The following is a 60229-nucleotide window of genomic DNA, read 5'->3' as shown; positions in this document are numbered from 1 at the left end:
CAGAAGACCGGGTTTGCTTCGGGAGGGCCGACGAGGTGGCCCCTCATTTCTTTTTTATGTATGAGAGTATGGTCACCCGTTTGGGCGTTTTTCTTCCATTTTCAGAGTTTGAAATGTCTGTGTTACGTCATTGCCGGGTTGCTCCCACCCAGCTTCACCCCAACTCTTGGGGTTTTTTGAAAATTTACCAATTTATCAGCCAGGCCTTAGAGTTCCCGACTTCTCTGAGGATTTTCTTCTATCTCTTCCATATGACCAAGCCCTTCAGTGGGCTAAATAATAAGCAACAGTGGGTGTCCTTCCGAGCCATACAAGGTCGGAGGCTTTTTACCCTTTTTGACGAATCCTTTCATGATTTTAAAAGCTATTTTTTCAAAGTTCAAGCAGTAGAGGGTCACCACCCCTTTTTCTTAGATGAGAGTTCTTCTCCTCGCTTTCCTCTATACTGGTTAGAGGCCTCCCCCTGTGAGAAATATGGTCTGGACGACCTGGACGAAGTGGAGGCGGCCATCGTAGGGTTCCTCCGAGAAGTGTGGGGGAGGGCCCCATACTTGGATACTAAAAAATTTCTCCAGGGGTCGCCGACTTTTGTCCAGTCACAACTAGGTAGCTTTTTGCGTTTCTCATTTATTTCCGACTTGCAATTTCTTTTACCGACTTGTCTGACTTTTAGCTACCAATTTGTTTTTGCAGAGATGGCAAAGAAAAACGCTCAAGAGTCTTACCAGAGGGTTCAGGAAGCCAAGGCAAGGTCTCATGCCAGATCTGGTGGTGCTAGGGCGGTTGTCTCTCCTCCTCCTCCTCCTCGGAACGTCGGGACTCCCTCCTAACCTATTGTAATTTCTTCCTCTGCTTCCTCTCTGCCACCCCCTTCTGTCCGACCTACTCCTGAACTAGAGCCGAAGAAGCGCAAGACCTTAGAGTCTGACGCTTCTGGTGAGGCGGACGCTCTTGCGTTCGTCCGAAAGAACATTTATCCCCATGCTCGTATGAGTATGGATGATGTTTCTGTTCGGCACTACCTCACCACTGTGGTTGAGGAGAGTCTCAAGACGGCGGGGGTTTGTGGCAAACTCTTAGATATATTTGAGAAGACTCCTCTCAGCTCTTTAGGGACGACCTCGAGGGTCGAGGAGCTGGAAGGCAGGCTTCGCATATATCAGGAGCATGAGAGGGAGTTGGAGGGGGAAGTTGCCAAGCTGAAGGAGGAGAGGGACAGCCTCCGGGAGAAGGAGAAGAAGTTGCAAGCCCAATGCAACATGGAGGTGGATTTGAGGAAGGCAGCGCAAGCCAGCTACAACAGTTTATTTGCTGATCTTGTGTCTGTAAAGAATGACTTGCTGAATGCCCGGAAGACCTATACCGAGTTGGAGGACTCTATTGCGGATGGTGCTGATGAGGCTTGGAGGGTTTTTAAGGAGCAGGTCGGAGTCATTGCTCCTGACTTGGACCTTTCTCCTTTGGACCCTGATAAGATTGTTATTGATGGTGCCATCGTGGATCCTCCTGTCCCCGTGGTGGAGTCTGAGTCTGATTTGAAGACTCGGGGGCAGAGGATCATAGAGTCCCCTCCTCGCTCTAAGGACGCTCCGAGTTCTTCTGCCGCTCCTCCGACTTTCTCTCCAACTCCTGGTCCTGGTGGTGGTGATCCTTCTACTCCTCTTGCTAAGAAGTGATTTTGGCTATTGGGGCCCGGCCTGTGGGCCCCTCTTTTTAAACTCTTTTATATTTATTTGTTGATGTTTGCAACAATTTTTTGGCCTTTTAGGGCCGTAAACAAAACAAATTTTCGATACCCTTTTTAATAAGGGTTTAATTTAGCGTTTAGATAAATGCCCTTTTTTGGATAAGGGTTTTGAGTTACCTTATGGGCGCATGCTTTTCTATTCGTGGTTCTTTTGACTCTTTGATCTTTTCTGGAAAAAACCTTTCCTTTGGGGCTTGCCTGCTTTTCTGAATCTTTTTTTATTCTCAAGGCAGCCTTATAAATTTTTCTTAGTTTTTCCTATCTCTTTTTGTTATTCCTAGTACTCAATTGAGTTTTTCGTGACTTAGGCTACTTTTGCGATTCATTTTAATTTTACTCGGTTATGCTTTCTGACTTATGAGTCGGATTGCTCCCGAGTTTATCATGATCGACTTCTATAGCCTCTTTACGCCGACTTGTACCTCGTCATTTTATCCTGACGACCATCTAGGTCGGTTCATGGGATTTTCACGTTTTGTCGAGCTTAAATCGGCGCGTTTCGTAGAAAGAGAATAAAAAGGGAATTTAAAAGAGATATTTAAAATGAAAGAGATCTTTATTAATTGAGGAGGTACCTTATTGCTACTAAGGGCTTTTGATAATTTATTTTCCCTTAGCCCCTACTATGATGCCTCGTTAAAAACCCTTTTCAGAAAAAATCCTTTGATTTTGGGAAAAATCATGAAATTGGGAAAAGAGTACATCAGGGAGTCGGGTTCGCTTTTAGCTGTAGTACCTTTTCATATTACAAGCATGCCATGATCTTGGTAACTCGTTGCCGTCGAAGTCGGTTACCCTATAATAGCCTTTTCCTAAGACCTCGTTGATCTTGTATGGTCCTTTCCAATTAGCAGCGAGCTTTCCTTCCCCCGATTTGTTGACTCCAATATCGTTTCTGATTAGGACCAAGTCATCTGGGGTGAAACTCCTTCGAATGACTTTTTTGTTATATCTCGCGGTCATCCTTTGCTTCAACGCTGCTTCTCTTATCTGGGCTTCTTCTCAGATTTCGGGGAGCAAGTCGAGCTCCTCTTTGTGCCCCTGTATATTCCCGATCTCGTCGTGGAAAATCACTCTTGGGCTTTGCTCATTGACCTCTATTGGGATCATGGCTTCTACGCCATAAACTAGTCGGAAGGGTGTTTCTCCAGTGGCGGATTGGGGGGTTGTTCTGTAAGCATATAGTACTTGTTGGAGCTCTTCAGCCCAAGCTCCTTTCGCATCTTGTAATCTTTTCTTCAGCCCTGCCAGTATGACTTTGTTGGCTGCTTCGGCTTGCCCATTGGCTTGTGGGTGTTCCACCGAGGTGAACTGGTGTTTGATGTTCATACTGGCTACTAGGCTTCTAAAGGTGGAGTCGGTGAACTGGGTTCCGTTATCTGTGGTAATGGAATAAGGTATCCCATACCTCGTGATTATATTTTTGTAGAGGAACCTCCGACTTCTTTGTGCAGTGATGGTGGCCAGTGGTTCTGCTTCTATCCACTTTGTGAAATAATCTATTCCCACTATTAGGTATTTGACTTGTCCTGGCGCCTGGGGAAAAGGACCTAACAAATCCATTCCCCATTTTGCAAAGGGCCATGGGGAGGTGATACTGATGAGCTCCTCTGGGGGGCCACGTGGAAATTTGCATGCATTTGACACGGTTGGCACTTTTTCACAAAGTCTGTGGCATCTTTCTGCAAGGTTGGCCAGTAGAATCCAGCTCGGATCACCTTTCTGGCTAATGACCTTGCTCCGAGATGGTTCCCGCAGATTCCACTATGTATCTCCTCTAATACCTCGGTGGCTCTTGAGGTCGGTACACACTTTAACAATGGTGTTGATATCCCCCTTCTATAGAGAATATTTTTCACCAAGGTATAGTGTTGTGCTTCCCTTCGGATTTTCTTGGCCTCCTTTTCCTCCTTGGGGAGGATGTCGAATTTCAGGTATTCGACCAAGGGGTTCATCCATCCGAGGTTTAATCCGACCACTTCAAAGACTTCTTGTTTGTCTTCCATTTTTACCACTGAAGGTTCCTGGAGAGTTTCTTGGATCAGGCTTCTGTTATTTCCTCCTGGCTTGGTACTTGCTAACTTTGATAGGGCGTCTGCTCTACTATTTAGGTCCCGAGTTATGTGCGTGACCTCGGTTTCTGCAAAATGCCCAAGGTGTTCCAGAATTTTTTCCAAGTATCTCTTCATATTTGGGTCTTTTGCCTGATATTCTCCCCTTATTTGGGAGGTCACCACTTGAGAGTCACTGTATATCATTACCTTCGTAGCACCGACTTCTTCTGCCAGCTTCAATCCTGCAATCAAGGCTTCATATTCTGCCTGATTATTTGAAGCTGGGAATTCAAACTTGAGGGAAACCTCTATCTGGGTTCCCCTTTCATCTACCAATATTATGCTTGCGCCGCTTCCTGTTTTATTGGAGGATCCATCTACATAGAGTTCCCATGTAGTTGGTTTATCCTCTTGATCCCTTGCATATTCTGCAATGAAGTCGGCGAGGCACTGGGCTTTAATCGCCGTCCGAGTTTCGTACTTCAAGTCGAACTCGGAGAGCTCTATTGCCCATTGAACCATTCTTCCTGCAACATCCGTCTTTTGGAGGATTTGCTTCATGGGTTGGTTCGTGCGGACTCTTATTGTGTGAGCTTGAAAGTAAGGCCGTAGCCTTCGAGAGGCTACCACTAAGGAGTAGGCAAACTTCTCTAATTTGTGATACCTTAGCTCAGGGCCTTGTAGAACTTTGCTGATGAAATAGATTGGGTGTTGACCGTCCTCGTCTTCTCTTATCAAGGCTGCTGAGACAGCCTTGTCTACCACGGATAAGTATAGGACGAGGTCTTTTCCGGCTACAGGTCGGGTCAAAATAGGAGGTTGGCTCAAAAACTTTTTGAACTCCTGGAACGCCTCCTCGCATTCGGGAGTCCATTCAAATTGGTGTCCCTTTCTCAATAGGGAGAACAGTGGAAGGGATCTTAGTGCTGATCCTGCCAAAAATCTGGAGAGAGCTGCTAGTCGGCCATTCAGCTGTTGGACCTCTCTCAAACAAGTCGGGCTTCTCATTTCTAGGATAGCTCTACATTTGTCGGGATTGGCTTCGATCCCTCTTTGTGTTAGCATGAATCCTAGAAATTTTCTTGCCTCCACCGCGAAGGCGCACTTTGCAGGATTTAGTCTCATCCCGTGCAACCTTATGGTGTCAAAGACTTGTGAAAGGTCAGACAAGAGGTCGACTTCATTCTTGGTCTTTACCAGCATATCGTCGACGTACACTTCCATTAAGCTCCCTAGGTGAGGGGCAAACACCTTATTCATCAGCCTCTGATATGTGGCCCCTGCATTTTTCAATCCAAATGGCATGACCACGTAGCAAAAGTTAGCTCTGGGCGTGATGAATGATGTTTTTTCCTGGTCTGGTATATACATCGGGATTTGGTTATACCCTGAGTAGGCGTCCATGAACGACAAGTATTGATACCCCGAGCTAGAGTCTACTAGGGTGTCAATGCTTGGTAGTGGATAAGGGTCCTTGGGACATGCCTTATTTAAGTCGGTATAGTCGACGCACATTCTCCATTTACCATTTTGTTTTTTGACTAGCACCACGTTGGCTAGCCATGTTGGATATTCGACTTCTCTGATGAAACCGGCTTCTAGAAGCGCTTGTACTTGCTCCTCTACTATTAGAGCTCGCTCTGGGCCGAGCTTGCGTCTTCGTTGTTGTACAGGTCGAGATCCCGAGTAGACCGAGAGCTTGTGGGACATGAGTTCTGGATCTATCCCAGGCATGTCGGAGGCCTTCCAGGCGAAGAGATCGGAATTATCTCTTAGGAGCTTAATCAATTCTTGTCTTAGGGTTTCCCCTAGGTTGGTTCCTATGTGAGTATTTTTTCCTTCCTCTTCTCCGACCTGAATCTCCTCGGTTTTTCCTCCGGGTCGTGGTCGCAGCTTTTCTTTAATCCTTGCTCCACCGAGCTCTATTGTGTGAACTTCTTTGCCTTTTCCCCTCAGGTTTAGGCTTTCATTGTAGCATTTCCTTGCCAGCTTCTGATCTCCCCTCACCGTTGCTATCCCCGCTGAGGTCGGGAATTTCATGCAGAGGTGGGGTGTCGATACCACCGCTCCGAGTCGATTAAGGGTAGCTCTGCCGATTAAAGCATTATAGGCCGACCCCACGTCGATGACTATGAAGTCTATACTCAGAGTCTTTGATTTCTCCCCCTTTCCAAAGGTGGTGTGGAGGGGCAAAAATCCTAGTGGCTTTATTGGCGTGTCGCCTAATCCGTACAAAGTGTCGGGGTAGGCTCTTAACTCTTTCTCATCTAAACCTAGTTTGTCGAAAGCGGGCTTAAAGAGGATGTCTGCTGAGCTTCCTTGGTCTACTAGTGTTCTGTGTAGATGGGCATTTGTCAGGATCATGGTAATTACTACTGGGTCGTCGTGCCCAGGGATTATTCCTCGCCCATCTTCCTTTGTGAATGAAATGGTTGGAAGGTCGGAGGACCCCTCTCCGACCTGGTAAACTCTCTTGAGATGTCTTTTACGAGAAGATTTTGTGAGTCCCCCTCCCGCAAACCCTCCTGAGATCATATGGATATGTCTCTCCGGAGTTTGTGGTGGTGGGTCTCTTCTATCCATATCATCTCGCTTTCTTTTTCCATGACTGTCCGACCTTTCTATGAGATATCTGTCAAGCCGACCTTCTCTGGCCAGTTTTTCTATCACATTTTTAAGGTCGTAACAGTCGTTTGTGGAGTGCCCATATATCTTATGGTACTCACAGTAATCACCGCGGCTCCCCCCTCTTTTATTTTTAATGGGCCTGGGAGGAGGCAGCCTTTCGGTGTTGCAAATTTCTCTGTATACATCCACTACAGGAACTTTCAGTGGAGTATAAGAGTGATATTTTCTTGGCCTATCGAGGCCGAGTTCTTCCTTCTTCTTAGCTTCCCTCTCCCTCTCTTTCGTTGAGGGAGGGTGACCGGGTCGCAAACTCGGGTCTCTTAGCCTAGTATTTTCTTCCATATTGATGTACTTTTCAGCTCTTTCCTGTACATCACTTAAAGAGGCGGGGTGTCTTTTTGATATGGACTGTGAGAAGGGACCTTCTCTAAGACCATTGACTAGCCCCATGATGACTGCTTCGGTGGGCAGGTCTTGAATCTCCAAATATGCTTTGTTGAACCTTTCCATATAGGCCCGTAAAGACTCCCCGACCTCCTGTTTTATTCCCAGGAGACTTGGTGCATGTTTTACTTTGTCTTTCTGGATGGAGAACCTCATCAAGAACTTTCTTGAGAGGTCTTCAAAACTGGTAATTGACCTCGGAGGGAGGCTGTCGAACCACTTCATCGCTGCTTTTGACAAGGTTGTCGGAAAAGCTTTGCATCGCGTAGCGTCAGAGGCGTCAGCCAGATACATCCGACTTTTAAAGTTGCTCAGATGATGCTTTGGATCAGTGGTTCCGTCATAGAGGTCCATATCGGGGCTTCTAAAGTTTCTCGGAACTTTTGCCCTCATTATGTCCTCGCTAAAAGGATCGTTTTCCCCTAAGGGCGAATCTTCTCTACCGTCGTGGGAGTTCTGACCTTTGAGGGAGGATTCTAACTTTAAGAGTTTTCTTTCTAACTCTTTTCGTCGCTCCATCTCCTCTTTTAGGTTCTTTTCGGTTTCCTTTTGTCGTTCCCGTTCCTGTTCTAGCTGCTCGAGGCGACTGTGGACTAATCCCATGAGCTCAATTGCGTGGGATGGTCCTTCTTTTTCTGATTCGCGCCCCTCCGAGGAATTTACCTTCGGGTTTTTGATTCCGGAGGTGCCTTCCCTGTGTTGATCGTTGGCTTCCTGGTGAAGGGTCTGGTCTGCCTCATTGTTTCCAGTGTTCAGATTCTCTTGTTCAGAATCTGTCTCCACATGACCCTCTTCAGGGGATCTATCCGCCATCACTGGTTGATCTCTCGGGTCCCTGGCAACGGCGCCAATGTTACTGTGGGTAACCGGAGATTAATGGGCTGGATGGCGTTGGTTGGCCCAAACGTATGAAGGAGGTGGCTTTCGAGTGGATCTGCTACTCGGTGTTCCTCCGTCCGACTTGTACGTGTGAAAGAATGGGGGGTGGTACCTGCAAAGACACTCCGATGCCTAAGTTAGCAAGAGTGTGAGCAGGTTAGAGAGTATTGGAACTTAGAGATACCTGAATGGTGTCAGTGTATTTATAGTGGTGAACCAATAACCACCGCTGAAGTAGTGCCACCTTTTTAGGTGGATAACCGTTCCCATATCTTAGGGAGGTTAAGATATGGCTCTATGAAGTGGTTAGAGAGTTTCTAGGGGCAGTTATTCATTCGAATGAGTGTTATCTGCCAGCTAACCCTCGTATCCGACTTCTTTGGAGCAGGTCGTGTTCAGTACCGACTTCTTGGGATGAAGGCTGGTACTGGGTGAGGGCCAACCCTTTGGGTTGGGCCTATTTGCTTGGATCCTGGACCTTTATTATTGGGGCAGGGTATGAACATATATCATGACTAAAAAAATGTTAATATATATCAAATTCATGACAAAAATAAGTTAATATATAAAATTTAGAATTTAAAAATAATGCCAAAAAATTATAAAATTTATAATTTAAATATATTTTAAAGATATATTTTAATAATATAATAATAATGTATTCATTTTTTATGATTCAATAATCAATACATTAAAAATATAAAAAAAATTATATGTTAACTTTTAGTAAAATATTATTTTATGGTGCTCTTAAAATATATTCTTAACACACATGTTAATAAAATCTTAAAATTTAAATTAATGTAATTTGATTAAGTAATCAGTTTATTCATCTTTTTTGTTTACTTTAATAAGTATTTGGCATTTGATTCTCTCATTATATGATAAAAGTAAATCAGTAACAGCACACACTACCTGTTACAAGTTAGTTAACTTCCTATTCTTAGCTTTCCCTCTCTCTTTGGTCTTGTGATGCAGAATAGCTTAGGCATCTCTTCTATATAATCCTAAACCTGTACACATGAGACTAACACTTGTATTACTCATATTCTTGAATAATAATGATTCACTACTCAATTCTTCATTCTTCTTCTTCTCTGTTTTTATATTGGTTCTGCATCACTTTTGTTACGATGGGTAACCGGAGATTAATGGGCTGGATGGCGTTGGTTGGCCCAAACGTATGAAGGAGGAAGCTTTCGAGTGGATCTTGTAACTCGGTGCCCTCCGTCCGACTTGTGTGTGTGGAAGAATGGGGGGTGGTTGACAAACCCCAATTTGACGATTTGTTTTGTATTGATTTTTGGGGATTTTATCACCTTTTACCCATATTTATTCAAGAAATAGCATGGTTTTGTATATTCTCCTTTAATTGTGCTTGAATGTGAAAACATGCTTTTTAGGACTCAAAATAGCTAAATTTAATTCACCTTGATTCTATTAGATGCCTTGATATGTTTGTTAAGTGATTTAAGGTTTAGGAGGCAAAGATTGGATCAAGGGAATGAAGAAAGAAAGCATGAAAAGTTGGAGAACTCATGAAGAAATGGAAGAACCGGAAAGCTGTCAAGCCGACCTCTTCGCACTTAATCGGCCATAACTTGAGCTACAGAGGTCCAAATGATGCGGTTCCAGTTGGGTTGGAAAGCTAACATCCGGGGCTTCGAAACGATATAAGATTTGCCATAGTTGCTACACGTATGGTGGCGCGCACGCACAAAGTACGCGCACGTGCCGTTGCTGCCACCTAGTTCACTTAAAGCAAAACGTGGCCAACGAATTCTAAAGCCTTGTGGGCCCAATCCAACTCATTTCTGATGCTATTTAACCCAAGGAGTGAAGAGGGAAACATGTGTTAGTTACCATTAGTTTAGTTTGAGCTTAGTTTAGTAGTGAGAGTTAGTTTCTAGAGAGAGAAGCTCTCTCTTCTCTCTAGAATTAGGATTAGAATTAGGTTTAGTTTTTAGATCTAGGTTTTAATCTTTGCTTTCTTCCACTTCTATCTCTCAATTCTTTGTTGCTACATTCAATCTTCTTCTATTCCTTTGTTGTAATTTCCTTTATGTTGTTCTTATACTTTGTTGTAGATCTAGTATTGTTCCTTCTACATTCTTCCAATTCAATAAGAGGTAATTCATAATAAATGTGTCTTCTTTGCTTTTCTATTGTTGATCTCTTGTTTTTGTAGTTGTAGATTCCTTTAATTCTTGCATTTAATAATGTTTACTCCTCTTGCACTTTATGTGTTTGTTGAAATGTCTCTTTTAGTTTTAGTGTAGATTTTGTTCCTCTTGGCCTAGGTAGAGTAATTAGTGACACTTGAGTTATCTAATTCCTTTGTTGATTGATAATTGGAGAGATTGCTAATTGGTTTAGAGTGCACTAAAGCTAGTCTTTCCTTGGGAGTTGGCTAGGACTTGTGGCTCAAGTCAATTCATCCACTTGACTTTCCTTTAATTAGTAAGGGTTAACTAAGTGGTAGCAATGAACAATTCTCATCACAATTGAGAAGGATAACTAGGATAGGACTTCTAGTTCTCACACCTTACCAAGAGCCTTTTATAGTTGTTAGTTTATTTTCATTGCCATTTACTTTTCATGCTTCTTATCCAAAACCCCAAAATACAATCCATAACCAATAACAAGACACTTCATTACAATTCCTAGGGAGAACGACCCGAGGTTTAAATACTTCGGTTTATAGAATTTAGGGGTTTGTTACTTGTGACAAACAAATTTTTGTATGAAAGGATTATTGTTGGTTTAGAAGCTATACTTTACAACGAGATTTCAATTGTGAATTCTAAGCCACACAAAAATTCAATCATCAGTGGTACCTGCAAAGACACTCCGATGCCTAAGTCAGCATGGGGTTAAGCAGGTTTAGAGAGTATTGGAACTTCGAGATACCTGAGGAGTGTCAGTGTATTTATAGTGGTGAACCAATAACCACCGTTGGAGTAGTGCCACTTTTCTAGGGTGTTAACCATCCCTTTATCTTAGGGAAGTTAAGATATGGCTCGTGGGAGTGGTTAGAGAGATTCTAGGGGCAGTTACTCATTGAAATGAGTGTTTATCTGCCAGCTAATCCTCGTTTCCGACTTCCTTAGAGCAAGTCGTGGCGCGAACCGACTTTGTAGCGGTTGATTTGACGCTGGGTGAGGCTCAACCCTTTGGGTTGGGCCTTAACACTCGGACCCTGGGCCCCAGCGTTGGGCCAGGGTATAAACAGTGCCCCTACTCGAGCCAATTTCTCTTTAAGATTTGGGTTCGAGTATACTACTCGGGATTGTAGCCGACTTGTTGGAGGACCGACGTGATGGTCTAAAACCGACGTGACTTTTCGTGACCTTTTGGTTCTGACAGTTACGTCTAATCAAGCGTCGCGTCCGTTAGGGATGTGCGTAGGGATTGATGGCCTTGGTAACGGTGCGTCTTTATTAATGACTGCCTCGGTTTTACCATTGTGCCCCTAACGTACTTATAAATACTTTCCCTCTCTTTCATTGTTTCGTTTCTGCGATTTTTCAAATTTTCCCCTTCAGTCGTTCGTGCTGTATTCTTGTATCTTCGAAGGCTTTTCGTTTCCTCCAACCCTCATTTTCAGATAAAGGTTAGTTCTTTCTGTAACATGCTTTTCTTCTTGCATGCCTTTATTTTGTAGATAGGTTGGTTTGTAGATTTTTAGTTCCGTATTCCCCCCTTTAGAGACCGTATTTTTTATTTCCTTTTCTTTTTTCCCTTGTAGGTTTTTGTTACCTTTTTAAGAAAAAGAAATGGCTTCCGTAGATGTCCTTTCTCAGTGGGTTGATGTTACGGTCCTAGGGGAGGAACCCTCGGTCGATACTGAGTTTATTACCAACCTTCGTACTCACCACAAAATTTGTACTTCTGAGGAGGACGAGCCGAAATATGAATTGGTAGTCCCGGGTCCTGAAGACCAGGTTTGCTTTGGGAGGGTCAATGAGGCGGCCCCTCATTTTTTCTTTATGTATGAGTGTATAATCACCTGTTTGGGTGTTTTTCTTCCTTTTTCAAACTTTGAGATTTCTGTTTTGCATCACTGCCGAGTTGCCCCTACCCAGCTTCACCCCAACTCTTGGGGTTTTTTGAAAATTTATCAATTCATTAGCCAGGCTTTGGAGTTCCCGACTTCTTTGAAGATTTTTTTCTATCTCTTCCATATGACCAAACCCTTCAGTGGGCTAAACAATAAGCAACAGTGGGTGTCTCTCCGAGCCATACAGGGTCGGAGAGTTTTTACCCTTTTTGACGAATCCTTCCATGACTTTAAAAATTACTTTTTCAAAGTTCAAGCTGTAGAGGGTCACCACCCCTTTTTTCTGGATGATAATTCTTCTCCCCGCTTCCCTTTATACTGGCTGGAGGCCTCCCCCTGCGAGAAATATGGTCTAGATGACCTGGATGAGGTAGAAGCGGCCATTGTGGGGTTCCTCCGAGAAGTATGGGGGAGGGCCTCATACTTAGACACTAAAAAGTTTCTCCAGGGGTCTCCGACCTTTGTCCAGGCACAGCTAGGTAGCTTTTATTTGTTTGTTAGATTACCGACTTGTCTGATTGACCTTTCTGACTTGTCTTAACCTATTATCTATTATTTTTTTAGAGATGGCGAAGGCAAACACGCAGGAGTCTTACCAGAGAGTCCAGGAGGCTAAAGCAAGGTCTCGCGCCAGGACGGGTGGCGCTAGGGCGGTTATCTCTCCTCCTCCTCCTCCTCGGAACACTGGGACTCCTTCACAGCCCATTGTGATTTCTTCTTCAGCTTTCTCTCAGCCGCCCCCCTCCGCCCGATCTTCTCCTGAGCCAGAGAAGAAGAAGCGCAAGACTTTAGAGTCTGGCTCTTCTGGTGAGGTTAAGGCGGATGCTCTTGCATTCGTCCGAAAGAACATCTATCCCCATGCTCACATAGGCATGGATGATGTTTCTGTTCGTCGCCACCTTACCACTCTGGTTGAGGAGAGCCTCAAGGCGGCAGGGGTTTGTGGCAAACTCTTAGATATTTTTGAGAAGGCTCCTTTCAGCTCTTTAGGGATGACCTCGAGGGTCGAGGAGCTGGAAGGAAGGCTTCTTTTATATCAAGAGCAGGAGAGGGAGTTGAAGGAGGAAGTCGCCAAGTTGAAGGAGGAGAGGGATAGCCTCCGGGAGAAGGAGAGGAAATTGCAAGCCCAATGCAACATGGAGGTGGGCTTGAGGAAGACAGCACAGGACAGCTACCAAAGTTTATTTAACGATCTTGTGTCTGTGAAAAATGAGCTGCTGAATTCTCAGAGGGCCTATACCGAGTTGGAGGACTCTATTGCTGATGGGGCTGAGGAGGCTTGGAGGATCTTTAGGGAGCAGGTCGGAGTCATTGCTCCTGGCCTGGACCTTTCCCCTTTAGATCATGACAAAGTTGTCATTGATGGTGCCGTTGTGGATCCCCCTGTCCTCGAGATTATTTCCGAGTCAGAATTGAAGACTCGGGGGCAGAGAATTATAGAGTCCCCTCCTCGCCTTAAGGACGCTCCGAGTTCTTCTGCAGTTCCTCCGACTTCCTCTTCGTCTCCTATGGATGCCTCTCTTCCCGGTCCTGGTGGCGCTCCTCCTGCCTCTGGTGGTGGTGATCTGTCTACTCCTCTTGCAAAGAAGTAGTTTGTTGGCTATTTGGGGGCCCGGCCTGTGGGTCCCTCTTTTTTAAACTCTTTATTTATTTTTGGTAGTGTTTGAACAATTTTTTGGCCTTTTAAGGCCGTAAACAAAACACTTTATAATACCCTTTTTAATAAGGGTTTAAGTAAAAATAAGTACCCCCTTTTTTGGATAAGGGTTTAAGTTACCTTATGCGTGCATGCTTTTCTGATTGCAATTTTTTCGAATTCCCCTTGATCTTTTCTGAAAAAGCCTTTTCTTTGGCTTGTCTGCCTTTCTGAACCTTTTTGTTTTAAGGATCTCTAGGACAGCCTTTTAATCTTTTCTTGGGTTTTTTTCTATCTCTCTTTTGTTATTCCTAGTACTCAATTTCGTTTCATTGAGCTTTTATGACTTAGGCTACTTTCGTGATTCATTTTTGTTTTACTCGGTTTCCCGTTCCGGCTTATGAGTCGGGATGTTTCCGAGTTTATCATGATCAACTTCTATAACCTCTTTACACCGACTTGTACCTCGTCGTTTTATCCTAACGACCATCTAGGTCGGTTCATGGGATTTTCACGTTTTGTCGAGCTTAAGTCGGCGCGTTTCATCGAAAGGAAGAGAAAACAACAAAAAAGGAATTTATAAGAGATATTTGTAAGATGAAAAAAGATCTTTATTAATTGGGGAGGTACTTCGTTGCTACTAAGGGTTTTTGACAATCTATTTCCCTTAGCCCCTACTGTGATGCCTCGTTAAAAACCCTTCTCCAGAAAAAATCCTTTGGTTTTGGGAAAAAATCATGAAGTTGGGAAAAAAGTACATCAGGGAGTAGAGTTCGCTTTTAGCTATAGTACCTTTTCATGTTACAAGCATGCCACGACCTTGGTAACTCGGTGCCGTTTAAGTCGGTCACCTTATAATAACCTTTTCCTAAGACCTCATTAATTTTGTAAGGTCCCTTCCAATTTGCAGCGAGCTTTCCTTCCCCTGATTTGTTGACTCCAATGTCGTTTCTGATCAAGACCAAGTCGTTCGGGGCGAATGCTCTTCGAATGACTTTTTTGTTGTATCTTGTAGTCATCCTTTGTTTCAACGCTGCTTCTCTTATCTGGGCTTCTTCTCGGACCTCGGGAAGCAAGTCGAGCTCCTCTTTATGCCCCTGTATATTTCCGATCTCGTCATGGAGAATCACTCTTGGGCTTTGTTCGTTGACTTCTATTGGGATCATGGCTTCTACGCCATAAACTAGTCGGAAGGGAGTTTCTCCAGTGGCGGATTGGGGGGTTGTCCTGTAAGCCCATAGCACTTGTGGGAGCTCTTCGGCCCAGGCTCCTTTTGCATCTTGTAATCTTTTCTTCAGCCCTGCCAGTATGACTTTGTTGGCTGCCTCGGCTTGCCCATTGGCTTGTGGGTGTTCCACCGAGGTGAACTGGTGTTTGATTTTCATACTGGCTACTAGGCTTCTAAAGGTAGAGTCGGTGAATTGGGTTCCATTATCTGTAGTGATGGAATGAGGTATCCCATACCTTGTGATGATATTTTTGTAAAGGAACCTCCGACTTCTTTGTGCGGTGATGGTGGCCAATGGTTCTGCTTCTATCCACTTTGTGAAATAATCTATTCCCACGATCAGGTATCTGACTTGTCCTGGCGCCTGGGGGAAAGGTCCTAACAAATCCATCCCCCATTTTGCAAAAGGCCATGGAGAAGTGATACTGATGAGCTCCTCGGGGGGAGCCACATGGAAATTTGCATGCATCTGGCATGGTTGGCACTTTTTCACAAATTCCGTGGCATCTTTCTGCAAGGTCGGCCAGTAAAATCCGGCTCGGATCACTTTTCTGGCTAGTGACCTTGCTCCGAGATGATTTCCGCAGATCCCGCTGTGGACTTCTTCCAACACTTTGGTGGTTCTTGAGGTCGGTACACATTTTAATAATGGTGTTGATATCCCCCTTCTGTAGAGGATATTTCTCACCAAAGTGTAATGTTGTGCTTTCCTTCGGATCTTCTTAGCCTCTTTCTCCTCCTTGGGGAGGATGTCGAATTTTATGTATTCGACCAAGGGGTTCATCCAACCGAGGTTTAATCCGACTACCTCAAGGACCTCTTGCTTGTCTTTTTCTTTTACTACGGAGGGTTTCTGGAGAGTTTTCTGGATCAGGCTTCTGTTATTCCCTCCTGGCTTGGTACTTGCCAACTTGGATAGGGCGTCTGCTCTGCTATTTAGATCCCGAGTTATGTGTTGGACCTCGGTTTCTGTAAAGTGCCCAAGATGTTCCAGAGTTTTTTCCAAGTACCGTTTCATATTTGGGTCCTTTGCCTGATACTCTCCACTTATCTGGGAGGTCACCACTTGCGAGTCGCTGTATATCATTACTTTTGTAGCACCGACTTCTTCCGCCAGCTTCAATCCAACAATCAAGGCTTCATACTCTGCCTGATTATTTGAAGCTGGGAATTCGAATTTGAGGAAAACTTCTATCTGGGTTCCTCTTTCATCCACCAATATTATGCCTGCACCGTTTCCTGTTTTGTTTGAGGATCCATCTACATAGAGTTCCCATGTAGTTGGTTTTTTCTCTTGGTCTCCTACGTATTCTGCGATGAAGTCGATGAGGCACTGGGCTTTAATCGCCGTCCGAGTTTCATACTTCAAGTCGAACTCGGAGAGCTCTATTGCCCATTGAACCATTCTTCCTGCAACATCCGTCTTTTGGAGGATTTGTTTCATGGGTTGGTTCGTGCGGACTCTTATGGTGTGAGCTTGAAAGTAAGGTCGTAGCCTTCATGAGGCTACCACTAAGGAGTAGGCGAACTTCTCTAGTTTGTGGTACCTTAGCTCAGGGCCTTGTAAAACTTTACTGATGAAATATACTGGGTGTTGTCCGACCTCGTCTTCTCTGATTAGGGCCGACGAGACGGCCTTGTCTGCTACAGATAAGTATAGGACGAGGTCTTCCCCAGCTGTAGGTTGGGTCAGAATAGGAGGTTGGCTCAAGAATCTTTTGAACTCCTGGAACGCCTCCTCGCATTCAGGAGTCCATTCGAATTGACATCCCTTTCTCAATAAGGAGAACAGTGGAAGGAATTTTAGTGCTGATCCTGCCAAGAATCTGAAGAGGGCTGCAAGTCGGCCATTCAGTTGTTGGACCTCTCTTAAACAAGTCGGGCTTTTCATCTCCAGGATAGCTCTACACTTATCGGGATTTGCTTCGATCCCTCTTTGTGTCAGCATAAACCCTAGAAATTTTCCTGCCTCTACCGCGAAGGCACACTTTGCGGGATTTAGTCTCATCCCGTGTAACCTTATGGTGTCGAAGACTCGTGAGAGATCTGACAAGAGATCGACTTCTTTTTCAGTTTTCACCAACATGTCGTCGATGTATACTTCCATTAGGCTTCCCAGGTGAGAGGCGAACACCTTATTCATCAACCTCTGGTATGTGGCCCCTGCATTTTTCAATCCAAATGGCATGACCACGTAGCAGAAATTAGCTCTGGGTGTGATGAATGATGTCTTCTCCTGGTCTGGCACATACATCGGAATTTGGTTATATCCCAAGTAGGCGTCCATGAATGACAAGTATTGATACCCCGAGCTGGAATCTACCAGGGTGTCAATACTTGGCAGTGGATAAGGGTCCTTGGGACAGGCCTTATTTAAGTCGGTATAGTCGACACACATTCTCCATTTACCATTTTGTTTTTTGACTATCACTACATTGGCTAGCCATGTTGGGTACTTGACTTCTCTAATGAAGCCGGCTTCTAGGAGCGCTTGTACTTGCTCTTCTACTATTAGGGCTCGCTCTGGGCCGAGCTTGCGTCTTCTTTGTTGTACAGGTCGGGACCCCGGGTAAACCGAGAGCTTATGGGACATGAGCTCGGGGTCTATCCCAGGCATGTCGGAGGCCTTCCAGGCGAAGAGATCGGAGTTGTCTCTTAGGAGCTTAGTCAACCCTTATTTTAGGGTTTCCCCTAGGTTGGCCCCTATGTGAGTATTTTTTCCCTCCTCTTCGCCGACCTGTATCTCCTCGGTTTTTCCTCCCGGTTGTAGACGCAGCTCCTCTCTAGCCCTTGCGCCTCCGAGCTCTACTGTGTGAACTTCTCGGCTTTTTCCTCTCATGTTTAGGCTTTCATTGTAGCATTTCCTTGCCAATTTCTGATCTCCTCTTACCGTTGCTATCCCCGCTGAAGTCGGGAATTTCATACAAAGGTGAGGAGTGGATACCACCGCTCCGAGTCAATTAAGGGTAGCTCTGCCAATTAAAGCATTATATGCTGACCCTACATCGATGACTATGAAGTCTATGCTCAGAGTTTTTGATTTTTCCCCTTTTCCAAAAGTGGTGTGGAGGAAAAAAAATCCTAGTGGCTTTATTGGCGTGTCGCCTAGTCCGTATAAGGTGTCGGGGTAAACTCTTAATTCTTTCTCATCCAACCCTAGTTTGTCGAAAGCGGGCTTAAAAAGGATGTCCGCTGAGCTTCCTTGGTCTACTAGGGTTCTGTGGAGGTGAGCATTTGCTAGGATCATAGTTATTACCACTGGATCATCGTGTCCAGGGATTATTCCTTGCCCATCTTCTTTTGTGAATGAAATGGTGGGGAGGTCGGATGACTCTCCCCCGACCTGGTAGACTCTCTTGAGATGCCTTTTGCGAGAGGATTTGGTGATTCCCCCCCTCCCGCGAACCCTCCTGAGATCATGTGGATATGTCTCTCCGGAGTTTGTGGTGGTGGGTCTCTTCTATCCGTATCCTCTCGCTTTCTCTTCCCATGACTATCCGACCTTTCTATGAGATATCTGTCGAGCCGGCCTTCCCTAGCTAGCTTTTCTATCACATTTTTAAGGTCGTAGCAGTCGTTTGTGGAGTGACCATATATCTTATGGTACTCACAGTAGTCGTTGCGGTTCCCCCCTTTTTTATTTTTAATGGGTCTGGGGGGTGGCAGCCTTTCCGTATTACAAATCTCTCTGTACACGTCCACTATGGAGACTTTTAGAGGAGTATAAGAGTGATATTTTCTTGGTCTATCGAGACCGAGTTCTTCCTTCTTTTTGGTTTCCCTCTCCCTCTCTTTTGTTGAGGGAGGGTGCCCAGGTCGCCAGCTCAAGTCTCTCAACTTAGCATTTTCCTCCATGTTGATGTACTTTTCAGCTCTTTCCTGTACATCACTTAGAGAGATGGGGTGTCTTTTGGATATGGACTGAAGGGACCTTCTCTAAACCCATTGACTAACCCCATTATGACTGCCTCTGTGGGCAGGTCTTGAATCTCTAAACATGCTTTGTTGAACCTTTCCATGTAGGCTCGTAAGGATTCTCCGACCTCCTGCTTTATTCCCAGGAGGCTTGGTGCATGTTTTACTTTGTCTTTTTGGATAGAGAACCTCATCAAGAACTTCCTTGAGAGGTCCTCAAAATTGGTAACCGACCTCGGGGGGAGGCTGTCGAACCACTTCATCGCCGCTTTTGACAAGGTTGTCGGGAAAGCTTTGCATCGCGTAGCATCAGAAGCATCAGCCAGATACATCCGACTTTTAAAATTGCTCAGATGATGCTTCGGATCAGTAGTTCCGTTGTAGAGGTCCATATCGGGGCTTCTAAAGTTTCTCGGAACTTTTGCCCTCATTATGTCTTCACTAAAAGGATCTTCCCCCCTAGGGGCGACTCTTCTCTACCGTCGCGGGAGTTCTGACCTTTGAGGGAGGATTCTAACTTTAAGAGTTTTCTTTCTAACTCTTTTCGTCGCTCCATCTCCTCTTTTAGGTTCTTTTCAGTTTCCTTTTGTCGCTCCCGTTCCTGTTCTAGCTGCTCGAGGCGACTATGGACTAATCACATGAGCTCAGTTGCATGGGATGGTCCATCTTTCTCTGATTCGCGCCCTTCCGAAGAATTTACCTTCGGGTTTTTTATTCCGGAGGTGCCTTCCCTGTGTTGGTCATTGGCTTCCTGGTGAAGGGTCAGGTCTGCCTCATTGTTTCCGGTGTTCAGATTCTCTTGTTCAGAATCTGTCTCTATATGACCCTCTTCAGGGGATCTGTCCGCCATCTCTGGTTGATCTCTCGGGTCCCCGGCAACGGCTCCAATGTTACGATGGGTAACCGGAGATTAATGGGCTGGATGGCGTTGGTTGTCCCAAACGTATGAAGGAGGAAGCTTTCGAGTGGATCTTGTAACTCGGTGCCCTCCGTCCGACTTGTGTGTGTGGAAGAATGGGGGGTGGTACCTGCAAAGACACTCCGATGCCTAAGTCAGCATGGGGTTAAGCAGGTTTAGAGAGTATTGGAACTTCGAGATACCTGAGGAGTGTCAGTGTATTTATAGTGGTGAACCAATAACCAACGTTGGAGTAGTGCCACTTTTCTAGGGTGTTAACCATCCCTTTATCTTAGGGAAGTTAAGATATGGCTCGTGGGAGTGGTTAGAGAGATTCTAGGGGCAGTTACTCATTCAAATGAGTGTTTATCTGCCAGCTAATCCTCGTTCCTGACTTCCTTAGAGCAAGTCGTGGCGCGAACCGACTTTGTAGCGGTTGATTTGACGCTGGGTGAGGCTCAACCCTTTGGGTTGGGCCTTAACACTCGGACCCTGGGTCCCAGCGTTGGGCCAGGGTATGAACAACTTTGTTCTTCAGTTTCTTAATATTCAAGACTCTTTTAATATACAATAATTCATTAGTCAACGGTAAATTAGTTCTTGAGATTAATCTATCTTATAAAATTTTAAGATAATATTTTTATACTTGTGGGGATTAAAAATATCACCAATTTCATTACTAAGATTACTAATTTTAAAAAATTATAAACAAACTTTAATACATTCATTAGATTAAATATATCAATACTTTAATACAACAACAACAAAGTCTTGTCCAATTAGATGAGATCGGCTACATAGATCAAACAACGTTATTAAACTCTATCATATATTATATCTACAAAAAAAGCGTTTATATGTCCAAAAAAATATATCAAAATTGTTCCCTTTTTATATTACAAGCTTTTTCAAAAGGGAATAGAAAGACCAAACAATAACTTGGTAAAAAAACCTGAAACAGAACAATAGAAAACAACTGCACAAAGCCACAAAGCATAACAAAAGCCATATATTTGAATGTTTGCTATGGTGTGTCTTAAATATTTTTATTTTGACGTCAGATTTTCTTGTTTCCTCTATGCCTTCACCTATACCTAGATGATAATACCTACCATTTCTAACTAAGATTGTAAGTTCCCATTATAATTGGTCCTTTTCATGTTTTCATTCCCTTTCAAGTGGCGGACAGTTCTAATTCTCTAAGCATAACTTTATTGTTCCCTCGATGAATATGGGACTACATTACTTTCGTTTTATAGGCTAATCACAACCATTTGAAGAATGTCAGAATGTTTCATTTTCGCTTATTCCGAGTTAAATTCACAGTAAATTTTATAGTCTAAAGTTTTGCAAAGTCGGTGATTGATGAGTAACCTCGAATCTTCTATCGTGAAAAGTTATTGCTGGTTGATATGAGTATTGCTGCACAAGATTGATACATTACTTATTTACTTTACGCTTCACACTTACATATTCGAATTCAGCATCTTTTGTCTTTTTAGACACAATACTGTAACCAAAAATGCATATTTAGTAAGTATTTTACATAATTTGATACATGCATGTTAAGAGCTTCCCGTACGTTGTACGTAGTTCGTGACATGAAAATCAGAAACAAAATTAATGACAAATGATAATTATGTAACAACATATATTATCTTTTCTACAAAACTTCTGATAATAACACAATCAGGAAAAACCCCTCCACTTGACAAATAACATCAACCCAAAATTCAAACCTATTTTACATTTGGTATTAGTACACGTCTACGCATATAGATGAAGGTTATTATATTTTGCACAGTTTCATCTGTGTTAATTTATTTACAAAGGGGAAATTAAGAAGGTTAATGAGCTAGAGATTAATTAGGTTATGATGGGTAGTAGATTGAGGTGGATTAGTGAGCATATGAACAACTTCCCTCATGGTAGGCCTAGCATGGCCAATTTCTCTAACACACATCATAGCTATGTTGAACATGTGGATGACGCTGCCCAATGGATACCCATTGAGCCTGGGGTCCACCACTGCCAGCACGGAAGCCGCATCAGACGGCTGAGACAGCTCCGACATGGTCTTGTTGACCCATCCAACGATGTCAACACCATCTCCGAACTCACCCACTGGCTTCCTTCCTACGATCAGCTCCAACAGCACTACTCCAAAGCTGTATACGTCGCTCTTCTCGTCCACTTTCAGCGTGTAAGCGTACTCTGTTCATCCATTCAAAACATACACACACTTCCATAAGAATACAAGAAACAAGTCACTGTCTAAGACATACCCATTCCATTAATAGCAAATAATGCCTCTCTATATTAGTGGTGCTGTTTGGAATCCTTATAATCAAATCAAATTTAGTCATATTAACCCAAGGATCAAAATATAACCTAACCACCCGCATCCTAAAAATCTATGCATGTTAACGTCTGATCTTTGAAATGATTTGATACTCTACAATTATTTGCACCAAAAATTCTTTGTTTTGCCAACACTTAGCAACACCTTGTCCACTCTAAACAATAAATACTAAATTTTAAAAATTAAAATATTATTTATATATTAAAATCAATCATTATATATTTATTTATAAATATATATATAATTTAACTATATTTAACATATATTTTGTATTTTGTATTTCAATTTATATTGTATTTTAATAACTGATTTTAATGTGTACACTTAATATAATTATTTAAAATTTTAAATTTTAAATTCTAAATTCTAATAGTATAAAAATAAAATGTTAGCTAAAGTATGAATTACAATTAATAAAAAAATATAACCATATTAAATATACACTAAAATCAACCACTAATATTAGTTATTAATATAAAATATATATTAAAAAAATTAAATTATATATATTTATATAAAAATACATAATAATTAATTTTAATGATTAATTTTAATAATGTGCAAAAAATAAAAAAATAATTGTCTAAGTTCAATGATCATAGTTAATTTATCTAAATGAGACAACTACTTTTAATAGTTCAAATTATATAAGTGATTGCAATTAGTTGAATACTCATGTATACATATGAAATTAATAGTTAAAATTGTGAGCTAATTTAAATAGATTTGACTAAGTATAATCTAATGATTCTCAATCATCTACCTTCACATTATTATTATTTTTGCAATATGTACAATATAATGGCACACGAACAATATTGTGGCGGCAATTGAAAATCATAATGATGAGAAAAATATCACAAAGTAGTGTAATTGGCAAAAAGAAAAGAAAAGAAGGAAAATAAGGAACCTGGAGCAATGTAGCCGTAGGAGCCAGCAATGGAGGACATGGACTGAGACGCTCCAGGGTCCTGCAAGAACTTGGCGAGCCCAAAATCAGCCACGTGTGCCTCAAAGTTCTCATCAAGCAAGATATTATTGGACTTAACATCCCTGTGAATGATCAAGGGGGAGCAATCATGGTGCAAGTAGCAGAGCCCCTTGGCAGCCTCCACCGCAATGCGGTACCTCATTTCCCACGTGAGGTGCCCTCCCTTCGCACCATGCAGCCACTCCCCCAAGCTTCCATTTGGCATGTACTCATACAGCAACAGGTTCGTGTCCTTATTTGACACATACCCCAAGAGCCTCATTATGTTCCTGTGCCTTATCTTCCCTAACGTCTCTATCTCCGCCTTGAAACCGTAATCGTTTCTTCCACTTCCTTGCCCCACAAGTCTCTTGATTGCTACCTCCGTTCCCTTCGGCGTTGTCCCGCGGTACACGATTCCTGCTCCTCCTTTTCCAATGATGTTCTCTTCCTTCAAGCATTCCACCACCTCCTCTGCCTTCATTTTCAGCGTTGACTGGAACGCCGTCAGCTTCCACGACATTTCTTTCTGGTGCTTCCTCTTCCTCATAATGTATACCGTCACCATAGCCAGGAGCACCGCCGTGGAGATCGCGATCACGATTATAACTACCTTAGTTGATTTTGAACTCAGAGGATTGTGGCTTTTTCCAGAGGCAGTGTTGACGGAGGAAGGACAATACGGCTGGTGCGGGGAGCAGAGGTTAGGGTTCCCTGCAAACGACTTGTCGTTGAAGGCCACGAACTGGCCACCCGTGGGGACTCTTCCAATGAAGTTGTTGTTGGAGAGATCCAGCGTGTTGAGGCTCGTCATGAAGCGAATCTCGTCGGGGACAGTTCCGGTGATGTGGTTTCCCGAGAGGTTCAAGATGCTTAGAACTCTGAGGCTTTTTATCCCCTTGGGAATTTCTCCGGTGAGCATGTTCCGGCTAAAATCAACCGCCGTCAGAGAACCACAGCGAATCACCGACTCCGGAATCTCACCGGTGAGGTTGTTGCCGCTCAAGTTGACCTTGATCAACGCCGGCAAGTCAAAAACCTCCCCTGGAATCTCTCCAACGAACTGGTTCGCGTCGAGCGCAAGCGTCTGCAGTTTCTGGAGATTCTTGAGCTCCAGCGGGATCCTGCCGGCGAAGTTGTTAGTGGAGAGGGTTAGGATGCTGAGGGAATCCCCGGAAATATCAGAAGGAAGATTTCCGTTAAAACGGTTATTCGCCATCTCGATGATCTGGACAGCTGGCAATTTAAAGATCCCAGGAGGAACCTGGCCTTGGAGGAAGTTATCACTAATTCTTATCTTCTCCAACGAAACGCAACCTCCTATTCCTTCAGGAATGGTGCCGTAGAAGAAGTTACCGGTGGCTAAGAACGTTCTCAACCTGCCGGATTTGCACAGGTCCCTAGGGAGCTCTCCAGTGAAGTGGTTATTAGTGACGTCGAAGTATAAGAATCTGGCGTTGTGGCCAAGGTTGGGTGGAAGCACGTTGGAGAAGTTGTTACCCCAAACCTGAAACGTCTCCAGGTTCGGGAGGTCCCCAACGAAGGAAGGGATGTTGCCTCGGAGTTTGTTATGGAAGAAATTGATTAGCGTGAGATTGGTGAGCTTGGAGAATGTCAACGGAAACTCGCCCGTTAACTCGTTGTAGGAGAGATCCAACGACTTGAGGCTTATCATAGTGGAGAGTTGTGAAGGAATGGTTCCGGTAAGGTTGTTCATTTGAAGGAAGAGACTGTGCAAGTGAGTTAACGCGCCGAGCGTGGGAGGAATCTCACCGCTCAAGTTACAGCTGGACAAATCAAGCAGTTGCAACGACTCGAACGAACCGAATTCTGTAGGTACTACATCTGAGTAGGAATTCTCATACCCGAGGGATAGTCTTTTCAGCTTCTTCAATTTCACCAAACTTCTTGGAATCTTGCCGGTTAAGCTGTTTGTGGCGAGGTTCAGAATCTCCAAGCTTTCGAACTCAGAGTAACTCTCAGGAATCTCGCCGGAGAAATAGTTTCCAGAGAGGTTGAGGCACCGGAGCTTCTCCAGTCTCACGAACTCCTCTGGTAAGGCTCCGTTGAAACTGTTGTCGTAGATGTCCAGCGTTTCGAGTTCTGTCATGGCCACGGTGATATCGCCGGGGAAGCGACCAGAGAAAAGGTTGTGCGAGATGTTGAGGAGCTTGAGGGAGGTGAGATTGGCGAGCTCCATGGGAAGCTCCTTGGTGAGATTGTCCGATGAGAGGGTAAGGCTCTCGAGCTTGTCCAAGAGGCCTATCTCCGGCGGAATGCTGCCGAAAAGGGGAACAAAGGAGACGTTAAGAGCCACCACGCGGAGGTTCTGGCGGTCGCAGGTGACGCCGGAGAATGAACAGTGAGCGGAGATAGAGGTTGAGAATTTCCAATCTTGAAGCGCGTCGGGTTTGGCTTTTGATCCTTTCATGGCTTCCTTGAGCTTCAACAACGTGTCGAGGTCGCTGAAGGAAGATCCTAACACTGTTACTGTTACATTATTCAGCCAAATGAAGACGAAACTCAATAGAATAATGCTACAACACAATGAGGTTCTCATTTTGGTTTCACAGTTCCTTTTGTTTCTTCTATCTCTGATACAATACTCTAACCAACCTATGGCCAGGTATGCATTTGTTCTTCCTTAATTTCGCACCACACACAGGGAATGCACTCTACTTATTTATATAGATATATATACCATATGTATGTATATATTGTATACTATGTACTACTTCACTAAATATCGTAGTGGATTCCAAGAATAAAAGGAATTAGTAGGCATCAATCATGTGTTGAGTATTTTTTCCAATCAACATCCACTATAGTTTGTGATACACGTTTCAAGTGTATTCGGCTTCAAGAGCATTGCATACCAATAAATTAGAAAAGTTTGTAATGCATATCTATCGATTCCATTGGTGGAGGCCCTACTTATTGTCACTGTAATCAACAGAGAAATTCTTTCTTAGCTTTATTATTATTATACGCACATTATTTTTGAAAAACTGAATAGAATTTACTGATGAAATATGACTTTTATTTTATTGAAGAACGGAACATATGATTGGTTAACATAACATATGATGGCGAATCCTTGTCGCTTGTTTAGTGTTAGTCCATTCGTGGACTTAAATTAGCTTTTGTGAAGACAAAGATGCAATCCATTAAAGAAGGCTTAAGCTTTAAGTGAGCCTAACTTTGGAATGAAACTTTTTATTTTTATTTTTTTTCCCTTAAGAAATTAAAAGGTTGTTTTACGTGGAAGCCTTGTTAGCTGTATCTATGCCTGGGCATTCTCGTGGCATATAATTTCAGGATCCTTAAGTTGTTGCCATGGCAGAGCATTTATTCTCTGTTTTTAAAATGCTTTCAACGATCATCCACTAGCAGATATTGCAGAATCGTATTCTGTATTAAATTAAAGGGGATTATGCTTCAATAAGAATTTAGAGTAAACTCTTCTTTGTCACAGATGATTCTTTCTCAAATATATGCTTTTCAGCTTTTTGAATATATATAAGTTTACGTTGGTTGAAAACTGAAAGGAGAATGAAGAATTATCGTCTCACTAAAAAGATAGTATTTAAAAACAATGTTATGACTCATTTTAAGATATATTATTATTAAGTTTTTCGTAATTTTTGGTTCAAAGTGAATGTTATTTTTTCCCTCAACTGATATATAGCTAAAAAGATTTTCTGGGTTTTTCTTCTGCGTTCAAATAATACTTATACTCTAAAAGACATTACGTATGTGCACTACACAAATGTTAACGGTGAATTTCATAGAACTATGAGAGTAGTAAAATAATATATAAACTTGATGGCTTAGATTGAGTGTATTTGAGAATCTGTTTACTCAAATATTGCTAGCTAAAGGAAGTGTAAAGGCAATATTTTTCTTTCATTTCTTTACTCTTGCCTTTTATTCTCCCATTGTTTTTTTTTTCAAGACATAAATAAAACTGTTATAAGGTCAAGATTCTCAAAGAGTATGTAGAAATGCTTCTAGAATGGATGCATGCAATTCGTTCAACAAATATTTCATAGTTTTTGGGAAGTTTGAGCCACTAACTATAGAGGTATAAAGGGATTGTGTGGTACAAAGATGATACTCAAAAGAGAAATGTCCTTCAACATTATTGTCATTTGTCAACTCCTCTAATGATAGTGTCAACGAGTAAATGCCCATAAAAATCTTGTATTATTGGCCCTTTTGTCTTCTTCGCCATCTACATGGCAGACAACTCTAATTCTCTCTGCCCTGATTTTGCATCTTATTTTCGATAATGAGCTTTGATCCTAGCTACATATTTTGCAAGATATGGTTATCAAGATATGGTTATCAAGATATTAGAGATGGGACTATACAAAAACTGGCAAAACGACAAGCTCATAAAGTTCAATAACAAGTTGACCTCCAATAACACATGATCCTTTCAAACTTGAGAAAAATAAAATTAACAACATTCTTTGGTAATATATTTTTATTTTCTTCACACATGTTACTTCATAGACTATTTTTCTATTTTCCTTTTTTATGATTAAATTTCAAAAATTTCTATTGATCCTAGTTATGTATCTTTGGCTTTCAAATATACAAATCACTACTCATTTCATTCGGAAATTATTCTTACACCAAAAAAGAGGGGGGATTGTTCAATGTACCAAGTTTGTGGTACATAATAATTACGAAAAGATCGTGGCATGGACTAGCTACATATGTTTTTCTCTAGTAATTATTATTGTAAGCTTGACTAGTAGTGTAGTCGTGTTCAATGTTGACATGGTGGAAACACCCCCCTAAAGTGTGAATCATGTTCATTTTGGCATTTGACCGCTATAGACCACTCATAGCATAACACGAATACTCCATATCAAAATTTATAACCCAATTACATTACCTGCTTCCTAGCGGGGCGATACAGATTTTTGTCACATCTTCGGTAAAAGTGCATTATGATAACTTGATAACCGGTCAAACGACTGTGCTTCACTCAGCCTCACAGAACAATTTGGGGAAAAAGAAAGTTAATTTGTGTCTTGCTGATCATAATTATTGGTTTATTTATGTTCTGTTAGGAACAATGCAGCATAGGACACAAAACAGTCAGATTCAGTTAATAATTAGTGAGTTAGCACAAATCAGTCAGTTAATTTATTAGCTAAGTTATTATATTTGTTAGAGTCACATATTAATCATGATCTTCATTTACATGTGTATAAGCATAATTTAACTCAGTATAATAAGTGAAGGGGTTAAATATTTTTTTCGTCTTTAACATCTTTGATCAAAATTAAAATCGTTTTTAATTTTTTTTTTTATTAATATCATCTCCAACATTATAAAACGTTATAAAATTATTATTTTTTTAATTTTTAGACCAAAATATCCTTCATTATTATCTTTTCCTTTCACTCTCCTCACTTCACTATCACCTCACCCCATCACCTCCACTACATCCACTAGACCTACATTGCCACCACTAGACCTACATTGTCACAGCTCTATTTCTCGATCACCACAATACTTGTAACACTCTCATCACAACAATACTCATTCATTGTAGTAAAATTGGAAGCAAGACAAAGGGAAGAAAAATTGAAAAGAGAGAAAGGAAGGCACGACGAGGAGGGAAAAAAATAAACTAATCATCTTCTTCACACACCAGCGTTTAATCCATGCTGTACTGTAGATCCTGTCTACTGCTATTCTGAAGCACCACCTTACCCATCCGCTTGTTCCTCAGCCACATTCATTGCTCGTGTAATGACATTCATTACAATGATTCCAAGAGAGATAAAGTACATTCACTGAAATTAAGACAGATTTCAGATGAAAAGTTCAATTCACAAATGTCAAAAATATATATTTGTAGATCTGCAACTAAAAGAGAAAGCTAAGCTAATATGCATATTGTATAATTACTTTAATCAGTTATTCACATATTTAGCCCAAAAGGACTTTTCTACTGGCTTTACAAATTCACTCCTCTTCCCCACTAAACACGTCTTTAGTAAATATTGGAGTTTTGCAGAAGTAAAAAAGTATTAATTGAATGAAGAAAGTAGGTATCCCAATAAAAACTTGCTAAGAGAATGATGCAACAGCTACTTCATGTATGGTGTTAACATGTTGCTGCTGGGTCACCGCAGCCGCTGGGTTGGCGCTGTTGCCGTTGGTTCATCGGAGAGAGAGAGAAAGAGAGAGAAGCGATGCGAACAGAGAGAGGGATTGCGGCTGCCGGGCGTCACTGCCACTGGGTCACCGCTGTGCCCTTTCTCGTTGACGCCTTCTTCTTCCTCTTCCTCTCTTCTTTTCCCTCTTCATTCCACCTCTCCCTCTATTTTTTTCTTCGTTTCTAGCGCGCTCTCTCTCTCTCTCTATATATGTTTGTGTATTTTGGTTGTTGATGGTGGAGAGTGAATGAGGTTAAGGGTATTTTGGTCCAAAAATTAGAGAAAGGATTTTGTAACATTTTGTAACGTTGAGGATGATATTAATAAGAAAAAAAAGGTTGAAGACGATTTTGATTTTGACTTAAGACGTTAAAGACGAAAAAAGTACTTAACCCATAAGTGAAATACATCACATTTTTCCTAATCTTCTATGACTTAACTATCTCTTCTCCGGTTTCTTTCCTCTCTCTTAATCACACTTCACCATATTTTTTGTACCTTTCATGATATTAGAGCTAAGATTCTGATCCATGGATGCTGTAAATTTGAATTCAGTCGCTACAAACTCAAACTCCTCAATTGTGCATGCAAACTCCAGAGTAGCAATTAACACCATCTCGTTCAAATTAGACGAGAAAAACTTTGTACCATAGAAGCACCAAGTCCTAGCGTTTGTAAAGTCAAACAGTCTCAAAGATCACCTCAATGCAAAGAAACTTCTAGTGCGGTATGAATCTAATGAACGCAGACTTGCTGAAATTGAAACAAAAGAGTTTCTACAGTGGGAGCAAGATGATCAATTCTTCGTGTTGTGGTTTTTCGCTTCAATAAATCCAGATTTCACTAGTTTAATAGTGGATCGTGAATTTACGTGTCAGATCTAGTATAATTAGATGATTGTTTTGCTAAAAGAATGTAGTCAAAGGTCAAGCAATTGAAGATGCAGGTGAAAACTGTATAGTTGCAAAGCTCAATTTCTGAATTTTTGACAACAATAAAAAAGATATCCAACGCTCTCTCAGCGTTAGAAGTACCACTTTCCAACGAAGAATGCAATAACACAAGGCCTCACAGAAATATAGTGCATTCATTACCATGATCTCATCAAGAGCTGAAACTATCACTGAAAGTAAAGTGGAAGCACAACATGTGAGTCAAGAAGAATTAGTTGAGCGGTTCAAGAAAGTAGAATTAGGAGCTATCCAGGTGAATTTGTCACAAAAGTTTGAGTCTAATACAGATCCAACAATGGTTTGTCATAGACAACAACAAAGCTATCAGCAACAACAAGGCTATCAGACAAGAGGTCAGAATTTCAGAGGCAGATTTAGAGAAAGAGGCTTCAGAGGTGGTAGATCAAACTTCTATGGAGCTTGCATCCAGTGTCAACTATGCGGAAGGCTTGGTCACACAGTCTAGGAATGCTACCACAGATTCAACTAGAATTTCTCCAATCCAAATTCACAAGGCACAACCTCACACTCACCAGTACCTCCCTCCACTTCCTTCCATCAACCACAATCACAACAGAAACAACAAGCTAGAGTTATCTTTGCTGCTGCTCCACCTTCAACTCCTCTGACGGATTGAGCTAAGTACTTGGATACCGATGCGTCTCACCACCTCACATTTGACAACAACAACCTCGTCACAGGCTGAGAGTATGAAGGCACAAATCAGGTATTCACAGGTAATGGGCAAGGAATGAACATAAGAGATATTGGTAAATCTGCTTTATTTTCTGAGTCTCACCCCTCTTCCTATTTCAAATTGCTAAACCTGTTCTTTGTACCTTCAATAACCAAGTACCTTATTAGTGTAGCCAAGTTTGCCCATAACAATCATGTATTCTTTGAATTTCATCCCTTTGACTGCTTTATGAAATCTCAGGTGACCAAGAAAACACTACTCCAAGGCTCTTTTAGGGGCAGACTCTATCAATTTGATAACATTGGTATCATTGCAAAGGCTGCATCAATAAACTGTGTGCAACAACCTAGTCCTGATAAAGTGCCTACTCAAAATTCACAAAGTTTAAGAGCTTCGAATTGCATTGTAAGCACTTCTAATGTCGCTGGTTTAAAGAATAGTGTAGTTGTAGAACACAGTGAGTCTGATGTTGCAAACCAAGCAGATACTAGTAGCTCAAGTGAAATAAATAAGGTTGTAGAAGTTCTTGTTTCTGATGTTGAGCATAAAAATTATAGTAGCTCTAGTGGCAATAATAGAGATATTGAAGTTAGTGTAGTTGATACGAGCAACAGAAGGTTGGGACATCCAGCAGCCAAGGTTGTAAAGAGAGTTATGGAATTGTGTAATGTTGATACTAGCAAATTTAATAAACAATCAAGTTGGTGATTAAATCATTATGTAATACTTGTTGTCAAAGGAAGCATCATAAACTTCCATTTTCTAATCCAAGCACAATTTATAAGAACTCTCTGGAGCTTGTGTATTCGGATGTGTGGGGACCAGTTCCTATCATTAGTAGCTCAGGCTTTAGGTACTATATTTCATTCATTGATGCAGCAACCAAGTTCACAAGTGTTTACTTACTCCAAAACAAGGCACAGGTTTTATCAAGCATTTACTCAATACAAGCAAATGATGGAATATCGAACTGAAAATAAGCTCAAAACCCTCCAAACCGATAATGCTAAAGAATTTCTCGCCCAAAACTTCATGCAGTTTCTTCTTCAAAACGAAATGGCTCACAAAATAAGCTATCCTTACACATACTAGCAGAATGGTACAACAGAACGCAAACACAAACATGTTACAGAAACTGGGCTTGCACTTCTAGCTCAAGTAGCCATGCCACTTAAATTTAGGGATGAGGCCTTCTTGACCGCAGCTTATTTCATCAACCTATTACCTTCCCAATTCACCTCTCAAAAGTCCCCATTTGAGTTACTTCACCATAAAGAACCTTATTAAAAGTTCCTTAGAACATTTTGGGTGTGCTTATTTTCCCCAACTAAGACACTACCAACCTCACAAGTTCATCTTCAAGTCTGAAAAGTGCCTTTTCCTTTGATATTCGGATCATAACAAGGGATATAAGTGTTTGGATAAAAGTGGAAAGTTGTACATCTTTAAGAATGTGTTGTTTGAAGAAATTGAGTTCCCTTACCAATCCATGTTCTTCAAAATCAGTGATCCGAAACCTCCACACAGCTCCGTCCCTTGTCTTCCAAAACCTTACAACTATCATCAAAGCTCCAATCATGACAATTCCACCTCCACTACCACGCTGCTCTAGAGATCTAGCACCACTCACCTCACCTCTTCCAATCACAATAGTCCAAGACCTTGCACTTATCACCCAAACATTAGCCTGTACTCCATTAACCATAGAGTCATCCACACCCTTAGAGACCTTCCTGAATAAATCACAAACCCAAGAAAATTCTGCAGATCCTGCCAATATTGATTATGTCAATAATTGTTCATTACTTGCTAATATCGATTTATCTCTCATTACTTCTGTGTTTCCTTCACATATTGCAAGATTAGCTGAGAACTCTGAGGCTGCTGTACAAGATGCAACAAGAAATATGCACCCTATGACATCCCAGAACAAGGTAGTTATCTTCAAACCAAGAGTGTTTGCCTCACTTCTACAAGAACGGGTTCCTTATCTCACACAACAGGAGCCCACGACAGTGGCTCAAGCACTCACCTCACCACACTGGAAGGATGCTATGGATAAGGAATTTGCAGCACTCCTCAAGAAGAAGACATGGAAGCTAGTCCCAGCTACAGTCGCGCATGAGGCAATAGGGTGCAAATGGGTCTTTTGGGTGAAGCGACAACCAGATGGGAAGGTTCAAAAAATACAAAGCGAAACTTGTTGTGAAGGGATTTCATCCGTGAGAAGGGCTAGACTATGATCAAGTCTTTAGTCCAGTTGCCAATCCCGCCACTGTTCAGACAATGCTCTCTGTGGCTATGACCTTCGGCTGGAAAGTGCTCCAATTTGACTTCATTAACGCCTTTCTTAATAGCGATTTGTTTGAAACAGTAGATATGGTTCAACCTGATGGCTACACGCTTGGCACTGGGCTTGGTTGCAAGCTGGAAAAGGCTTTATACAGCCTCAAACAGGGCCATCGTGCTTGGTTCCTCAAACTCAGTGGAACTTTAAATAAGTTTGGCTTCTCTAGCACTATCTCTTATCCGTGCTTGTTTGTGCGTCACTACTTCAGTTCTACAATTTATCTTCTGGGCTATGTTGATGAATATTGGTCACTGGCACTAATGCTACTGAAATCGACGAGCTAATTCATCAGCTTGATGCTGTGTTCACTTTGAAAAATCTTGGCAGAATGAGTTTTTTCTTAGGTATTGAAGCTATAAAACATACAAATCAATCCCTGACACTAAGAGAGACCAAGTACAACAAAGATCGCCTGAAGAGCGAAAAGCTCTCTCGTGCCAAGCCAGCTTCGACCCCAATGATGAGTAACTTAAAGCTCACAGCAGTTGACTAGCTGAGGATACTCTGTTTGACAATTTTTCACTATACCAATCAATCGTAGGCAAACTCTAGTATGTCACAATAACGTGGCCAGACATCACCTATGCAGTGAATAAAGTCTCCCAATATATGCATTCACCTTCTGAGCAGCATTTGAAAGCCGTCAAAAGGATAATGCGCTACCTAGCTGGTACTTCAGAAATGGGTCTTCAAATGCACAAAAATTCTGAATTCAGAATTATTGCCTTCAGTGATTCAGATTGGGCTGTCGATTTGGATGATCAGAAGTTGACCACGGGATACTTTGTCTTACTCAGAACCAATCTTATATTTTCGTCGAGCCACAAGCAAGCAAAAATTTCTCGATCAAGTTCAAAAGCCGAGTTTCGGGCCTTAGATGATGCTATGACTGGCATCATCTGGTTGCAAAAGTTGTTATATGAAATGCACCTCCCATCAGGTCCTGCTCCAACCTTGTACTATAATAACCAAAGCACAGTGTTAATGACAAAAAATCCTATCCTCCATCACAGGTCCAAACACTTCGAAATTGACTTTCATTTTGTGAGGCATAGAGTGGTACAACAATTGGCTCATGTTGTGCACATTCCTTTCCAGGATCAAATTGCGGATGTTCTAACCAAACCAATTTGAGAAGGAGTGTTAGAAACAATGCAACAAAGGACACAAAGTAGTTAGATCCAGTTAGCAATTAATAAGTTGGCACAAATCGATTAGTTAATCTGTTAACTGAACTGTTATACCTGTTAGAATTACACACTACTCATGATCCACATTCACATATGTATAAGTATAATTCATATTAGTGTAATAAGTAAAATACATCTCGTTTTTCCTAATCTTTTATGACTTGACACTCTCTTCTCTGATTTCTTCCCTCTCTCTTAATCACACTTCACTAAATTTCCAGTACCTTTCATGTTACTTCTATAATCCACTAAAATAGAACAAATTAAATAAGATATATATATATATATATATAGCCAGGGGACTCCTACCTAAAGCGAGTCGATTCTCTGACACTGGCCACTAGGTCATCGTCAAAAAGACTTTCTAGTTTATCCTCTACTTCGACCAGCCTCACTGGCTATATATATATGCCATAGTAGCAAAAACTATCAAGTTTACCTAAAGTATTCTCCAAAATAGTCATTTAAATTAATATGCTGACATAAGTACATTAATTAAAATGCGAACAAAATTATTAAATTCTGACTCTCAATTACAAAAAAGAAAATGAATATTTAAAAATTATATTCAAGTATTGCAAAAAGTTCTACGATTACAAAATCTTAATCTATGCCTTCCAATATAGAACATAATAATGCATAGGAAACGTTTCACGTGAGGTAAAGTGAAAATGGTATTTCAATGCTCCAGGTGTGACTAGGTGTCAACATTAATTTGTCATGAGATTAGAATGATCATTATATTCCCATTTATAATATCGTAAAGACTGTAATGGACAGCTTCAATATGAGAGAGAAGTGGATAGTAACTTATTGAAAGGTGGAGAAAAAAAAGAGTTCGGCTTTAATGGTGAGATATATGTATTATTACAAAAAATAAATTATAATTAAAATAATATTTATGGTATGATTTAAATTGATTTATAAAATAAAAAATGATATAATTTATTATTATTTAAATCAAATTAAATAAATTTACAAGTAAAATAAATATAATATAAATTTAATTAAAAAATTAATTATAAATTGACACGGTTGTAATGTACGAGATCTAGTTTAAGTCATTAATAACTACTTCTCTTATTCCATTTTAAAGTATTTTCTATTTTTCAATGTTGTAAAATTACATGGTCCTAAATAGTTAATCACTCTTGCAATCTTATAAATCTTTTATTTTTTTACATTCTCAGTATGATAAATGACCATACAACAAACGAAATTTAAAATATATATAATTTAAAAATATATATAATTTAAAATATATAATTTAAATTTAAAAATTAAAATTTAGGAGAATACATAAAAAATTTAAAAATTTAAAAACGTTAGATAAAAAATTAATACTCCTTTCAAAAGAATTCATCAAAATTTAAAAAATTAATATTTAAAAGAATATATAAAAAATTTAAAAATTTTGAAGTATAAGGTTTGTATATATAAAAATTTAAAAATTTTGACCAAAATTTTTTATGTAATCTTATGAATACTAATTTTTAAAATTAAATTGAAAATGTTAGAAAAAATAAAAGGTTTGTAGATTTGTGGGAGAGATTAATTGTTTATTTAATTTTGTTAAAAAAGTTAACTATTTAAATATAAAAATACGTTAGCCATTTGTGAGTAGAAAAGTAGTTATTATTGACTTCCCTCGAAAAACTACTTGGAGTTATATTTTCGAGAAACTATTGTACCAATTTATTTTTAAATTTTATTTTATTTAATTTAAATTATATTATATCTAAATTTTACTTATAAATTGATCTAATTTGATCTAAATAGTAATAAATTATATCTTTTTTTATACAGATTTTTTTTATCAAATTAGATTAAATTTAATTTTACTTGTAAATTTATCTAATTTTATCTAAATATTAATAAATTGTATCGTTTTTTATTTTATAAATTGATCTAAATCATACCATATATATTATTTTAATCGTAATTTTTTTTGTAATTATACATATATCTCGTTATGTACTTTTAAATTTTTATATATCTCGTTTACACTATAAACAAAATATAAATAATTTTAATTCGTTTACAGTGTCAACAAAATATATAAAAAAATGAAAAATAATAAATATACTATAATTATTTATATTCATAAATAAAATATTTAAATTATTTATTTATAAAAAAAATCCAACAAATTTCAATAGACTTAATTTAAAGGCCAGAAAGTAAGGGAACTAAAACATCTTTTTGACTCTTCTATTGCCTTAATGTCTTCTAAGCCAGCTAGAGGGAATGCACCCTTTCTTTAGGCAACATTGGCATTAACAACATCTCCACAATTTTCAAACTCAACATCTTTTAATCTGATCACAGACTCATTGTGCACCCAATTACCTCTAAATTCGCAGTAGTACTCTATTCTTTAATCTAAGCCTTTGAACTATTTTATATTAAATCTCAATGATATCAGCTAATGGTATATTGGTATGCCAATAAAGGACACTGACTCACCTAAAACACTTCCTAATATATATACCTAATGCATCAATCTTTCCATGATAATAATACTTAACTAATCATCACTTTTGTATCATAATCCAAGGAAAAAAAAAAGATCATATGCATTATTTTTGTATTTTTTTTTACACATTTTTCTACTTTTAGTATTAAAAGTAATTAATAAAAAAATTCAAAAAATAAAAAGTTTATCTTTTATATCATTAAAAAATATATATACAAAAAGTTGTGCAAACATCAATTTTAAAAAACTAAACCAAACTTTTTTGGTTTACACTACACTAACACACTCACTCGCCACTGCGGGTTCTTATTCCACCACCTAGATTTTTCTGTTTTTGGTCAGGGGTCCACTATCTGGGTTAAAAACCCGGAGCAGGTTTGATGCGAGACCATCAGACCAAATATATACAATTGGGCAGCAACTAATAGTCAACATTTCCACGTCTGTGACCCAAAATCAAAGACTATAAGTCTATGACTAACAAGATGTATCGAATGTGCAGAGTGGTTTATCGTTGTTGTTACGTTGACCACTTCTACTTGCGTTTTACAGAAGAATACGCAAATGATTACATTCACTTGCAGCTAATGCCATAGAGTAGAGCTGTAGAGACAACTTAATTCTGCTGAATATCTACACTTACCATCTTTCTTTATCAAGAAGCTTGAACCTCCAACCAACCAACCACTACTAAGTCTCCCGAAAACAGCCTGACCAACAAGACATTTACACAAGAATAGTAGAAATCATAACATTCATCATAGGCATAACATGGCTTTTTCACTAGTGATTTTGAACACACTTTCAATGTTTAATTTGCATTTTAATGATGTAACATGGTTTTAAGAAAAAAGGCATTAAATAAGGACCCTTCTCCATTCACAAACGAGGTTGCATCAAAATATACGCACTAGTCCGGAGAATAATTGTCCCATTAATCATTAACAATCAAGCTACAACCCACATGAAAATGCAAAATTTATACCAAATAAACTACTTTAACTGCCACAGGTATACAAAAATGCTTCAGCCACCAGATCAATTAGCCGGTAACTACACAACTACGTCAATTTAGTCCTCACTTTTCTTCTTTTTCCCTTTCTTTTTGCTTGGCATTTCAGCTGGTTCTTCTTGCTCTTCATGCTTTTTCCTCTTTTTCTTCTTTTCACCCGCATCCTTGTCTCCATTCTGCAACTCAGCATCCTCAGTAGAATCCTTCTTCTTTTTCTTCTTTTCCTTCTTCACTGGTTCCTCGTCAGCATCCCCATCAGCTTGCAAAGTTTCTTTATCCTCTTCATTTTTCTCCTTCTCCTTTTTCTTCTTTTCTTTCTTTTCTTTCTTTTCTTTCTTTTTATCAGTAGTCGGCTGTTGGGTATCTTCATCCATAGCAGAAGCCAATTGCCCAATAACTGAATCTGCTGAAGGATTGTATGTCTACAAAGAAGATAACAATCAACACAGATAACAAATAAGATTGAAAATGCTATAACTATCAAAAGAAGTAAATAACTAACCTTTGCCGGGGTTATTAATCCACCAGCTCCTTTCTTTCTATCCTTGTCATATGCCTCAATCTTGGGCTTCCCCTTAGCAGAACCACCAAAACGACCTAATTCTTTGCCTTCAAGGTTTCTCAACCGTGCTTCAAGCTGTTCAAAAACTTGTGTAAGGGAATTCTGTAAGAGAGGCAAACTAACAAACCAAGTATAAAAACTACCTTCGCTCTGTTCTCCAATCCCATAGTGTTATCTTGACCATCTCCAAGAGCATCACACCTAATGGCCAATGCTGACTTTGCAGCAAGTGACCGAGAGATCTTGCCCTTGAACTTTGGAGCGGCCTGACCAATCAAGGATGCATGATAAATAAGACCATACTTGGGAGTTGCATGCTTAGTCTTTAATGCCCTAAAGAGAGCCTTCTCAGCACCAAGAATCTGGACAGTACTACCAGGCTGCTTTGCAAGATTTAGTAAGCTACCTCCATGAGCAATGAGACGAGCACCAACGAGCTCACCAACCAGAGCCGTCAAATTGGGAGCAATGGTGTTCATCCTACTTTTCAGATAATCAAAGAGTTGAGCTCTGTACTCTGAAAGAGACAAAACCTGATCACAGAGTTCTCTGATATTTGCCAGATCAAGCTCACCAATTTCAGTTCCCATAGATATCACAGACGCTTCCTTCAATTCTGCCTCAACTTCCTCTGGCAAAATCTGAAACAATTTTCAGGACAAAGAAAATTAATGAATTTAATACTACAAACTTATATCCTTACCTCAATCAGGAATATAAATTCAGAAAATGTTTCTTATCAAGATATCCCATTATTCATGCTAGTTAACATCAGCAAATATAGTTACTTAAAAGATATGAATAACTTTTTACATTGTACTGAATTAGAGAAAACAAGTAATACAATTTTTTGTTCACCAAAAGAAACTACTGAAAAACTATCAAATGAAAATTCTACCTCAGAGAAATCAAGACTTGCAGCATTAACACGATCACCCATCAACTTGACTGCCCTTGCATATTGGATGTTATCCTGAATAATTTTTGTAAGCTCTGGAAAATGCCAACCATACCATTCTCGAACCCTCATGGCATATGTATTCAACTCTTTATCAAGATCATCAAGTAAGCCAATGGCCTGGACAATCATGGTATCCACCTTAAAACACAGACATCATAACGTCAGTAAGCAGCATTTATCACAAGAAGAAAGTGTGAAAATATCAAGAAAGCATAGTAAAACACACTTCAATCAGTAAAATTTCCATTACAAAACTAAGTAAATAAGAATTTAATAGTTCAAAAGATAAAAGTTCTCAGTAATTGAGAGACAATAGATAGCAGCAAATTGAAATCCCCTACCCAATAAAATTGAGGCAGAGCCAAAAAAGATCATGAAAAGATGGATAATCACTTCTAACATCATTTCTAGGGTTTTATCAATTAGAAATGAAACTTGCCAATAATTCTTGATGAATTGAAGTTGAACAGTGGCATATGGACATTAGCAGAAGAAAATCCGTTGGCGATATATCCATGTAGTAAATAAAGAATTATCAGAGTGCAATAAATAGAACAATGATGATGATGATAAAGATAAACTCTATGTAAACAAACCTTCTCAGCACTAAACTTAAGTTTATATCTTGATAAGCTATGAGATAAACCCAAGCTCATAGGTGCCATATCTTGTACAGCTAGACCAGATATGAGTTCAGTTAACTGATTTCTAACTCCTCTCATCAACTCCATAACAGCATTGTTGTGAACACAATCAATTTGCTGCAAGGTTGAAAACATATAGCAAATTTAGCCACGAGAATGGTAAATTGTAAAAATGAAACTATATGCAGGGGTTTAGGTAACACACCAATTTCTCCTTAATTGCATTCCCAAGCTTCGAATCAGCAACAGCTAATGTATCTTTGCCACAATGAGCACGCAGGAACTTGCGCAGACCCTTGCTGGCTTTACCATCAATCAACAGAGTAGCAGCCTCCAAAGCTTCCGAAGTATTCTCAAACTTGGAAAAAGCTTTCAACTTGACCACCTAATTGTTCACCAACCAAGTTTCAATGATTTCTTCAAGGAATAGCATACACATTCATACTCATTACGGTTTATCCATGTTATCATATAGATTCCACAACCAAAAGACATAAATACAAACAGTAACAGTATAAACCTGTCTAGCAGACTCTGCAGTGGAAAAGTCTTTCCATAAGTCCTGTATAAAACAAAATTACATAAGAGAAACAAATTTATCAGATCAAGCACAATAAACAATACATAACATGTAAATAGATATGCACTTCACAAAACTGCAGTACATTATACAGTTACAAAAATCAGAAAAACGGGGTCGTTGGTGGTGATAGTGATATGGAAAAATAGCAATACCTCAACTTTAGAGAGCTTCCCTTCATCAAGAACCTTGAATAGGGCAAAGCCCGCAGGAGTTTCGAATAGCACGAGCATTTCTCTTCGCCTGAAAAAACAAAGGCACAGAAAAAGTCCATTAGAAACCAGAAGACGAGAGAAAGGAATAACAAGAACCGTGAAGGAGTGTGATGAAAGGAGTAATAGTTGAGAAGAGAGAAGAAAATAACCTAAGTCAAGAGCTTGGTTTCAAATTAGGGTTTTGGAACATAAACCCTAGTAGTGCTGAAAGAGAAGGAAGAAAACAAACGCGGAGATGAAAGCAGCAGCAATATATACAACACTCCATGATGAAGTCATTGCTCCCCCTAAACCCTTTTTTTGGTTTCACTATCTTTTTTTCCTACCTTTTTTGGGCCTGAGATTTAAAACTACTTATATTGGGAATTTTAGTTGGTCCAGGCCCAACATTGTCATTTTAATCTTATTTAGTTTTTTCCCGTGGGAAAATGAGAAGACACTGGAAGTTTAATTCAAAAAAAGAAAGATGGACAAGAAAATTATGGTATGTTTTGACAAAAAAATGTTATTTATACGTTAAAATTAGTCACTAAAATCAGTTACTAATATATTTGTATATTTATATTTTAATATATATTTATATTTTAATATATATTTATATTAGTGACTAATTTTTATAATTAATTTTGGTGTACACATAGTATAGTCAATGTTTTGAATAAGCATTAATTTTAGTTTAAGAAATTGTATCTACGTTATTTTGATCATTTTGATTTTTTTTTGTCTTTTTCGCATTTGTTCTAACACTAGAAGGTTGAAAAGAGATACTAAGATAAAGGGTGATACTACCGTGGGGAGAGAAATTAGGTGAAGAGTGAACATTATTTATTTTAAAATATAATTATAAAAAAAAAATAAAATAGAGAAAAATATTAAAAAAATAAAGCATCATGTATAATGCACACTTTCTTTCAAAATTTAATTACACTCTTCACCCTTCATCTAATTTTTTGTCCTTCACCAAAGAAATTTTCTAAAACAAATTGGTAAGTTGTGGTATGTGGTTGCCCCTAATTCTAAATTGCGATTTTTATGCATTATTATGCCCAACCTTTTAGAGCATGCATATAGATTTGGGGCCTTGGGGGCTATTTTAACGATTTTTTTCCGTGTTTCTTTTTGAAATAGCTTTGAGTAACCAAATTGGAATGGACTATACATTTATATTATAACAATTTATTTGAATAGATTAATGCTATCTGTACATTATTTGTTCACCAAGTAGCTAGTGATCTTGCCAATGAGTAATAGTTTAAATGGCATAATCTCCTCATACTTATTTAAGAGGTTGCGGATTCGAGTCTTTATATCTTTGGTTAAAAAAAAAAAGTAGCTAGTGATCTTACAAAGCATTTCATATTATTTTATTTTATTTTATTCTTAAAAAACCATTGATTCAATTGGTTTAGTAATTTTTGGTTTAACTATTTTTCATTGGAGAAAAAAAAATACTATATGTCATGTTTTTAATTTTGTTTATAATACATCATTATACAAATTTTTATTCTACTCCACTATAGCACCCACCAAAGCCAATAGTTATTTTCCGTAACCCAGAGAAAATATCCAACTTTCAAGTTGAGGAGGTAAAAAAACAATAGTTAAACTCTAAAGTGGTCTCTGAGATTCACGGTTTGCACCAATTTAATCTCTGACTTACCAATTGCACCATTTATGTCTCCGACTTTGTAAAAATTGCACCAAGGTCGTCCCTAGCCATATCTCCGAGCAAATTAATGAACGCCGGCAATGACCTGGCACTGAGAAGCCACGCCCGCCCAACCTTCTTTCTTTCTTCTCTTCTTCTCTGAAACCCAGTCCAGCCCGCAGACCTCCACACCAACCTTCCGTCCGTCCGTCCGTCCCTACCGCCGGCGACCACTGTCGCTAATCCTCCATCCTCCCTTCTTCCTTTTCTTTCTTCCCTATTTCTCCATTTCTTTCTTCCTGTACGCAACACCCCTGTTCGTGGCGCTACCTCTGTCTGCACCTTCCAGTTCCGGTGAAAACCACCAGCGGCGGCGAAACTCTGTGCCGCTACGACACTACCTCCTCTCCTTACGCTATCTTCTTTTTTCACTCCTCAACGCAGGTTCCATTCCATTCTCTGTGTCTGTTTTTTTTCTAGTTTTTTTTTTTTATTTCAGTGCCTTTTGATTCTGCTTTTACTGATCTTGTTAGACTTAGGATAGTTGATTATTTGTGTTTCTGGACTGAATGTGTATTGGCTGGTTGAAATTTTTGGGTTGATTGATGCTTACATTAAACTGAAATTGCTGTTTATGAATCCTGCATACAATCTGTTCGATAAATTGCATGAAAATTAAATCTTATGTCTGATCATCATAGGCTTCAAATTTTGTTTTCATTAGGCATTGTAACTCATATTGTGTTGTTTTCTATGAGTTTTTATGATGATTGAGATTGAATTTTGGTTATGCACTTGGTGAATGTTCTTGCTTAACACCAATTTGAACTGAAATTTTAGAATTCATTCTTTGTTTGGTGTTATATGTTAAGTGCATACAGAGTTAGCAAGTGAATTGATGATATTGCGTATCCATGTAGTTGTTGAACATAAATGATCATATACACAATCACACGAAGGTGATGATGCCATGCTAGAAATTGGGATTAAAACTAAGTATAGGGATCACATTGGGTCAAACAGTTTCAATTGCCACCTGAGCTTGCCGTTATCTACGCCAGCGTGGCTTCTCAGTGTCAGGTCACTGCCAGCGTTCATTAATTTGTCCGGAAATGTGGCTAAGAACGACTTTGGTGCAATTTTTACAAAGTCGGGGACATAAATGATGCAATTGGTAAGTCAGGGACTAAATTGGTGCAAACCATGAATCTCAGATACCACTTTGGGGTTTAACTCAAAAGAACAATAAAGAGAAGTTAATGTATTTGAAAATTATTGTGACTCAGAAAGAAGAATGCAAAATTATATGAATATACAAAAACATGTGAAATATGGAATATTATACTTTATTATTATTTAAGTAAAAAAATAAAAATAAAATAAAACAAAAAATTACATATATTTGCATTCATCAACTAGTCTAACTTATATTAGCTTGTTTCATAAAAACAAAAAACAAACGGATCGGAAGAAATACATTTTACTTTAGAGAAATTTGGGGAGAAAAAAAAAACAATATATAAATAAGTTAACCAAGAGAGGAGGCAATGTGGTTGATCTTCCACTTGCTGATGAAAAGAAATTAGAAATCTCTTGTATGTTCAACCTAACAAGCGTTTCCGAATCTGCAATAATAATAATAACAAGATTAAGAAAATGAAGCCATGATTAACAATAAATAACACTACTTTATGAGATTAGATAAGATATTAATGAATGAATGCATGCCTCGGGCAATTTGTGGCGAAAAATAACATCCAAGCGTGCATCAAGGGTGTTCTCCAGCACTATCTTCCCATCCTCCGAAGCCATTACTACTCCTCCATTGCTTCAATTATTATTCATTTCAAACAATTAATTAATTAATTAATTAATTAATTAATTAATTACCACAAAAGCAATAGGAACAATATATATATAGAGAGAGAGAGAGGGAAAGAAATAATTACCAAAAAGGTTCAAGAGAATCGGCGCCGTTGCCGTTTTTAGGTGGTGGTGGGAGATAAACACGCTCATCAATGGTGATCTTAGGTGGTTGCTGGAGTCGCATTTTATCCATGTAATCTTTCTTGCATTCCTCAATCAATGACTCAATTAACTTCTTATCACTCTCTCTGCATCTTATTATCACCGATGGTTCCCTCATCCTCACTAAACCCTACAACACATTCCATTTCAATGTATAGTATACGTATATACGTATATCCGTATACATATACGGTTATATGTATATATAAAAATACCTGTAGAATCAAGTCCCTGAGGAGTTTCCTGTAAACTTTCTTATCATTAGCGAGACGTGAGAGAGCCTTTCTAGAAGCTTCCTTCATTGCATTCACAGTGTCATCTTGTGCTTGAAGCACTTTTATACGCGATGCATTCAACTGCATCGAGTATTCACTGCACCCACACGTATACATGCATTCTCATTCAATTCAAGTTAATTACACACATTTCGTCATTCATCATATAATTAATTAAGTACACACCACTCACATCTTTCTACGAACATCGATTTGTTTGCTTTTCCGCTCGTATTCCTGTTTGATCTTTTTCTTCTCAGCCTCAAGTAATTGTAGTTTCTCAATATTGAATTCCTAAAACATATCAAATATTATAATAGAAATGATTTAAATTATCAGAAGTTTTTTCTTCATCAACTTCGTATAAAAGTAATTGTAGGTAAGTCTCTGTCTAGAACAAATTGTACCTCCTCGGCTGTAACCGAAATTTCGTTAGCTTTTTCCTCGGCTTCTTGGCGGATGAACTTAATCATCTGCTGGATCTGCTTTGATACATCCGCATCCTTCATCTTTCTTTTCTTTCCTCACAAACCTGAAACTTTTTTTATGTTAATACAAAATATATGTATTGATTAAATTGATAAACTCTCAAATTTGAAAAGAAAGAAAAAGAGTGTTAGCATTGCCTGCTACAATCAATTATCTATTCCAACTATTTCCAAATATGTAGATAAATGTAACTATGTTTTAGCTTGAGATAATGATTATATAAATGAAAAAAGGAATTGAATAAATGAGAGGAAAAGGAACAAAAAAAAAGCTAATGATTAGGGTTAGTTAGTTGATATATCCAGTGGCTTAGTCAAATGCGATATATGTATGCTATTTTGGGGTTATTGAACAAGCAAAACAAGGACTATAGAGATTGTTAAAGAGACAAGTAAATATTATTTTTTACTCAAGATCCATCTTTTTCGTAAAGAGATAGCAGCGGGTGAATGGGCGATATCATACAGTCTCTGGAAAAATGGGGACCTAATTTATTTATTTATTTGGTAATAATTTATTTATTTATTTATTTATTTGGACTTGATAACTATACATTTATCAAACCTTCGCTTTTTTTTTTTTTTTTTTTTGGGTCATGGTGAAACCTTCAGTTGACTAGTACAAACTTTACATGGAAAAAAAATTAGTTTTTGGTATACACGTAATTATTTTTTGCTATATATATGCATTGGACACCACGTTCCCAAATGAGGTGCTCAGAAGGCTATAAGCCGATAACCATAAAAATATGTGCTAGGCTATACATCTGTTTGGAGACAAAACCGGAAAACAATAAATGTAGGCTCAGTATAGCCCAGCCCGTTGGAGGGCTTGAGGCCTAATACTACTTTGACCCAAAATAGAAGAATTACCTTGGGGTTCTTATCGCCCAAACCTGGGCTCTTATTCGTCCAAAAACGGTACGGTAAAATTGGGGTTCTTAAAATAAAGAGTATGCAGCTGTTCGGGGAAGGAGAATGCATCCCGTTCCGGGTCGGATCATAGGGTTGGAGATCTGATATATGTGGTCTGGGCTTGTCTGTTAGCCTGGACCCTGACCAAAAAAAAAAAAAGAGTTTGCAGCTGAGGCTTGGCACATATGGACGATTTGTATGCCTCTCATCAAATTGCACCCAAGATCGATTTCCAACAATAAAAAATAAGAGTAATACCCCAAGAAATTTACGATCGGATAGATTTATCCCCAATAAAATTTAACTAAGATTTTGACCCTGTCGTTTTTAGTTATATACCAGATACGTCCCCATGGCAATTTGACTCGGTTAGGACTAGCGGTGACGTCCTACGTGGAGGTTAACAGGTTGACGTGTCATGTTAACTATGACGTGTCACCTCCAGAATAATTTGGTCCCCATCCAAACTAGACAAAACGACGTCGTATTGGATCATGGGGAGAACGACGTTGTTTTGTGGAGGATAGATTCGTTCCCACCATGGAAGGCAGAGTTGCGAAACGGTACCGTTTTAAATGGGGACCTATCTGCCTGATGATTGTGTTTCTATAGAGATCTATTTGCCTGATATGCTAATGTTGGGGACCTATCTGACCTATCATTGGTGACATTACCCTCAAATATATTCATTGCCCTTTTTGGTTTCATTGAAAATACAGACAAATGTATCTAGACCTGGTAGCTTGCAAAATTCTAATCCTCCCTCTCATGACACTCAAATTGAAGATTCTCCTTCATATGTCACAAAAAAATATCTCAAGCAATTCCAATGTATGCTAATTTTGAATTACTTAATGCGTATGTTGAAATCTGTATAAAACATCCTCATAATACTTTTGTTAATTCCACACTCAGCAACCTTTAGACGTCCAAATAAAGCAAACAGTAATCAGACCCAAGACTCAGGGGAGTGTTAGTGCTGAGACCATGGCAGTTACAACCAGTGACACAACATCTAGATTGTTAAAATTTATTCTAACACCGGGATTGAAGCAGTCTACGAAGAAATGATACTTTTAAGGATTCCAACACCATATTTTATTATGTTGGAAGAAATAGACCTTTTGTTGTTTGGGTTGGTTTGTTTGGTTTAGTTTATATTAAAAGAAATAAATCTTTTTTTTGTGTGATTTGGTTCATGTTACTACTGAACTTAGCTACTTGTGTGGTTACCATATTTTGATTATCAGTTATATAACCATTTTGATAAATGGATGAAACAAACAAAAAATAATGTGTTTATTTTATACTATTTCACCACAATTGATTTCATGCATATCTATCTAAATATAATGTGACATTTCAATCCAATAATTTGATAATCAACACAGATTAAAACTTGCCTAAACAGCCACCACATACATATAAAACACAACTACAACTACCATTGTGTCAAATATTATACTCCTAAACAAATAGGTCCCCAAACATTAGCTTATCAGGCAAATAGATCCCTATAGAAGCACAATCATCAGGCAGATAGGTCCCCATTTAAAACGGCGCCGTTTCACAACTCTGCCTTCTATGGTGGGGACGAATCTGTCATCCACGAAACGACGTCGTTCGCCTCATGATCCAATACAACGTTGTTTTGTCCAGGTTTGATAGGGATCAAATTGTCCTAAAAGTGACACGTCACAGTTAACCTAACACGTCAGCTTGTTAACCTCTACGTAGAACGTCACCGTTAGTCTTGACCGGGTCAAACTGCCATGAAGGCATATCTGGTGTATAATTAAAAACGTCAGAGTCAAAATTTTAGTTAAATTTTGTTGGAGACAAATATGTCCAATTGTGAATTCTTTGGGAACCTATTTGGAGTATTACTCAAAAAATAAATAAATAAAGAATATATACGGTCCTTAAAGAATTTCGCATCGAATGTTTTTGTCTCTCAGCAAATTTTATTACGTCGAGGTCTCCAAACTTTACAAAAATAAGACATATAAAATTTTTTAGGGACAAAAATGTCTAATTCAAAATTTTTTAAAAATCTATTCGAATATATACTCTAAAATAAATCAATGATAGCAATTGGAGCTTCCGTTGAGTATATAGTGTGCATAAATCTGTAATGATTAAGATTGGAGATTGTTTAATAATGGATCTAAACAAAAAAAAAAAAAAAAATCAATGGTGCAGTTGGACTAAGGGTTCCCACAGATAAAAGATCTACAAGCCTCTCATCAAGCTGCATCCGGGTTCCAATCCAAAGAGTGAAAAATTAGACCCAAAAAAAGTTTAAAAAGATACTATGCATTTCTTTTGCTTTCGACGTAAATGTAACTGTTCGTATACTTTTTTTTTTTTTTTTAATTTTGAATTTTTAGGATAAATTATTTATGTAATCCTTGAACGTGTGAGCAAACAATCACTTGATTTTCCGTAACCTGGATGTCTAAATTTGGCAATTTAATTTTTCATCCAATATTTTGTATAAATTAATTGGTCAACGCTGTATATCACTATATCCAACATTTCTTTTCTGTGTTGGACAACAGTAAATATTCAAGGTGTTAGTCCAATTCATGTTCCATCACCTCATATATTATCCATTTGTGACTTTAATTTTGTAAACCAAGAACAACGGTTCATAAAAGAGATCATGATGGAGAACATGACACACACACATGTGGCCATACATTGCTGGTCATTTTTGTAAGTTGGATATATACCTGAATTTTATATATATTCTATACATTTTATTTTCTTTCCAATTAAGGTAAAAATATACATACTAGTTAAGATTTAATTAGGTTCGGAAATGACATTATCTATGTGGAGGGATCCAATTCCTTACTTTAAAGGACTACATTTTCCATGGTGATTATTAGAGATGCCACTTGACTACATGGCAATTGGCTCATCTTTCTTTTTTCTAATCAAGTGAATGAACTAACTTATACTTCGAGAGGATATATATATATATATCACCTTTTACCTTAAACTACTAGGAATTGAGCTCCATTATCATTATTATTATTCACACTAGTAATCAGCTACTAATCTAAAAATTTTAATATGTAAATACCAAATTTTAGATGAATTTTTTAATTATTTTTTGTTATATTTTTTATTACATAAAAGTAATTTATATATGATATGTATTTTTTACAAAAAAATATACAAAAATATACAATATAATTACTAAAACATAATAATGTAAGTCATTATTAATATTCTATATAATAATATAGTGTTAAATATGTCAATGTTTTAATATTATTAAAAACAAATATTTTTTAAAAAAATAAATAAATATATATATATAGATTAATTTAAAAATTACAAAAATCTAAATTTATGATATTAAATTAATTAAATAAATTTTATTAGTAAATAAAATAATTAAAATATAAACTCATCACATAATAAAAAATAATAAATATAAAACTATTAAATCATATAATATTTTTATTTACTTAAATACATATCTCATACATAGATATAATTTTTAAAAATTTTGGGGACGAGTTCCATTTGTATCAGTTTTTACTAGTAAATAATAATAATAATAAGGAATAAGTATTGTTTTGATCCTAACATTAAGGGTTAGAATTGAAACCGTTCCCAATATAAATTTTTATTTAGAATCATCCTTAACGTTTTTTTTCGTATTAAATTCGACCTTTTAACTTTTTCTGGACAAAAATACCCTCTACCACCACCAGCACTTTTACCTCCACCAGCACCAGCACCAGCACCTCCACCACCAAGAATAACAACATCAATAAAATCAACACAAATTCAACAAATCAACAAATTAACACAAATTCAACAACCAAATCAACACAACAACAATAAAATCAGAAAACAACAAATCAAAATCAAAATTAAAAGTAAAAGCAGAAGCAGTCACAGAAGCAGAAGAAGCAAAAACAGAAACTCAACCAGAAGCTCAAGCAGAAACAGAAAGCAGAGGCCAAAACAAAGAACAGAAGAAGAAGCAAGAAGAAGAAGCAGATGCAGAAGCCGAAGCAGAACCATCGGCGCTTCCCCAACGGCAGCTCGTGGGCGAATCGGTGGCGACAGCTAAGCGGCACGGTCTCCCGATGACGACGACGGCGGCGAGCCCTAGCAGCGTCGGCGCATCTCCTTTCCCTCTTCTCTTCTCCCCCGTCGCAGCCTCTCTCATTTCTTCTTTCTTTTGGCGACGGCGACGGTAGTTACAAGCTTCACCGACGTCGTCCCCCCTGGCCTTCCCCCTTCCCCCTTCCTTTCCCCTTTTCCCTTTCCCTCCCCTTCTCCCTTCGTGTACCCTTTTCCTTTCTCCCCCCAATCCGTTCTTTTTTTTTTTAATTTTATAATTTTTTTTATTAAAGTAGGGATATTTTAGAAATAAAATTAAAAATTTTATTAAAAAGGACGATTTTAATACGAAAAAAAACGTTAAGGATGATTCTAAATAAAAAATTACATTGGAGACGGTTTTGATTCTGACCCTCAACGTTAAAGACCAAAACAATACTTTTTCATAATAATAATTGTTAGAATATAATTAGGATCAATTAGCATTATTTAGCATATCTGAATATTTATTATAGAATATTACGCTTTTATTATTTCGATTCTCTTAACACCTATAAATACCCTTCTATATTGTATTATTCCAAAAAACTTGAATAAACAACTTGAATACACTCAATAATACACAAATTCTTTTTCGAGTTTAATCTCTTATTTCTAATAATAACAAGAATAAGGACAAAGGACTACTCTTATCCCTTCTATTTACTTTAATTATTTATACCAAGCAAGCTCAGGGAAAATTTCCACATTAAATTCCGGTACATCTGCATTATATAGCATATAACAATGTCTAACTTTATAGAAGACCAATGATATGAAAACGAGAAATATCACTTGTAAAGTTAAAAGTAGCTAGGGGTCTTCATTTATCTATACACCGTAAGCCCGTCATAGTTATTAATTAATGATGGAGAAACTAAAATGAATAATTGAAATGTGAGTAGTGCCACAATCTCATCTATCACATAGATTCCGTTAAATAATAACTATTGTAACGTAGAATTATATTTACGATAAGAAAAATTATTTTTAGTCACAATTTATTTATTTTTAGCAACAATAATTTTTTTTTAAATATTTATCAACAATTAGATATTAGTTATTTTATATTTTATTATAAAAAATTTTAATGACAATTATAATAATTACTGATAAAAACTTTTTTAATATATCACAATGTAACTTATAATAACGTTTTGTTATATCATATAATAATGATAAATAATTTATCATAAAAAGTAAATTAATTAAAAAAAATAGTGATCATAAAGCTATTATCTCTAAAAGTTTGCCACTTATATATATATATATATATATATATATATATATATATATATATATATATATATATATATATACGACATTTGTTTAATTATTGGCCTACCTAAAACTTAGAACAATAAATACATCGACATAAACGTAACTATCTCACACCTCGAATTAATCTCTACATACAAGTAATTTTGCTCTAAAAGTCTTACAAGTCCTTTAATTGATGTTACGTTCAAATACGCTTGTTATGCACGTATGTTTTACGCGCCTCTAACAGATTTTTAACTCAATCAACGAGCGAATATATAACTTCCTTCTTTGAAAGGATTTCGTTTCCTTTTTCGAATTTCTTGCATTCTCTCTTCGATCTCTTTTGTGAGTTTCTCTCTGCCTTCTCCTTCGTCGTTTACGTGCGTTTCTCTCTGCTTTCTCCTTCTTCATTTACGTGTTTTTCTCTTTCTTCGTTATTCTCAATTTCTATTATTTTTTGACATCAAGCTCTGAAATCGTTTTTGAAGATAATGAATGATTCAACTTCAGATTGTCGGCTGAACTAGAGCGAAGTAGATTTTGAAACTGAATCCAATGAAGTTCCTGAGGTGTGATTTAGTTTTAGTTAGTAATTGAATCTGAATTTGAATCCAGTTAGTAGTTTTTTATTGTGTAGCTGAATAATGCGTGAACCTTGCCTGTGATATTTGCAATTTATTCTTCTTTGTTTGAATTGAATCTAATGTACTACTTTTCGTTAGAATTAAAATAATTTTGTCTATTTTATATCAGATATTCAGGTGTAGATTATGAATATTTGGGTGTATTTCAGGAAAGTTTGGGTGTATTACAGTTTATGACTTTTCATCTGACGAAAGGTGAATTGTCTTATTATTTTAGTTGAATTGTTTTACGTTCTGTTTAGTTATAATTCATGAATGTGGTTTTTCTTATTTTTGATGATAGTTTTATAGTTGTATTTGCATTTTATAGTTTATACTTGTTTTAATATGGTGTATTTTGAGTGTATTTTGCAGACCTTCTATGGTGTTGATGACTAGTTTGTCCCCAAGGTTGGAATGACTTTTAACACCCTTAAAGATGTTGCAAAATTCTACAAGGATTATTAAAAGGTTGCAGGTTTTTCTACAAGAGTTCGGAGCACAAATAAGAAGGGAAACGAAATTAAGAATCAATGTATAAAACGAAGATATTTGGGTGTAACACGAAGATATTTGGGTGTAAAATGAAGATATTTAGGTATATTTTCATTCTGATAAATTCTGCATAATTCAGAACTCTTCCTCTTCCTTCTACTCATATTCTGCTACTGCTTCTTTTTTTTTTTCATCATCATCACCATCTTCTTCTTCTTTTTTTCTTATTCATCTTTTTCTTTTTGTTTTACCTTCTCAAGTTTCTTCTTGTTTTACTATCTTAACAAGAAAAAAAACAAAAAAATTAAACAAAGAAGAAGAAGAAATATATAATGTTGCAAAATTACTTGGAAAATGATGAACTTACATTCATTTAACTAAAAGAAAGAAAGAAATAAGGAAAAGAAGAAGAAGAAAAAATTGCAGCATTAGAAGAAACATTTTTCTGTACAAAATACTATTTGTACAGTAAAATTAGCCGTTAAAATCAGCCACCAATGTATTTGTGTATAAATATATATGTGCTTTAATTTATTTTCAATGTATATTTGTATTCCAGTATGTATTTTATACTGGTGGCTGACTTTGGTGGTTGATTTTAGTGTACACGTAGCATAACTCATTTCTGTATTTGCAGCAAATTTGGGTGTAAAACGAAGATATTTGGGTGTATTATTTTTATTCTGATAAGTTCTGCATAATTCAGAACTCTTCCTCTTCCTCCTTCTCATCTTCTGCTGCTTCTTCTTCATCGTCTTCTTATTTCATATTTTCGTAATTCTTTTAGGGAGGAAAAAATCAAACAAAGGAAAAAACAATACATAATGTTGCAAAATCAAAAGAAGAAGGAGGAGAAACACGACGATGAAGATGAAACACGTAAAGAAAAAGAAGGAGAAACACAAAGAAGAAGGAGAAGAATAAAGAAGAAGAGGAGGAGGAAGAGAAACGCGAAGAAAAAATGACAGTTGTAATTCTCATCGAGGAAGAAGAAGAAGAAGAAGAGTCGTTCATAATGAGCGCGCTTTGGAAAAAGAAAACGGTTGAGTAATGCACGTGTATTTACGCTCGAGTGTGGAGAGTGTGGTGCGCATGGCTTTTGTTGAAATTGGCCCAACTTATAAAATTTGTAAGCCAAAAAAACTTGTATGTGTAGCATGTCTTTTTTTGCCTCGTTATATCTTAATAAACTTCCCCAGCCAACACGATAGATAGATAAATGATTAACTTAGACGCTACAATCATTTATTTAGGTGTTTAAAAACACACAAAGATAGCCTATTGTAGGCATTTATGAGAGAGAGATAGAGGAAGAGTGGGATTATTATTGTTATTGGCATTGTTTATTTCCTAAGTGATAATTTTCCCCTAATAAGTATAAACTACCTCCTACCTTTTAGGAAAGATGTCACACATTGTGTGTTATATGTATCATGGTGGTGGGGTGTGCACTACATACATATACTGTGACTTGGTGGTGAAGCAATTTATTCTTCTAACTTCTAACTTCTAAGTCCTCAGTTATATCTTTTGGAACCAGGGTAATTAATATCATATGTTATTGTGTTAACTAGCTCGAAAAGCCAAGCCACTTTCCTTGGTGAAATTTCATATTTGAGTTAGTTTTCATTAGAATTAAGTAGGTCTAACACGTTTAATTATCCCAAACAATAAGTTAAAAAAAATGATAGTTATCTCATATTTAATTTAATTTAATTTGATGTCAAGTGATCGAATATTATACTTCGGGTTTGTTTGGGTGAGCTTCTAAGAAAAGATCTTTTGTCGAGTTATCTTTTTTTAAAAGATCTTATGGAAAAGTAAAAGTAATTTTATGTTTGGATATCTCATGCAAAAAGATCTTTTTATCTATCAATTATGTTTGGATATAACAATATAAAAATACTTTTTTGTTTATTTATTACCTGAAAAACATCTTTTTTTTTTAAGGAAAAAAGATCTTTTAAAAAAATATGTAAATTACAGCTTCTAAAAAAAATGTTTTTCTGATTTTTCTAGTGCTTTTACTTTTATTACTCGAAATTTGCCAAACACGCTAAAAAATAAAAAAAGATCTTTTTTCATTGAAAAAAGATCTTTTTTTTTATCAAAATAATGGCACCCAAACAAGCACTTCACCTCGTATCTCTTTTCTTTTATTGTTTTTAAAAAGATGTTTAGGTTAGACTGCTCTTTTACCAAAGCAATATAATGTGATTACTATTGGGTGAAACAATTTAAACCTATCATCACTTATATAGTTATACTTCATCTAACCACGTATACTATCATTATTTCTATTATAAAGATCTTTAATTAGTAAATTATTTTAACTTTTTAATATTTCAGGATAAACAAATGATTGTAAATTAATTAAAAGATTATTACTGCTATAACAAGAGTGATTCGGTAGGATGAGCAAAGAGCCCTTGTATTGATATAAAATTACTTAACCTAAAAATTTAACTAAAATAAAAAATAAATATATAATTATAATATTTTTCATACAATAGTTTTACATAATTTTTTTATAGTAATATTTTGAGAGATAATAATTTAAAATGATTTTATTTAATTTAACATTTATAATTTCGTATATATAACATCTAAAATTATATACTTATTACATCTAATATTATGCATTTATTTCAAATATAATTAATAAATAAAAATAAAGTAACTTTAGATTAATTTAAGCTTATTTTTATTGTTTCTCAAATATTTTTATTTTTTTATTTATCTCATACTAAAATTTTTTTGTTTTGAATACTTACAAAAATTGTACTTTAGATTTTTTTTATTATAGTAATTTTATTATTATGTTATAAAATTACTTATTTCAAAAATTTAACTAACAAAAATACATAAAAGTTATATATCTAATATGCATGACAATTTGAAAATAAAATATGAAATAAATATTATCACTCTCATTTTAATAATGACATTTTTTTAACATATTTATATAAAAATGTAATAATAATAAATAAATAATATAAATAAAAAAAGACAATCAAAGTTTCAACTCTCATAAAACACTTAAAAACCATAAAGAAGCTAACTTTGGTCCCCCCAAATCAATAATGATCCCCTCCGGTTTTCAATGATGTCAAGGTTTAATTTGATTTTAATGAAACTAAGATTTCATCTCTCTCTCTAACTTGTTTTCATGTCTGTATGATTGCATTTGTTTATAAATATGAGTTACTGAGTTAGAAACACAAAAATATAAAATTATTTTTAATAAATAAAATATAAATAAAAATATTAAATTAGTATATTTTGTATTTATCTATTATAATAAAAAAATAAAAATACTAATAAAAAATATAAATTATTATTTATTTATTTTTTATTATTTTTATTAATTTTTATAATTATATATATTTTTTAATTTTTGAATAAAAAAATAAATTAAATTTTTATAAATTATTTTAATTTATTATAAAATAAAATATAAAAACACAAATTTTTATATTTCTATTTTTTATATTTTATTCTTAATATTATGTTCTCGCCACTAAATACAGCCTATGAAAATGACACATTTAGTTGTGTTAATAAGAAAGTGCTTTGAAATAGAAAAGATAATTATAAGAGACAAAGATGATAGATAAATTAAGTAATAATGTTGTCTTTGTCTTTGTTTCAGTGTTTCCATTAATTCCGCAAATATAAATTTAATTCCAAAACATAATATTTTATTTACTTTATTTTTATTCATTAGTATGTCTTTTCTTCAAGTAAAGTTTTATTCTTTACATTTTGAATTACCTCTCTTTATCGCTTTATTCTGAAATTATTATCGAACGAAATAATAAAAAAAATGTCACCACTTAACAATTATTATCATATTTTTGGATTGATAGAAAAATACTGAAAAACTTATGATGATAGATATTTTTACTATTATTGTACCAATCTTTTTTTTTAATAGATTATATATTGTTGAGACATCGTAAAGAGTTCTCAACCACAAAAAAAAAAAAAAAAAAAAAAACTTTAGAAAAAAATTAAGTGAAAAAACACAAAATTAAAAAACATCATATCTAATTTAAAAAACCTTCAAATATCAAATTAATAAATTTCTTATTTTAAAAATTCTTTATTTTTTTTTTTATATAAGAGTAATTCATTATATTCTTCACATTTGTTACTTTTAATAAAGAGTAAAGTATTGTTTTTGTTCCAACATTTGGGGTAAATTATATTTGTGTCCCTAACATTTAAATCGTTCTATTTGTATCCTTAACATTTATAAAAGTGATTCAATGTTATCCTACTATCAATTATACTAACAAATCAGATTATATTTTTCAATTATTCTCATTTGGATGTATTCATTTTCAATTAGGTCTCACTTGGATGTATTCGATTTTAATATTATACCCGCTATATATTTGTTTAGATTCAATTATGTCCCTAGAAAAGTAAATTATGTAAATGTTGTAGGAATTAGTTTCAACATTTGATGAGCTATTTTTCGGAGTAGATCATCGATTCTATCACAGACATTTGTATTCTAACTTCAAGAAGAGATTTTTAAAACTCAAACTAAAGTACTCATGATGTGTAATTGACGGCAGAATAATATTGAATCACTTTTACAAATGTTAAAGATACAAATAGGACGATTTAAACGTTAGAAACACAAATAGAATTTACACCAAACGTTGAGACAAAAACTGATACTTTACTCTTTAACAAATATGTATCTTTAAATAATAATGAGATGGAGCCTTGAATTTGGGACGCAAGTCTTATTTAAGAAATAGACAAATCCTAATATCATAGTATTAGTAATTCCACCACCATGACATACTTGAATTAGATACCCACATTAAAAAACGAATCTCCTACTAAACAATTAAACTCATAAGAGTTAGGACAACTTTTCATCAATGCATGTGAACCATTCAAAAACATGGTTGGCCACATGCTCATACCCCCTTTGCCATAATTAAATGTCCTAAACCAAAGTTTTCATAGCATGCAATATTCAAGTTTAAAAAGAAGAAGCCATCGTGGAAGATTTCATCATCCTTGTCCCCCATTGTCACATGTACCTATTATATGTATAAACACATTATTATTTTTTTTAATTATATATTATATATAATAATATAAGTTCCATACTTACTTTCTCTCATAGACGCGGGTGATCATAATTCAGAGTACCGAAACATATACACCGACTTTAATTTCATCCCTTTTTTGTGTATTAAATTTAATGTCGTTATATATGTGTTCTTTTGTTTTTCTCAAGGAGGAGAAAAATTATGAAAGCCAAAACATGGGGTCTCCGTCTCAACTTGTTTTTATATATATTTTTGTCATCAATCAAGCAAATAAATTAACGAGATCCATGGTCCTTTTTCTGTTCGAGTTATAAATGATATTTCATATTTGTATAACATACAAAAGTATATTGTTTATTAATCTAATTTAGTATCATTCTAAAAATACAAGATAATTTTGACAATTATATTTTGAATGGTGAAAATTCAGGTGGAGTCGATTTCACGTGAAGTTGATAACTGAGAGTGGTTAGATTATTTGACTGATTTGACTAAATTTTCATCTAACTGCTTTTAACTATCAACTTCACGTAAAATCGACTGCACCTGAATTTCTACCATTTTAAATATATCAAAGTTGTAAATAAAATAACTTACATTATTAAATGGACAAATAAAATAAAAAATAAAAAATATTTTGAATAAAAATTGGCTGAACTTAAATATAATAAGTTATCAGAATTTATTATATCTAGATATATCAATTATAATTTTAACTGAAAGTAATTATAATCATAATTGATTAAAGAACATAATAAAAAAACTACATTTAGTTCTAACTAAACAAAACAACTTAAATTTAAAATAATAAAAAAATTATTATATATTTCAAAAAAGCAATTTATATATTAATAAATAAAAAATTATATATAATTATTTTTATATAAAATTAATAATTAAAAATTATTAAATAAAAATTTAATTAAATTTATTAAATTATTTAACAAATTTTAACTATCAACCTTAAATAAAAACAACTGCATCTAATTTTTTTTTTTTATTAACACTAAAATTTCATGGTAACTAATGATAGGAAATGCAATAAATTGGTGTTGAAAGATCATTTTCACCTTTTCGTACTTAACCTATATAGTACGTAGTGCATGTGTGGGAATCTTATTGGTTTTAATTTTTCACTTAAAAACAAATAATTCAGTGCCAATAGTTTTCCACCAGATTTGCATCCAAAGTCTTTGTATGCTTCTAGATGGGAATAAATAAATACATTAAAAAATGAAGTGAGAAAATATAAGCTTGTATTATTATGCACCTTAGTGCTTTAATTTCCTTTCTCTTCTTTTTTTTCTTAAAAAAAAAAAAAAGATGGTTCCAATGCAAATGCCATCAGAATATGCTGTGATAGAAAGTGTTAACACACAGAAGCTTTATAAATTGATATAATAAAATATTATTTACCTTTGTAAGAATTTTTAAACCATTTGGTTAAAAAATTCCTTCCATAGCCATAGGGTATCACAAAAAGATATTGTCATTGCTTTAGAATTTCATTTGATGCCCACCAAACTAAATTTCTATATCTCCATTCATTTCATTTTTCCTTTTCATTGTTGAGAATTATTCTTTCCATTTGAATACACACAATTCAGATGATAGAAGAATATAAGGGCTTAACTGAAGAGAGAAAAAAGGTCTGAGGATACTAACCAAAATAAAATGATATGCATGGATAAGAACTAAAGATAACTTAGAAAATTTATTTAATTTTTGGTGCCAAAACAAAAAATAATAAAACAATTGGCGTTTCATATAGGAATTTATTCTTTTATTTTTATTATAAACTAAAATTGTCGATAATTCCAAAGAACCAAGCAACAGATCACAATATTCTCTTGAAAAGTTTCGAATAATAATAATGGTCGCAAATTTGTTTTCAACCCTCCATTGGAAATCTTGTCATATACTTTATATTTAGAAGAAATATATGCCAATTCAGAAATATGATCACTATATGGGTCCCTTCTTTAATTCTTCACATACATATTTTTAAGCTTCTAGCTATACAACTTTATTGTTGATGTTCATATATAGAAGTGAAAAAGAACAACCGAAACATTATTTGAGAGGCTTCTTCTTTAATCTCCAAATCACTATTTCTTTTTCATCAATTGCACCCCCACTCTAAAAGCTATCTACTTTTTTACTTCATTTACCTAGCAAGTTGAATAATTTTAATTTCTTTCTGCTCGATAATTATACATGAATAAATAATCAAATTGACTTTTATGTCTCCTAGCTTCTCCCTACACAAATCACAATATGTACTACTATGTTATATATATATATATATATATATATATATATATATATATACTCTTTGACATGAAAATCATGACTTGTTATAAAAGTTTAGCTCATATACAAGAGGACGGTGAGTAGGATAAACTATTATTGTACTTTTTAATATTTAGGCTAAATTTTAATTTTATTTTTAATATTTATATGTCTTTTTTTCAAAAATTTATTTTATCATATTTTAGTTTTTTAGTCAAAATGAATTTTTTTTTAAATATTTTTTTTAATTATTCAATCATTTTTATTCTCAAATTACTACGATAATTACTATGACTATTATAATTATGATTATATTTTTACTATTGTCTACTAAAAAATCATAATGAAAAAAA

The 60229-nt window shown here is 36.7% G+C and overlaps 4 protein-coding genes across 4 annotated transcripts; 1 reads left to right on the top strand and 3 right to left on the bottom strand.

Annotated features, from left to right (window-relative positions):
* Window positions 1-11741: 11741 nt before the first annotated feature.
* On the top strand, window positions 11742-13404 carry LOC148569730 (uncharacterized). Its single transcript, XM_088506609.1, has 3 exons — window positions 11742-12291; window positions 12377-12757; window positions 13295-13404. Exons 1-3 carry the CDS (start codon window positions 11742-11744, stop codon window positions 13402-13404), a joined length of 1041 nt encoding a protein of 346 aa, XP_088362735.1.
* A 7705-nt stretch (window positions 13405-21109) lies between these two features.
* On the bottom strand, window positions 21110-25647 carry CLV1 (Leucine-rich receptor-like protein kinase family protein). The gene is made up of 2 exons (XM_016331475.3): window positions 22762-25647; window positions 21110-21703 (listed from the first exon to the last, which is right to left on the bottom strand). The coding sequence occupies exons 1-2, from the start codon at window positions 25379-25381 to the stop codon at window positions 21345-21347; spliced, it is 2979 nt and encodes a 992-aa protein (XP_016186961.1). The 5' UTR covers window positions 25382-25647; the 3' UTR covers window positions 21110-21344.
* Window positions 25648-37526: 11879 nt separating this feature from the next.
* On the bottom strand, window positions 37527-40951 carry LOC107628860 (putative nucleolar protein 5-2). The gene is made up of 9 exons (XM_016331476.3): window positions 40793-40951; window positions 40584-40671; window positions 40369-40410; window positions 40054-40233; window positions 39801-39965; window positions 39142-39342; window positions 38387-38884; window positions 38184-38318; window positions 37527-38103 (listed from the first exon to the last, which is right to left on the bottom strand). The coding sequence occupies exons 2-9, from the start codon at window positions 40659-40661 to the stop codon at window positions 37741-37743; spliced, it is 1662 nt and encodes a 553-aa protein (XP_016186962.1). The 5' UTR covers window positions 40662-40671; window positions 40793-40951; the 3' UTR covers window positions 37527-37740.
* Window positions 40952-43892: 2941 nt separating this feature from the next.
* Window positions 43893-45103, bottom strand: LOC107632281 (V-type proton ATPase subunit E2-like). The gene is made up of 6 exons (XM_016335980.3): window positions 45002-45103; window positions 44788-44888; window positions 44535-44691; window positions 44241-44449; window positions 44020-44119; window positions 43893-43916 (listed from the first exon to the last, which is right to left on the bottom strand). Exons 1-6 carry the CDS (start codon window positions 45101-45103, stop codon window positions 43893-43895), a joined length of 693 nt encoding a protein of 230 aa, XP_016191466.1.
* Between the last annotated feature and the right edge of the window lie 15126 nt (window positions 45104-60229).

The sequence above is a fragment of the Arachis ipaensis genome, chromosome B3, assembly GCF_059453495.1.
Source record: "Arachis ipaensis isolate K30076 ecotype BB chromosome B3, ASM5945349v1, whole genome shotgun sequence".
Lineage (NCBI taxonomy): Eukaryota > Viridiplantae > Streptophyta > Magnoliopsida > Fabales > Fabaceae > Arachis > Arachis ipaensis.
This window is presented reverse-complemented; position numbering and strand designations above follow the sequence as displayed.

What these genes read in the sequence shown, in the direction of transcription:
- LOC148569730 (XM_088506609.1), top strand. Translation starts at nt 11,742, where the DNA reads ATGTATGAGTGTATAATCACCTGTTTGGGTGTTTTTCTTCCTTTTTCA. An exon ending in CTTTGTCCAGGCACAGCTAG is followed by an intron (nt 12,292 to 12,376) that starts GTAGCTTTTATT and finishes TTATTTTTTTAG; the next exon opens with AGATGGCGAAGGCAAACACG. An exon ending in CAAGGCGGCAGGGGTTTGTG is followed by an intron (nt 12,758 to 13,294) that starts GCAAACTCTTAG and finishes GTTCTTCTGCAG; the next exon opens with TTCCTCCGACTTCCTCTTCG.
- CLV1 (XM_016331475.3), bottom strand. Translation starts at nt 25,381, where the DNA reads ATGAGAACCTCATTGTGTTGTAGCATTATTCTATTGAGTTTCGTCTTC. An exon ending in CTACGGCTACATTGCTCCAG is followed by an intron (nt 21,704 to 22,761) that starts GTTCCTTATTTT and finishes ATGGATGAACAG; the next exon opens with AGTACGCTTACACGCTGAAA.
- LOC107628860 (XM_016331476.3), bottom strand. Translation starts at nt 40,661, where the DNA reads ATGCTCGTGCTATTCGAAACTCCTGCGGGCTTTGCCCTATTCAAGGTT. An exon ending in GGAAGCTCTCTAAAGTTGAG is followed by an intron (nt 40,411 to 40,583) that starts GTATTGCTATTT and finishes TGTTTTATACAG; the next exon opens with GACTTATGGAAAGACTTTTC. An exon ending in CAAGTCTTGATTTCTCTGAG is followed by an intron (nt 38,885 to 39,141) that starts GTAGAATTTTCA and finishes AAATTGTTTCAG; the next exon opens with ATTTTGCCAGAGGAAGTTGA.
- LOC107632281 (XM_016335980.3), bottom strand. Translation starts at nt 45,103, where the DNA reads ATGAAGGATGCGGATGTATCAAAGCAGATCCAGCAGATGATTAAGTTC. An exon ending in TCAGGGACTTGATTCTACAG is followed by an intron (nt 44,450 to 44,534) that starts GTATTTTTATAT and finishes AATGTGTTGTAG; the next exon opens with GGTTTAGTGAGGATGAGGGA. An exon ending in TTCGCCACAAATTGCCCGAG is followed by an intron (nt 43,917 to 44,019) that starts GCATGCATTCAT and finishes TTATTATTGCAG; the next exon opens with ATTCGGAAACGCTTGTTAGG.